General features: G+C 44.5%; 2 protein-coding genes across 6 annotated transcripts in view; both read left to right on the forward strand.

The window, feature by feature from the left end:
• The first annotated feature begins 5,506 nt into the window (after nt 1-5,506).
• On the forward strand, nt 5,507-33,592 carry FXYD1 (FXYD domain containing ion transport regulator 1). Its single transcript, XM_081334475.1, has 9 exons — nt 5,507-5,678; nt 16,939-16,992; nt 21,134-21,172; nt 23,267-23,341; nt 24,046-24,082; nt 27,133-27,182; nt 28,006-28,043; nt 28,429-28,453; nt 29,484-33,592. Exons 2-7 carry the CDS (start codon nt 16,941-16,943, stop codon nt 28,026-28,028), a joined length of 276 nt encoding a protein of 91 aa, XP_081190601.1. The 5' UTR covers nt 5,507-5,678; nt 16,939-16,940; the 3' UTR covers nt 28,029-28,043; nt 28,429-28,453; nt 29,484-33,592.
• Nucleotides 33,593-69,654: 36,062 nt separating this feature from the next.
• LOC308671904 (uncharacterized protein) overlaps nt 69,655-71,530 on the forward strand; it is a gene marked incomplete at its 3' end in the record, with an annotated part of 9,112 nt that continues 7,236 nt past the window's right edge. For 3 of the 5 annotated variants that reach the window (XM_081334400.1, XM_081334401.1, XM_081334402.1), the window contains exon 1: nt 69,655-69,744. In XM_081334400.1, the coding sequence (XP_081190526.1) occupies nt 69,697-69,744 (48 nt within the window). In that variant the 5' untranslated portion in view covers nt 69,655-69,696. Of the gene's footprint in view, nt 69,745-70,536; nt 70,643-71,530 lie in introns of those variants that run through there. The other 2 variants (XM_081334398.1, XM_081334399.1) reach the window with 2 other exon arrangements.

Genomic DNA, 71,530 nt, shown 5'->3' on the forward strand with positions numbered 1-71,530 from the left:
GCAACACTGCATATTAGATGAGCACAGCAATTATATTTTGTTGACTTGAGTTTGAGCATTGCCATGCTGCCGATCTAGTTTACTCAGCTCACAGTTAAGTGAAACCCGGCTACATCAGATCCAGGCCCTGAGTAGCTGAAGTTCATAAAACTCTCATCCTAAAGGGTGCACCATCTGCTCTTTAGTACTGGTATTTTAGATTGGGCCAAGATTTTGTACTTGCCTTCTTTGAATGTACAAAGTAGGGAACTTGGCAGCTCTTGCAAGGTTGATGCCATCTCTCCATCTCCAGGGAGTTGCCAACAACACTAATAGTTTCCACTCCCCCGACACCCTCTTGTCCACCTCTCTCATCCCGCCTCAAATGCCAAGCTGGAAAGCTGAGTGTGAAGCAAGGAGCTGGCCCCACCACTACAAAGAGTCCAGCTGTTTGGCCAACCGCCCTAGGAGCTGAGACTCCCGCCCAGCACTCGGCATTTCCCTACACACAGCACAGCTTTGTTCTGCAAGTGCCTTTGGGGAGGGGGGGGAAAGAGTGGACTTGAACTTAAAGAGCAGCTGTTAAAAGTAAGAACAGCCTGGGGCAGAAGCAGATAATGATGGGTGCTACCTTGACATGGTTGTGGGTCTTCTGTGCTCTGAGGAAGATGAGAGCTATCATTAGAGGAGCCAGATAAAGGGTGTCTCTCCTATAAACAATATGGCGAGACATAATTTACAGAAAGTTATATTGGATCAGTTGTCATCTGGGTCAACATGGACCATGCTCGACGTTGGAGATCCTGGAGATCCGGTGACAAAGGACTGTGGGACTGAGGACTGTTGGCTGAGCAACCAGGATTAGTGGAAGAAAAGCTTTTACCCATAGCATATATACAAAGATAGAAAACAAAGAAATAATAATGAGGAGGAGGAGGAGGAGGAGAGAAGGAAAGGGAGAAGGAAGAAAGAAGGAGAAGCAGGAGAGGAGGAGGAGGAGAGGAGAAGGAGGAGAAGGAGAGGAGAAGGAGAAAAGAAGAAAAGGAGAAGGAGGAGAGAAGGAGAAGAAGGAGAAGAAGGAGGAGAGAAGGAGAAGATTGCTCAAGGTGGGGAGAATTTTCTGGGAAAAATCTGAGGTGGTTTTATCAAGGGTGGGAGAGACCACTTTTATTTTGGGGGAGGGGAGGTGTATTTGCCAAAAAAACTGATTGTTTCAACTTTATAATAGTCCTTGGAGTGAGCAACTGACACACCTTGGCCCAAATCTGCCGGCTTCCCATTTGCCCTCCACAGAGGCGGAGAGGAATCTGGATGAGCTCCATTACTGGCTGAGAGACCCTTTGGTGCCACTTTGACCAGGGGTTGGGGAAGACGTAAGGCCAGACCTCAACTCTTAATGCTTCAATCCTGGCTCCTTCTCTCTCTGACCCCCTTGGCAGCTGTTGATGAGCCTAATAGCTGCTTCTTTTCATGGTTGTTGCCGAGAATCTTTTTGTCTGTGGAATAAGGACAGGGCTCCCAAAATAATTAGCGCTACCCACAATGAGACATGTTCTGAAAACGTTGTCTGGCTTTGAAGAAAGAGAAAGACAAATTGCTTGGAACCAGAGAAAGAATACACGGATGAGAAAGAAGACGAATCTCATATTAAGGGGAAAGGAATTGCTCAACTCTTCCAAGCACTCATGATTCAAAGTAGTTTCCTCCTTAAAGAAAGGGTGTTCAAATCTTATAATGGGGACAGTTCTCAAAACAGAGTGTAATTCAAACTACCTAGACTCCAAATTTGCTATAACCTTATACCAGGGGTGTCAAACTGCTGGCCTGTGGGGCGGATGCGTCACGTGGAAGCCGTGCCCACCCCATTGCCGGCAATGGTAAAACTGTCCTGATATGTTGCGTGACGTCACGTGACATTCGCGAGTTCAACATGTCTGCCTTATACCATTGGATTTATGTAGCCCAGGCACCCTATATGTCTTGGTGACAATCATCTGATGGCCACAAAGAGTTAGTGCCCTGGCTCTCTTTGCTATCATCTACTGTGTTTCCCTAAAAGTAAAGGTAAAGGTAAAGGTTCCCCCACACACGCGTGCTAGTCGTTTCCAACTCTAAGGGCCAGTGCTCATCTCCGTTTCAAAGCCGAAGAGCCAGTGCTTGTCTGAGGACGTCTCCGTAGTCATGAGGCCGGCATGACTAGACGCCAAAGGCGCACGGAACGCTGTTACCTTCCCACCGGAGTGGTCCCTATTTTTCTACTTGCATTTTTACGTGCTTTCGAACTGCTAGGTTGGCAGAAGCTGGGACGAGTAACAGGCGCTCACTCTGTTACGCGGCACTCGGGATTCGACCTGCCAAACTGCCGACCTTCTGATCGACAAGCTCAGCGTCCTAACCCACTGAGCCACCGCGTCCCTTGCCCTAAAAGTAAGCCCTACCCCAAAAATAAGCCCTAATTTTGGGGTGAGGCACACCCCTAAAAATCAAGCTGGGGCGGGGGTGGGGTGTATGGAGCTCACCATTGCAACCAGGCCTCCCATGGATCAACATTTGCCTCGCCGGTTGAAGGAGCAGCTTCATTCTGCAGCTGAGAATGGAGCTCCGGCCTGCATCCATAGCTCGGTTCTCGGCTGCAGATGCCTTCTGGAAGGCCTCTGACGAGTCACTAAATGAACTGTTATAAGTTGAGGACTACCCCTACTCACCTCCCCAAAGAAAGACCAGTCAACTCTGGACAACCACGTCCTGCAAGCTAAATCATAACATTTTTTTTCTATAGTTTGGGCTTAAGCACTCTTTGTAAATTTGCCCTGGGCCCCCACTGAGTCTGTGGATCTCTCTCTGCCTGTCTCTCTCTCTCTCTCTCTTTGTGCACAGGTTTGTTGTTTTTGCAATCATTAAGCATCGATCTAATGCAGAGAACTTTGACAGGTGGAACATTTCTCATGAACTCATGCCTGAAAGAGCCTCGCCTACTAACTTTCCGATGTTGGTCAGCTTTTTAAAGGCACAATGGAAGAGCCCATAAAAGAAAATGGTAATGTAAAAGAGAGAGGCCGTGAGAGCAAGTCTTGCAGACTAACCCTAAAGGAAATACCACACACCTTTGTATGACTTTTTTAGCAGGTTGTTTTTGAGGGGTTGATTGTTGGAAAAGGGTTGCCCTCTACTGGCTGGTCATGCATAAAATTGTTCAGTTGAAATGCAAGTAAGTACAGGGATGTGACACAGATTTGTTATGCAACTTTAATGCAGGGTTTCTCAAACTCTATCGGCTGTAAGATCTATGGCAGGGGTCTTCAAACTTGGCAAATTTAAGACTTGTGGACTTCAACTCCCAGAATTCCTCAGCCGGCTAGGCCAGCTGAGGAATTCTGGGAGTTGAAGTCCACAAGTCTTAAAGTTGCCAAGTTTGAAGACCACTGATCTATAGACTTCAGCGCCCAGAGTTCTCCAGCCAGCCAGCCAGCCAGCCTCCAAGGAGAGTAACGTTGGGATAAACTTAAAGCAGTCAGGTTGTGTGTTTGTGTGGCTGTCAAAAAAGAAGAATCGTAGAACAACCAGAAGTGATTTTGGAAATCTTCCACTCAACTCGCTGTCTGGGGTGGAAATCCTTAGACCATTCCAGACAAATGGTTGTCCAATCTTTGCTTGAAAACCTTGGAAGATGGGGCACTCGTGAATCTAGAGATGGGCTCTCCCTTTGCTTTCACGGTTAGGAAATGTTTCTTTATTTCAAGCTCGGGCATCTTGCTTTAAAACTTCCACCCAGCAGTTCTTGGGCACCACAGAGAATAATATCCATCTTCTAGGCCAGGGGTAGGCAACCTTGGCTCTTTTATGACTCATGGACTTCAACTCCCAGAATTCCTGAGCCAGAATGGCTCAGCTTGGAAACCTCTCCCTTTCCCCTCAGCATGGCTGGCTCAGGAATTCTGGGAGTTGAAGTCCCCGAGTCATAAAGCGGCCTAAGCCTAGGCCAGGGGTAGGCAACCTTGGCTCTTTTATGACTTGTGGACTTCAACTCCCAGAATTCCTGAGCCAGAATGGCTCAGCTTGGAAACCTCTCCCTTTCCCCTCAGCATGGCTGGCTCAGGAATTCTGGGAGTTGAAGTCCACAAGTCATAAAAGAGCCAAGGTTGCCTACCCCTGTTCTAGTCCCTTAAGTCTTCTCTTTTTTAGGCTAAACAGTCAGTCTGAGCTAGTTTGGATTATTGGTTAAGGCACCAGGCTAGAAACCAGTGGACAGTTGAGTTCTAGACTAGCTTTAGGCATGAGAACCAACTGGGCGACTTTAGGTGAATTACTCTTTCTCACCCCAACCCAACCTCACAGGGTTGTTGTTGTGGGGAAAATAGGAAGAAGGGGGGATGTTAGAAATGTCCACTGCCTTGAGTTATTTATGAAATATAATAAAGGTGGGATAAATAAACATTCCAGTTCTTTTAACTGTTCTTCATTGGATTTAGCCTGCAAGTTCCTCACCAGCTTTGCTGCTCTTCTCTACATTATTTTCATTTCCTCAGCAGCTTGAATCTTGGAACCATGTTTGTTTTCCTTTTCTGTGGTCATTCTCCCATCCAGCTGCACGATTAGTTCAGTCATAAGTCAAGGTCTACCTGTAAAGCAGGCCTGTTTGTGACATCTAGGGCTGCCCACTTCTTAAACAAATTAAATATTGAGCTTAAAGAGGAGTTGATTTTCTTGGAATAAATTTGAAACTGTGTGAAAGAAATCTAGGCTGACTTTTAATATAAGAATCCAAAGAGCTTTATAGCTCTCTGGGATATGTGTTAGTTAATAGGCTGAATGTTAGTTAACAGCTTGAATGCGCTGTAGTGAGGATCACTTGATATGTGTTAATCAGAACTTTAATTCTGTTAAACTACAGGGTGACGTTCTGCTAAATCTTCATGATGTACTGAAATTAGACTGAGTTCCCAGACATGCCACTGGGAGTTTTACATGGCGGATAAAGTGATGGCTTGGGTAACCACGATTTAATAAGCCACACGTGGCTGATTTTCACCCTGCATTAAGACAGAAGCCACAGTTTGCAAACCACATTGACACCCCGTGAGCATCCAGTAAAAAACGACTGTTTCGTTTTTGGCTCTGCAAACTAGCCATGGTGGGGATAAACTCTGGCTTAATATGCATCCAGCCTGCTAAACACATTTTTTAAAAAAAACACACACACAACCCTACCAATTCACCTACGGAGGAGAACCGATGTTCACGCCAGGCAAGTTCATTCGGGTGCCTTTCCCCAGCCTACCTTACAGGGTGGGCGCTAGGAAAAATAGGCAGCTCTCTGGGGGTGCCTTGTCCTCCCTGCAGGCTCTGAATCGAAGGGAGAAGAATCAAATACATTTGGTTTTAGGTTTTATTTGGGAACCTGCTTGTAGAAGAGCCCGCTTCCAGCCCACGTCCGGCTTCTCCCCGCGCCGAGCCTGGGGACCGGGCCGGGGCCGGGGCCGGGCCGGGCGAGTGGGAGGCGCTCGGAGGCGGGGCGGGAAGGCTCGCCTGCAAAGGGACGGAGGGCGCGGGGCACGGGCTGTGGGCGAAGGGCTTCGCGCGGACAGCCAGGAGCGGGACCCTTGGCCCGGCGCACCCGGGCTTGCGTCCGAGACGCGGATTAACTGCAGGGGGGAGAATCGCCCAAGGCGCTCACAGCTCCGGACCTCCTTGGCGAGGAAGTAAGTCGGGGGCCGGGGGCGAGGGGAACGCGGGCGGCGGCGAGAGGACTTGGGGTTCCCCGCCCGCAAATGCCAGAGTCGGGGGAGAGGGGCAGCCCCCCCCCCCGCCACCCCTTTTCCCCCAGGCCGATAGAGCGCCTGCACGGGGAGGAAAAGGCGAGTCTCCAGCCTGGCCGAGGCGAAAGCTGCTCTTGGCCGAAGTTGGGAAGCGCCCCCGAAGGAGCGCGCAAGTGGGGCGTGGATGCCGAAGCTGGGAGACGCGAGGTGGGGCTTTTCGGGAGCTGGGGAGGGGGAGACTTTCCCGGCTTTAGGGACCCGCGCCTGCCAGTAGCCTGGGGGAAGAAGGGGCGGCTGGGGTCGGTCCCTGGCAGTCCTCGGGATCCTCGTAAGGAGGAAAGGAGGGGAGCGCCTATGGAGCCCGTATGGAAGACTTCGGGTGGGTGGGTGGGTGGGTAGGCTTTTGAAGTTCAGCCGGGTGAGGAGGGGGCGTGGAGCCCTTCGCCCTGGTCTGCGTCGGACAGTAACTTCCAGAGCTTCGGAGCACGACTCCAGTCTCGCTTTGCAAAATTTGCTGCTTCTTTAACGAGGGCGGGTCGGGTACGAGACTCCAGAGACCTGCTGTCTGCCAGAAAAGGCTTGCCCGGTTGAACTCCTGCCTGCCTGCCTGCCTGCCTGCCTTTAGTCACGGGGTTGGGGGAGGGTGGAAAAGCCTGGGAGCTGCTCGACAGAAAGTGGTGGCGGCACGTCGTGGGGGGGGGCGGGGGGGGAGAGAAGGAGAAGAAGAGGTTTATGGAAAGCGCTGGGCGCGCCCGCGTCCGCTGCAATGTCCGGTTGGGTTTCCAAAACAACGGAGGCTTCTTCTGACGGGTTATTTAGCATCGTTCCCCCGGCCCTGCATTCCGCACTTGACCCAACGGGGGGGGTCATTCGAGGCCAGGCTGGCTTTGGTTAGGACTTCTCATACGATGTGACATTAAAAGGAAAAAAAAGGCCACCCAGCAACTTTAATGGAAGTTTGCCTTTCCGAGTGTGCAGATGCTGGGCCCGCTTTTCTGGAGAGTTCAGGGGAGATTTTCTTTTGAGACTCTAAATCAGGGGGTTTCAAACTTGGCCCTTTTACGACTTGTGGACTTCAACTCCCAGGAATCCTCAGCTGTAAATCCAAACCTAGGCAGCACGCCAGATCCCATTTGCTTTGGATAGGTGGTCCTCCACCGTTCCAAATTACAAGAGCACTAGAAAAAGTGACTTGTGACCCTTTTCCATAGTTACAAAGTTGTAGCGCCTCCCCCCACCCCAGGGTCACGTGATCAAAATTCGGACCCTTGGCAACCAGTTCATACTTATGATGTGGCAGTGTCCCCAGGGGTCACCTGATCTCCTTTTCCCATGTTCTGACAAGCCAAGTCAATGAGGAAGCCACATGGTGTTACTGTGGTGTTAACTGACTTATGATCTGCAGTGATTCGTGTAACAACGGAGGCAAGCAAGGTAAAAAAAAATGGGGCAAAACTCACTTAACAGGTGTTTCACTTAACAACAGAAATTTTGGCCTCAATTGCAGTCCTAAGTCAAGGACTACCAGGATTTCTCTCTTATCCTGCTTGGGAAACAGGTATGGCTGGTCTGCTGTGAGGCAACGGCCACCACTGCTGAACGTCTTTGCTTAATGGAAGTGTCTGAAGAAGGAAAGGAGATGAAATTGGTCAGGGGTCATAAAACAGAGGTCTTCAACCTTTGGGGCACCATGGAGAGAGGTTTTTCCACGGACCAGAGAGTGCGTAATTTTGTGTGCTGCCTGCATCCCGCGGATGGGGTTCTGCTTGTTTGTGCGGGCTGGTTGCTGGCATGCTGCGGCCCGTTACTGGTCCACAGACCAGGGGTTGGGGACTCCTGTCATAAAGGGTCCTGTTGGGGAAATGGGCGGGGTCTCTAGAAAGTTGCTTGGTGATTTCCAACTACCAGCAATGGTCCCTGCAGACCTGGAGTTTGGTAGGTATCCTGAGAAATCTCCTCGGGATGCTTCGGCAAAGAAGTTGCTGCGGGGGAAAAAAAAATATCTCTGCAGCCAAAAGGTTTGATTCACACAGTGCATCAAGGTCTCATTTGCTTACCCCATGATTTATTGAATAAGCCAACATTGTCTGGATTAATATATTGAGCTAAACCACAAACCAAGGTTTACAAGCCACTCTTACAAAAAAAAAAACCAACCTCTGGTGAGCTTGTCTAAATGAAAAGCGGTTTCTTGAAATCGTCTGTCAGAAAGCTGAAAAAAATGTGTCTCCCTCTACAGCAGAGATCCCCGACCTTTTGGGCACCAGGGACTGGTTACGTGGAGAGAGGTTTTTCCATGGACCGGAGGGCGTGTGGTTTTGAGCGCTGCCTGCATCATGTTTGTGCGGACTGGTTGCTGGCATGCCGCGGCCCGGTACTGGTCCACAGACCGGGGGTTGGGGACCGCTGCTCTATAGCCCAGTGAAGCTTGAATAAAATGGTTACCAGTCCCCTTTTTTATGAGTGGAGAAATTGAAACAGGGAGATAAACGTTGGATTCACAAAAATCTCTTAACCCAAGTTTGGTAAAAACAGATGGCTGCGATGCAAATTTTGGTCTTGGTTGTGCATGTAAGTTGAGGACTACCTGTATGGTGACAATCTTTTCCACTCCTCATTTACTAAAGGTTTTTGGGATACCTTCCTGAAGAGGCGACTCTTGATGCCAACTTGATTCAATTCTAATTAACCAGACTGCTCCTATTGGCTTCACTCTGTTGGCTTCATCAGACACCAACCTCTAGCTTGCATTTAGATGGGAAGAGCAGGTTGCAGTTGGACTGGAAAGTAAAAAAAAAATTCTTCTGGAAATAGGCTTCGGCAAACCATTTCTATAAATCTACTCTGAAAGCAGTGGTGGGATTCAGCCGGTTCGCACCACTTTGGCAGAACCAGTAGCTAATTTTCTGTTGCCCAGGCCCAGAATGGACTTGTGGAAGCGGCATCCACACAGAGAACCGGTTGTTCACCTATTTGAATCCCACCACTCCTTCCTTCCTTCCTTCCTTCCTTCCTTCCTTCCTTCCTTCCTTCCTTCCTTCCTTCCTTCCTTCCTTTTTCCCTCGCTCGCTCGCTCCCTCCCTCCCTTCCTGTGGTGGGATTCAGCCGGTTCGCACCACTTCGGCAGAACCGGTAGCTAATTTTCTGTTGCCCAGGCCAAGAATGGACTTCTGGAAGCGGCATCCCCACAGAGAACTGGTTGTTTGCATATTTGAATCCCACCACCGCCTGAAAGCCATCGTTTCTATGCCTGGCATCAAGATATTTCAACTTTTTTTTTTTTATAATCCTAACGCTGTGGGCTTGAAATGCTGCGAGCTTCTGCAGTGCTGTTGACACTCTGGATCCTGAATGCGATTGTTTGTTCTAAACTTTCTACATGCCTGGATTGGCCCCAGCTACTGTTTCTCCCCATGCCAAAAAGTGTTTTCCAGTCAAGGACCTCTGTGAATGGTGGATAAGAAAGAGGTTAAAGTGTTGTGCTCTAACTGGCCGTGTATCTACTCTGTTGCTATGTGCCTCCTCTAGGAGGGCTGGTACTGAACCCCGGCGTCACTTGGGGGCTGGATGTCACAGGGACTGAGAAGGGGGAATATTTATAACTTCCAACATCTTGCCAGGTTTGATATATTTAGACAGCATGCTGGCCAATAACAAATCAGAGGCAGTGGGGCTCTGGAACAGGGTTTCTGGCTACTGTATGCTTCCTTCAGAGCTATTCTTACCACGTCTTTCCATTCCAATAACTCATGAAGAAATAAAGTAAGGACCATGGGCCAACAAAGAGACAAATCCATTCCTTGTCCCCAAAATTATTTGACTCTTTGGGTCAAGTCTTTAAGGGGAAGAAAAACAAAAACAAACGTGGTTCAGCTTGGAAGCCAAGCAGGGTCAAGCTTAGTTAGGGTTTGACTAGGAGGATGCCAGAGAATTAGACAGTTGTTGGCTAGACTGAGAAGTTCAAAGGCGTCCTGGAAGAAGGAAACAGCAAACACTTTTTCATCTCATTACCAAGGAAACTGCATGGACGCGTCCGTGAAATCACCAAGAGACAAGGAGACTATAACTAGCATTATATGTTAGCACTGCTTTGATTTTCAGAGAAGACTTGGGGGGGGGGCTAAACTGTTCTTGGAAATGTAGAGATCGTAGTTGGCTTTCCATTTTTTAAAAAAATAGGTCAGGGAAGTCAAAGAAGCTGGGCACCAGCCTTGTGATCTGAATCCTTCCATCTCGGCCATCCTCAAGTGCCTAAAAGACCTGCATCTCTCGGCTTTCCTGCTTTGTTTTCTATTCTGCCCTCGATTCTTTGCAAAACACCTGTGCGAAGCTCACTTTCCCCCTTCCTTCTTAACAAAGTAGAACAACAGAATAACAGAGTGGAGGTCATCTAGTCCAACCCCCTGCTCAGGCAGGAAACCCTATACCATTTCAGACAAATGGCTGTCCAGTCTCTTCTTAAAAACTTCCAGGGTTGGAGCATTCACAGCTTCTGGAGGCAGGTTGTTCCACCAGTTAATTGTTCTAACTGTCAGGAAGTTTCTCCTTAGTTCCAGGTTGCTTCTCTCCTTGATTAGTTTCCATCCGTTGCTTCTTGTCCTCCCTCTTCTTTGTGGCAGCCCCTGAGATATTGGAACACTGCTATCCTGTCACGCCTGGTCCTTCTTTTCATTAAACTAGACATAAACTAGACAATTCCTTGAACCGTTCTCTGTATGTTTTAGCCTCCAGTGCCTTAATCACCTTTGTTACTCTTCTCTGCACTCTCAACATCTTCCTCCAAGCCTTCTCTTTCACAAAGATTGCTTATGCACGATCCTTTCTGACCTCAGTGGAAGTCAAGTCCAGATCTAGCCATGCCTTCATGTTTATTTCTTCTCCTGGATCGCTCATTTTTTCTTTGTTGTCTCTCCCGCCCGCTGCCAAATGTGGATTGCAAGCTCCTACCTACGTGTCCTTCTCTTAAATTGGCAAAGACTCGTGTGTGTTTATGGGACATTGTTGAGATCTCACTTGTGGAGTACAAACCCTGAACTTGTGGCCAGGTTTTTAAAAGTTTATTTTAATTTTTTTTATCCCGCCTTTATTATTATTATTAAAAATACCTCAAGCTGGTGAATGTACCTATTACTCCTCCCTCTTATTGTTTTCTTCACAACAACAAGGTGAGTTGGGCTGAGAAAGTGGGACTGGCCCAAAGCCACCAAGCCGGCTTTTGTGCCTGAGGCAGAACTGGAACTCACCGTTGCCTGGTTTCTAGCCTAGTGCCTTAATCACTAAATCAGACCGATAGCCCATCCTAACTGGATCCTCTTAAAACCAACTCCAGCCTGGTCCAGCAGATTTTATAGTGCACATTAACTTTCTCCCAAGTTGCTGCACTCCAGATGTGCTGGATTGCAGCTCCTACAATCCTAATTCAATACAGACAGGATTGGGGGAGGCTGTTGTATAACATCAGAATAATAAGGCTGGTTGCTCACAGTTAATAATGGCTAAACTACACACTGCCTCTGTTCTCACAGGATACTTAACCAGGTCATTTCCAAATCTGTAAGCTGCATCTTCACGGCACCATAAACATGGTTAGAGGTTTGTTTGTTTTTTTTTTTGTTTTTTTTTTTTGTGGTGGTGCAGATTCAGGTTGGTAGAAACCTGGAGAATGTGTAACCTAATAAACAGGCCAAGCATGCTGTGTCCTTATAATCCTTGTGTTAAATTTCTTTACCCTTTTGTGCCATTCTGAGTAGTCAGGTTTCTCGACCGCAAAGTTTTGGTTTGTTCCCGCAAAAATGTGTTTCTTACGAATGAGTCGCCTTTGCAGAGCACAGCAAGGAGGGTGGGCTACTGGGCTTGGGTCCTGATCCAAACGGTCCCAACTTCCTCTTCTCCAAACTGTAGTTGCCAGTGGTCAATTGATACCCTTTGGTGGCATCACCTCAGAGGGGGCAATTTTTATGGAAGATGCATTGCAGAGAATCCTTGGCTCCTGTGGGTGTTATATAAATGCAAGATCCATACAAGATGAATGGTAAATTGCAATTAGTTCCTTAGATCACGTTGAAGCAAAAGGTGGAAAATTCCTTCCTTCCTTCCTTCCTTCCTTCCTTCCTTCCTTCCTTCCTTCCTTCCTTCCTTCCTTCCTTCCTTCCTTCCTCCCCAGTCCTCACTTTCCTTTCTTTTCAGATACCACTCTATCAAGAGTGACCCCTCTAGATATGACCTCCAGCTAGTTAAAGACATGTCATATCTCTGAGGGATTAATTTCCAAGGCTGCATTATTGAGGTGGGTGGTGGTTGCATACATCAGCCCATCCCAATTCCTTCCCCCCCATTGCTTTCTTCCTCTTATTGCCTGTGTGTAGTTTGCTTGTTTTGTCCTTCACATGTTCTTTTAGCAGGCCTTGCTCTGTCCCCCTCCCACATCTGTCCCAAAGCCAAGGCAGACAAATTTAGCTCTTCTGATCTCTCTCTCTCTCTCTCTCTCTCTCTCTCTCTCTCTCTCTCTCTCTCTCTCTCTCTCTCTCTCTCTCTCTCTCTCTCTCTCTCTCTCTCTCTCTCTCTCTCTCTCTCTCTCTGTGCCACAAGTCAGTGCCTGGCATTTCCCTGGAGTTCCTACAAGCTGTTGATTTTTTTCCTCCAAAGTATTCAAGAGAGTCCTGGGTAGGTATATAGAGCCCTGCAGAGTGGGGAGCTAAATGTTTTTTTGGGGGGCCTGAACTTGGGGGAAATGACATAATAGCGCCTCTGGCATCACGGTTGGGACAGTGAGTCTGGGAAGGTGAGTCAAGGCGCGGGTGTCAAAAAATAGCCGGATTGCACAGCTGTTGTAGCCGAGTTGGCAGCCTGGGAAAGGAACAAGAAGGGCAGAATCGGATCAGTTGCTCATATTGTAGATCTCCTAGACTTTATAAGGGAGCTTGGTTAATGTATAGCAGTCAAAAATCAGAAGGAGTCTGGTAGCAACTTTTCGCACTAACTAATTTTTATTAAAAAGTATAGGCTTTGGTGAGTCACAGCTGACTTTATCAAGCTGACTGTCACTAATAACTCTAGTCTGAAAAAGAGACTACTAGACACCTGCTGATATTTTATAGATCTAATAACTTACAGTCGATCCCAAAAGGTGCTTTTTCATGAGGCAACTGGACTTTCTTGTTTTTCTTTGAAGACGTTTTGCTTCTCATCCAAGAAGCTTCTTCAGCTCTGATAACTATGTCCTGGGTGACTGAGGATCTCCATATAGACGCTTACAGTAGATCATTAAGAGTTTCTGAATTGATGTTGTTCTAACCTATTTAGGCTAGATAGCGCTGGTGCTTGGATGCCCTCTTCATACTAATGTGGTTTGGTGTTGTGGAGCATGTTATACAAGTTTGAACATTGTGGCTTATTAGCACCAACCCAAGTTTTCCAGAGCAACAATCATCCCAGTCTTTGAAAGAGAAGCTGATGGGTGGTCTCACCCACTCACCCACTCCAGAAATGAGTGAGAGCAGGATGAACCTTTGAATTGATTTCATGTACATTAACGCTCCGTTAGAATTAATAGAATGACCATCCAGCCATGAGCTTAATTATTTCTCCCTTTTAGCACCTTAAAAAAAACTTTAAAAACATACAGAATATTTTGCAAACCCAAATGTTTGATGCTTCCTTAACAGTTTAGAATAAAGATTAAAATGATTCTTAAACTCTTCAGGCATATTTTTTTTTTGGCTCCAGCTGGAAGTTAGCAAGTCATACTGGATTTGTGTCCTGGTAAAATCTTCCCATTTCTGACCTCACGATGCGAGAAGAGAGGTGAACCGGATTCCAAGGGAAAGTAGAATGTCGCTTTTCATTTTCCATCCAGTTTTGGAAGGAAAATAGTATCTAACTCCGAGCAGGAGGCCCAGAGCTCCGAATACATAAGACGACTGCTTTTTGCACAGGGAAATATTAAGCCTGTTTTCTGTTTGTGGTGAAAAACCTTTGAGGCCACAAGTGAGCCAAAGGATGGGAGTGTTTCTATTTCCTTTCCTGTTGATTAGCAATACAAGCCAAGCCTGTTAGCCAAAGGGATGTTTACTGAAAAAAAACTGGCTTGCAGAGTGATACAGAATTGGGATAGGAAAAAAGGAGGGGAGACTTTCCATACCTGGACCCATCAACCTCCCTATCTTTCTCTTGAAGGAAGTAACAACAACAACAACAACGACAATAAAGTCGGAAGGGACCTTGGAGGTCATCTAGTCCAACCCCCTGCTCAGGCAGGAAACCCTATACCGGCAAACCTTTTAGAGACCGAGTGCCCAAACTGCAACCCAAAATCCACTTATGTATCATCGGGTGCCGAGTGGGCATGGCCCATTGGGTGGGCATGGCCCATTGGGTGGGCGTGGCCCATTGGGTGGGCGTGGCCCATTGGGTGGGTGTGGCTGCAGTGATAAAGGCAGACTGGGTGGGACTAAAAAGTTCTATCAATTCCAACTTTGCGAGAACTTTTTTTTATCGCACGAGAAGTTGAAATTGATTGATTTTGTACACGGCGGTGGAGGCCTAAAGCGAAAAGGTTTTATAAAACCCATCTAAAGGCCTAGGACTGGGGCGACAGCACGCGTGCCCACAGAGAGGGCTCTGCGTGCCACCTGTGGCACCCGTGCCATAGGTTCGCCACCACGGCCCTAGACCATTTCAGACAAATGGCTGTCCAGTCTCTCCTTAAAAACTTCCAGTGTTGGAGCATTCACAGTTTCTGGAGGCAGGTTGTTCCACTGGTTAATTGTTCTAACTGTCAGGAAGTTTCTCCTTAGTTCTAGGCTGCTTCTCTCCTTGATTAGTTTCCATCCTTTGCTTCTGGTCCTGCCTTCAGGGGCTTTGGAGAATAGTAGATAGATATATCTTCCAACAAAATAGATTCACCATCACACTTTTTAATAATTACTATGTTTTGATCCTGTGCCTTTGACTGGGACCCTGCAGTCGTAAAATGGGGCAAAACTCAGCAGCAGAAATTTTGGACTCAGTTGAGGTCGTAAGTCGAGGACTACCTATAACGAGTGGGAAACGCGGAGGTTTCAGTGTACATTTTTCCCAGTTTGAGGTCTAACTGAAGGTCAAAAAGTGTGGGTCTCCAGGGCAGGAGTCACATGCTTTGTGGGAAAAATTTATTCAGTTGCTTTATAGTTTTGGATGAATTTAAAAATATGTTTGCTGGTAAATGCAACATTTAAAAAAAGCCTGAGAAACAGAGTTGGTTCTTTCCTTTTAAAATGTTTCTCTCTCTCTTTTTTTTTTCTTTGCTGGGAACTCAGTTTCGTAAGGAGAAATTTTAGTTCAGAGCCCAAAATACAATCTTTCTGTTGGTGGGGTTGTCGTTTGGCGGAATAGCCTCCCTCTGCAAACGTGGCATTGCAACTCCAGTTGTCCCTGGCCGGCAGGGATAGACTATTTTATTGTGGTTGTGGTTAACTCAGGGAATATGTTGCAACTTTGTTTGTTTTTTTTTTAATAAATCTCTTTTGTTTTTCCATCAAAGCACCCCAGACTATTCTACGATGCCTGGAGTACTTCCCAGCTCAGCTTGTGAAGCTGCGCTTCTTTTTATTTCAACAATGCTGATTCCACCCTCCCCCTCCCCCTCCCCATATGTCCCGACTAAGCATGGTCTGTAGGCATTGGCGATCTGGAAATTGCCTGGTGGGCAACAGCTGGCAGAAAGGAAGCTGGTTGCCACATCCCTGAGCAGCGTGGAGACAGGTTATCATCTGCAAACATTGCAGAAAGTTTTCAGCACTGCAAACATTTCACGGCCACAGTAATTGGCCTTTGTCCTCCCCCTCTCCAGGGCCAGCTGGGTCATTTCAGAATGTGAACTTAGTGGGCCCAGCACCAGCTGTTCCAAGCTTGCTTTGCTCTCCTCCCCTCTGTTTCCTTCCCACCTGGCTGTTCTAGTCTCTTCCCCCCCTCCCTTCTCCATGCAGAATGCCTTCCTCTCCAGCTGTTCCAGTGGCTGTCTCGCCCTCCACCTTCTGCCAGATCCTGCCCATTTTTTTTCTTCTTCAAAAATACACTGTCTTCAGATAACTATAGCTTTATTTTGGAATTTTGCTCCTTTGCAGACTCCCATTTAAAAAAAAAAAATCCCGAAAGCTCCGCCGTTTCATTTGACTTTCACTGGTTTATTTTGATGTTTTGATTGTTGCTGTTGACAGCTGCAGTTTGGGCTTGGGACTTGGCAAAGCTCCTGGGTTGAGCAGGAGATCTAAGAGATCCCAGCACCCCATGATGTGTTTTCTGGTACTAATAGTGCAGTGATATGGGGAGAGTTACCTGTTGGGTTTGGGGTGATTGCTTCAGCTGAGAAGCGATGCTAAAGGCCCAGAAACTTATCAAGACAAAAAAATCATAATCCTGTAGTAATTCTAGATTTGTAACTGTAATTACAATCTGGAATTACAATCGTCATTGCAGTCATAAATCGAGGCATTATGTGACCTGACCGGATTATCCAACATTTTTTATTCATTAAATTTTCCCCAATGGGTGTTTTTTTTTGCTGGAAACTGAAAGTAAACACCAGAAGCAGACAAAAAAACCCAGCTTAAATGATTATCTTGTGACAGTGGGATGCTGCAAATGGCTGTAAAGTTAAACCGGTTGCCAAATGCCCAACATGTGATCATACGACTGGTGTGTGTGTATGTTTGTGCTTGTCATAACATAAAAAATGGGTCATAGATAGCTTTTGGGGGGTTGTTAAGTTGACTGGCTATAAGTCAAGGACAACCTTATTGATTGCACTTGTTGGGGATGTGCCAGAAAAGAGCCAGTTTGCCTGAGTTTGCATGCATAGAGGCAGTATGGTCTAGTGGTTAAGGCAGGGGTCTTCAAACTTGGCCCATTTATGACTCGTGGACTTCAACTCTCAGAATTCCTCAGCCATGCTGGCTGAGGGATTCTGGGAGTTGAGGTCCACGAGTCATAAAAGGGCCAAGTTTGAAGACCCCTGTAGTTCAACAACCCCTGGAAGGCCACAGGTCTCCCATCTAGCCATAAGGGCTGAACAATTTGCTATCTCCAGAGTGGGAACCCAGATTTCCTAGAAAGCAACAAAAAGCACAGAATATGGATTGTTTCACTGTTGGGTTGCATGCTCCAACTCGACCCCATCCAGGAACCTGACTGTCCTTTTTGTATTTTATCTCCCCTCAACTTGTAGACATGTGGATCCTTCTTCCTCTTTGTGGAGTCTTCATAGCAAGTTCAGCCGCAGGTAAGGTCAAGTCTGGACTTCAAGGACTTACGACAGAAAGAACGCTACCCTTTGGAAACACACATATACGCACCAACAAATATATCCCACTGCATCTTGCCTAGCACAAGAACTGAACCATAAAGATGCCATAATCCGAATTCTGGATTGGCTGAGTTTTTCTAAATCCACCTTCTGCAACTTCATACTTTCTGGAGGTTAAGATATGAAGGTCGTCCTTTACCGAAGCTTCTTAGCAAGTCTCCATTTTAAATGGAGCCTTGGTGGAGCAGTGGGCTAATGCCTCCTTAAGTAACATCAGCTGTCTGCAATTAGTGCAGGTTCGCATCCCACCAGGCTCAAGGTTGACTCAGCCTTCCATCCTTCCGAGGTAGGTAAAATGAGGACCCAGATTGTTGGGGGCAATTAAGCTGACTTTGTAATAATGCCGCTTGGGGGCGGTGTGAAAGCCCTAATAAGCAGGCATATACATAGAATGAAGGCTACTGCTAAGCTTGTAAGCCGCCCTGAGTCTTCGGAGAAGGGCGGGATATAAATGGAATTAAAATAAAATAAATAAAAAATAAATGTTTATGGAGATTCTCAGTCATCCGGGTCATGGTTATCCCAAAGATGCTTTTTCACGAGGCAACCGGACTTTCTTGTTTTTCGTTGAAGACGTTTTGCTTCTCATCCAAGGAGCTTCTTCCTCTCTGACTCCCCACCATCCAGTCAGAGCAGAAGAAGCTTCTTGGATGAGAAGCGAAACATCTTCAACGAAAAAGAAGAAAGTCCAGTTGCCTCGTGAAAAAGCATCTTTGGGATCTCCACTTTATATAATGCATATCATATTCGGAAAGTTCTAGGTCAGCGATGGCGAACCCTTTAAAGACCGAGTGTCAAAACTGCAACCCAAAACTCACTTATGTATCGTCGGGTGCTGGGTGGGTGTGGCCCACTGGGTGGGTGTGACCAATTGGGTGGGCGTGGCTGTGGTGGTAACAGCAGACTGGGTGGGACTAAAAAGTTCAATCAATCAATTCCAACTTTGCAAGATCTTTTTTTCCCCCGCGAAAAGTTGAAATTGATTGATTGATTGAACCTTTTCTTTTTTTGCACACGGCAGCAGAGGCCTAAAGTGAAAAGGTTTTATGAAACCCAGCTGAAGGCCTAGGACTGGGACGACGGCGCACGTGCCCACAGAGAGGGCTCTGCGTGCCACCACGGTTCTAGGTAATACCCATTGCCTGCCCCCCTGTGCTTTTGAACTGTTGGGTGTCCACTCCTCCCCCAGTACAACTCCTGGTGACACATAAATAACCAAATTGTGCCTTGTGACACCGTGAGACAAACCCTGACCTTTTGTACTTGAGTCCAGACATTGGATGCAGATATGGAAGTCACGTGGTTTGTGTTGCAAAGCATAGTGATCCCCCAGCCACTCATGGACCCTGCAACCCCTTATTCATAGATAACCTCTCTGGCTGGGCTTTTGAGAATTACAATTCAAAAACTCTTACCAAGTGCAAGCTTGTAGAATATTGATCTGATCTTTAAGGGCAGACAGGATTTTTTTCCCATCAGTCAGTTTAACTTTATATCCTGAAAAATCTTGCCCACCTTTGGGGTTAGTATTATTTATTACCTGTATAATATTTATGATGGCGAATGAGTTGGTGGCATTAAGAGTGAGTTTCTGACTCCCCACTGAGAAATGATGGTTATAATTTTGAAAGTTCAGTTTTTATCCCCATACAATTAATAATAAATTGTACAAAATACACAGACTGAATGGCTAGGATTACACATCATGCAAAGCCGTGGTTTGTTTAGGTTATAATTACGATGCATTCCAGACCTGTAGCGCATGGTATATCCAAGCCAATGTATTCAGCTTTGTCAACTTTTAGATGTGTAAACGTCAATTCCCAGGATCCCCTGCTAACATGATTGTGGCTAAGAATTCTGGGAACTGAAAAGCACATATCTAGAATTAGTGGAAAAGAATATCTGTAGTTCAAAGTTGAATTGTGGAGTCCTCGGTGCTGGCTGAGCTGGGTTGTTTGTTAGCAGACATTTCACTACCCAGTTAGGTAACATCTTCAGTTTAGAAGCTGACAAAGTTGGAAAATCCAGTGCTAATCCAATCACTCAATTATGATTTAGATCAATGAGTTAAATCCAGTCACTGAGCCAAACGTGTACATTAAAATGATGCTGTGAGTTAAAACCGGGTTATCCAGAATTAGTTGTATCCTAGCTATTGTAAGGGGTTGAACAGAGCTACATTTCAATAAAGCAAGCATGAGATCTCGTTTAAAATATTTATTTATTTACAGCATCTGACTTCAGTACTGCTTTTGACTCCCCTTAGCTAGAACAGAGGGGGAGAACTCCATGTGCCCACCACCCTTCTCTACTCTTCAACAGCGAGACATTAGTTTCTGATGAATAAGTCAGTAGAACACATGAAAAGGCAATTTACATGGACGCAGTGCCTGTTATTCGGCGAAAAGAAAAATGTCTTAAGAACAGTGATCAGTTGTCAAATAATAAAATATATCAGCCCACAGAGTGTTCAGGGAGAAAAAGTATATACAGAAATGAAAGGATCTGAAAGGGAGTCAAGCTATTCTCCAAAGCGCCCGAAGGCAGGACAAGAAGCAACGGATGGAAACTAATCAAAGAGAGAAGCAACCTAGAACTAAGGAGAAACTTCCTGACAGTTAGAACAACTAACCAGCGGAACAACCTGCCTCCAGAAGCGGCGAATGCTCCACCACTGGAAGTTTTTAAGAAGAGAATGGACAGCCATTTGTCTGAAATGGTATAGGGTTTCCTGCCTGAGCAGGGGGTTGGACTAGATGACCTCCAAGGTCCCTTCCAACATTATTATTATTATTATTATTGTTATTGTTATTATTATTATTTGTTATTATTATTATTATTATTATTGTTGTTGTTGTTGTTGTTGTTGTTGTTATTATTATTATTATTATTATTATTATTATTATTATGCAAGATCAGCTTTTGAAAATAAATAGGAAATGAATACAGGTAGTCCTTGATTTATAACCACACTTGAGCCCAAAATCGCCATTGCTAAGCAAGATGGTTGTTAAGTGGGTTTTGCCCCATTTTGCGACCCTTCTTCTCACGGTTGTTAAGTGAATCGCTACAGTTGCAAAGTGATGCCTTTGGTTGCTAAGCGAATCCGTCTTCGCCCATTGACTTTGCTTGTCTGAAGCCAGCTGGGAAGGTTATAAATGGTGATCACATGACCCCCGGGACAGTGCAGCCGTCACAAATACATGCCAGGGGCCAAGCAGCCGAATTTTGATCATGTGACCATGGGGAGGCTGCGACGGTTGCAAGTGTGAAAACTGGTCACGGGTTCCTTTTTTCAGTACTGTGTTCACTTTGAACAGTTACTAAACAAATGGCCGTCAGTTGAAAGGCCGGCTGGGGAATTCTGGGAGTTGAAGTCCACATAACTTAAAGTTGCTCTGGTTGGGAAACACTCAGTGGTGGGATTCAAATAGGTGAACAACTGGTTCTCTGTGTGGATGCTGATTCCAGAAGTCCATTCTGGGCTTGAGCAACAAAAAAAATTAGCTACCGGTTCTGCCGAAGTGGTGCAAACCAGCTGAATCCCACCACTGGGTAACATTGATTTAAGAGGTGAGGCACGCAACACCAACTCTGCCAGACAGGGAGTAGGAGAAGATGAAGAATATAATAATTGGGTGGATTTGTATAGAACAGCTTCAGTTCTTATTGTAGTTGTCCATGGTGGAAGCCTTAGTGCAGGGGGGTAGGCAACCTTGGCTCTTTTATGACTTGTGGACTTCAACTCCCAGAATTCTGGGAATTGAAGTCCACAAGTCATAAAAGAGCCAAGGTCGCCTGCCCCTGCATTAGTGATTGAACATATGTGCTACTGGGTTTCAAAGGAGCTAAAACTAATAACCAGCTTACGCTTTTTTTCTAATCAAGATTGGAAAAATAGATTTATTGTCATTTTTCTACTAGTTATCTTATCTATTTTTCCAATCTTGATGACAGCTGCCTCGCCTTAACTGGTTGAGGAGCATAGTTAAGGCTGTGTCTGGGTTGTTTTTTTTTTTAATAATTCATCTCCTGCTCTTTGTTCACCTTTCAGAGTCCCCCAAGGACCAGCCTCCCGACCCCTTCAATTATGGTAAGTTAATCGTTACTGAAAGCTTGTCTGGGGCCTTGGGAGTCAATGCAAATTGCTGCAACTGGCAGAGTTACTTCCATAGGAACAAAACACAGAGAAAAAAGGAAAAGCTCTGAAGGATTCCCCTATTTTTATTGATTTGGAAACAGGCAGATATTCTGAGGACCACAGTGATGCTTTAGAAGGATCGTTAACTCTTTTTTTCAGTCTGTCTTTGGAAAACTCCCTCCTGACTTCTGCTTAAAAGCCAGTGTTAGATCTTTGGATGCAAGACACCGGTGAAGCGGGCACAGCAGCGCCTGCGTTTTCTGTGTCTCCTGAGAAAAGTACATCTTCCTTCCCTTGTCCTTACCACTTTCTACAGAGGGATGATCGAGAGCATCCTGTCACATTGCATTACTGTCTAGTTGGGAAGCATCACTGCTTCAGACAGGAAGGCGGTGCAGAGAGTGGTGAGGACAGCAGAAAAGATTATCGGTAGTTCATTTCTTTCTATCCAGGACATGGCATATAAGCGATTCTTGAGCAAGGTCCGTAGGATTATCAGGGATGCTACATTCTCTTCGCAAGCTGTTTTCCTTGTTATCTTCTGGGAGGAGGGGGCTTCACGGTATTGTAAGCAGAACGTCCAAATTCAGTCACCTTTTATGTCTGTGAATGGGTAGATATATATACTTTCTTTTGAGAGCAGGCAACAGAATTTCATTTTTAATGTGTGCCAGTGTGTGCTCACAGTAAAGAAATGACAATAAAGCTTCTCTTAATCTTAAAATGTAAGGAAATGCCTTTGAATTCTTTTGCCCCTCCCTTCTTGCTTTGGGAAGCTAATAGGGCAACAATGCAGAGGAAAATAAGTGGGGAAAGACATCCACAATAATTTGCTGATTTGGAACTGAAATAGAACACCTCTGGAATCCATTTTTATTTTTTATTTATCCCGCCTTTGTTATTTTATAAATAACTCAAGGCAGAGAACATACCTCATACTCCTTCCTCCTCCTATTTTTCACATGACAACAACCCTGTGAAGTGAGTTGGGCTGAGGGAGAGGGACTGCCCCGAGCTGCCTTTCATGCCTAAAGCGGGACTAGAATTGGCCAAAGTCACCCAACCAGCTTTCATGCTGAAGATAGGACTAGAACGTTCAGTCTCCTGGTGACTGGCCCAAAGTCACCCAGCTTTCATGCCTAAGGCAGGACTAGAACTCACGGTTTCTAGGCCAGCACCTTGACCTTTACACCATGCTGTCTCTCCATTTGTAGACAGTCACAACGTAATAAAACCATGGTAACACATGTGCTCGACTTTGTCTCCATGGTGCTATCTTCCTCTTGTCCCCATCCATGAGAAAGGTGGCTTATGGCATCCTTGACTATTAGACACTAACCAAAGAGAACATTAAGAAGCATAATGTCTGATTGTGGCCTTGAAAAGTCAGAACCCTCTTAAGCACACCGATGTGCTACAAATCCATTGATGGTACCCATTTTGCCCTCCAAATAGATGGAGACCTAAGCCTAAGTGGATTTCCCCCCCCTCCCAAATGGGATTTCCCCATGTATTTTACCAGAAATGTAGATAGAGCTGCCTCAAAAGCAATTGATAAACTACTAATCCAGGGGTCTTCAAACTTGGCAACTTTAAGACTTGTGGACTTCGACTCCCAGAATTCCTCAGCCAGCATGCCTGGCTGAGGAATTCTGGGAGTTGAAGTCCACGAATCATAAAAGGGCCAAGTTTGAAGATCCCTGTGTTAATCCATTGGGCTGGCTGAGGAATTCTGGGAGTTGAAGTCCACAAGTCTTAAAGTTGCCAAGTTTGAAGACCCCTGAACTAATCCATTGGTGATATCCAGTTTGCTCTCTGAATTCGTGGAGAACTAAGCCTAACTCTAAGGCTTAAGGGTTGGGCAACAAAGCAGGCAGGAGAAGGAATCAGTGATGGAGATAAAATAATTTTGTGCTGGTCCAGGGACGGGTGGAGAGCACTCTATCTCTTCAGTGGTTTAAGGCCTATAGAAATAGGGTTTCTTGTTTTATTTCCAAACTACTTTCTATTCCTTGCCTAACAAACCCATTTTTTCCCCCACACCAGATTATTATTCGCTGAGAGTTGGAGGCTTGGTGTTTGCAGTTGTCCTGTTTCTGCTGGGCATCCTCATTATCCTTAGTGAGTAACTACCAACCCATGGTTGCCCAGGAAGAGGGCTTAGTGGGTTGGGGTCAGAACACCCTTGAGCTATACCGAGTGTGTTCATGCATCATGGAAAGCACTGATCTGGTTTGGTTGAGTCTGACTTCTCTCTGGTGTCTGAACCCAACTACTGCACTGTGGGATTCAAGACTTAACGCCTTTCAAATACAATTGTCCAGAATAGCATAGGATCTCCTGCTTGAGCAGAGGGTTGGACTAGAAGACCTCCGAGGTCCCTTCCAAATTTGTTATTCTGCTAGATATCAGACTATGAAGAAGATGATCCCTTCTGTGCAATTCCAGATCCGAGACTTTATGTTATGCTTTTTTTTTCTCTATGTGCTGCAATGGATGCTGATGTTGGATTTGGGAGAGAATGATTCCTACATTACACCAGTGTTTTTCAACCTTGGCAATTTTCAAATATGTGGACTTCAACTCCCAGAATTCATACCCGCTTGGGAATTCTGGGAAATGAAGTCCACACATTTGAAAGTTGCCAAGGTTGAGAAACACTGCATTACACTATAGCAGTGATGGCAAACCTTTTAGAGACCGAGTGCCTCTCCCCATGCTATTCTGTTAAACAGTCCTTCTCACCCAAAAAAAAATAATCCTCATCCGTGTTCAGTTTCTTTTGAGGTCCTGGCTCAACTCTTCTTCCTTTCTTCCTCTCCTAGGCCGGCAGTGTCGCTGCAAGTTTAACCAGCAGCAAAGGTAATAAGCCTCTCCTAAGGTTAATTTAGGGGACGTGGTGGCTCAGTGGGTTAGGATGCTGAGCTTGTCGATCAGAAGGTCGGCAGTTTGGCGGGTCAAATCCCGAGTGCCGTGTAACAGAGTGAATGCCTGTTACTCGTCCCAGCTTCTGCCCACCTAGCAGTTCGAAAGCACGTAAAAATGCAAGTAGAAAAATAGGGACCACTACGGTGGGAAGGTAACAGCGTTCCGTGCGCCTTTGGCATCTAGTCATGCCGGCCACATGACCACGGAGACATCCTCGGACAAGCGCTGGCTCTTCGGCTTTGAAACGGAGATGAGCACCGGCCCCTAGAGTCAGAAACGACTAGCACATGCGCATGTGCGGGGGAACCTTTACCTTTACCTAAGGTTAATTTGGGGAGGGGGGGGAATGTGGAACGGTGGTTATCTGAGTTGTTTTCAATGGACAAAGAGGGACAGTATGAAAAAAGGGGGGGGACAAATAGCGTGATGTAGTTTTGCATGTTTTGCAATGTGGTTCGAATATCTTAATTATTTGGAGACCGTTGAAGTGCCCTGCTCCTTCTTTATTCTCTTTTATTTCCATTTTTTAAAAATCTCCCTGCTGGGGAAGAATCTGGCCAGCACAATGATTCATTCTCTGAATTAGTACATCTGCTGATAATTGCTTTCTTTCTGGGATGTGGGGATTGGAAGCAGGGAGAGACGGGGCATTAGAAGGCTAAGTTGTAAGCATGATGTCGATAATTACTCAATAAATGAGCTTTTAATTTTGACCCTTGTAGAAATATTCAAGTTTTACATGCAAAATGGAGATTTGGAAGCTGTGGGGTGCTAGCAGCTAATAAGAGTTCTGAAAATTGGGAAGGAAAGAACGCCACAGATTGTTTAAAGGCTAAGGACTGATTAATCAACTCCCTAGCTAACTTCAGTTGTCATGTAAACTATTGAATCTACAACAGCCTTCTCGCATCTGGCACCCTTCAGAAGTGCTGGCGCTGTAGTTGCAGATATTCGGAGGGCACGCTTGACGACTCATATTTATGACAGTTGCAGTGTCCTGGGTTCATGTGATTCCCTTTTGCGACTTTCTGACGAGCAAAGTCAATGGGGAAGCCGGATTCACTTAGCAACCATGTTACTAACTTAACAACTATGGTGATTCACTTAACAAATGTGGCAAGAAAGATCATAAAAAGGGGGCAAAACTCACGTAACATATGTCGCACTTAGCAACAGAAATTTTGGGCTTAGTTGTGGTCGAGGACTATCTGTAATCAGTTTCACATCTTCTCCTTTGCCTCCTCACCACTCCTTCCCCCTTGGGAATCCTCCTCACTGGGGAATTATCCTCACTGGGATAATTAGCAAGAAAGCAATTAATCTTTGAATCTCCATTCATTGGAGAAGAAGGGGCTACAAGGAAGTAAGCTTGTACACAGTAAGCAATGCGGCAGCCCCAAGTGTTCTATGCAAACAGTCGGATATATTCCCCATTGTGTCCTGGCTTACTCTCTTGTAATCCCTTCTTCTCCAATCTCTTTACTCTGTTGGGGGGGGGAGGGAGAAAAATAATAGGTCAAGCAGAGGAATATCTGTACTGACTGTAATAGTGATTGTGTGACTTAGGGACAGTGAAGGTTGTAAACACAAGCCTTAGTCATAAAATTATTTTTAGCATTGTCATAACTTTAAATGGTTCCTGAATGAGGCAATTGGTAAATTAGGACTACATGTATTTAATGGGACTTCTTTTTCTGGCAGTACATGGCATGAGTACCAGAATGGGTTGGCCATTTTTACAATTCTCCAGTTGATGTTTCTCTTGTATGAAATGAAGCACACAAACAACATGGTGTTAGGAGGAAGGGAAGGCAAGAATTCCCACTGCAGCGTTTTTACTGATGTGTGCTGCACCCATTTGCGCATTCAGGCTCAGCCAATCTCAATGTATACATGGTTGTACTTTGACAATAAAGGTTCATTCATTCATTCATTCGACCTTATGGCTCAGTGGGTTAGGACGCTGAGCTTGTCGATCAGAAGGTCGGCAGTTTGGCGGGTCGAATCCCGAGTGCCGCGTAACAGAGTGAGCGCCTGTTACTTGTCCCAGCTTCTGCCAACCTAGCAGTTCGAAAGCACATAAAAATGCAAGTAGAAAAATAGGGACCACTACGGTGGGAAGGTAACAGCGTTCCGTGCGCCTTTGGCGTCTAGTCATGCCGGCCACATGACCACGGAGACGTCCTCGGACAAGCGCTGGCTCTTCGGCTTTGAAACGGAGATGAGCACCGGCCCCTAGAGTTGGAAACGACTAGCACACATGTGCGGGGGAACCTTTACCTTTACCTTTTACTATGCTGAATCGTTATTCCTTTTGGATGTCAGCAGGGGGCGCTGTAGCATAGCTTTTATACAGAAAGCTTTCTATCCATGTGCAGTCCTGCAACCACTTATACATGCATAGTGACATCATCCCAGATCCGCCTGCATTGATACTCAGCCGCTCTTTTCAGCCAGAACAATTCCCAGCACGTTGCATTCTGATGATTTATCAAGGCAAGATTTTTTTCAGCCTTACTGTGGGAAAAATGCATGGCACAAAAGAATAGAGCGCAAGACAGGAAAAATAAAGAACTCAGCGTGCCAGTTTCTAATGTTACAAGGTTCTTCTGGGGATTGTTTGCAAGGGGCCAAATTTGATAGCGCAACCGTTTACAACCGGGGTTGTCCAAGCTTGGCAAGATTTGTGGACTTCAACTCCTAGAATTCCTCATGCTGGCTGGGGAATTCTGGGCGTTGAAGTCCACAAGTCTTAAAGTTGCCAAGTTTGGACACCCCTGGTTTTGCAATCAGCTAAAATAGTTCCTCAAAAGGAAAACAAAAAACAAAAATATTGTAAAGATGGGAGCTGCAGAGCTTGAAGGGATTTGGGGTGTACAGAATACAATGCAAGGTAGCCCTCTGAACCTGTTCTGCATGCAAACAGTTTTTCACTGGCAGGTCTGATGATAATTCAAGAGGTGATAGTTTTGTTTTGTCCCCAGGACTGGAGAACCGGATGAAGAGGAAGGAACTCTGCGCAGCTCAATCCGGCGTAAGAGCCAATCTGTGGCCACGTGTACACACACACACACTCAATCCAGCGTAAGAGCCAATCTGTGGCCACGTGTACACACACACACACTCAATCCGGCGTAAGAGCCAATCTGTGGCCACGTGTACACACACACACACTCAATCCGGCGTAAGAGCCAATCTGTGGCCACGTGTACACACACACACACTCAATCCGGCGTAAGAGCCAATCTGTGGCCACGTGTACACACACACACACTCAATCCGGCGTAAGAGCCAATCTGTGGCCACGTGTACACACACAGACACTCAATCCGGCGTAAGAGCCAATCTGTGGCCACGTGTACACACACACACACTCAATCCGGCGTAAGAGCCAATCTGTGGCCACGTACACACACACACACACACACACACACATATGCAAAGAAAGAAAACTGAGCTTGCTTTTATAGCATCATATCCTGGCATTAAGTTTGATAATATGTAAGAAAATCTCTGATCTCTTAGAAGTCCTTGAAAAGGCTGATTAATTTGTGCAGCGTGCAGACTTCAAATTAGGGGTTCCTTTGGGACAGCACAGAACTGGGCAATGACAATTAATGAATCTTCTACAGGATGGTGAAATGGTTGCCTATTTATATACGTTGCCCATTTATATTTGCTGCATCTGTCATTCTGAACCAAGATGGTCTTTAAAGCTGTTTGGGTGTATAATGCCTCAGACACTGGAGGAAACAGATTATCCTAGCTTAAGGTGTGTTTGCTGAAGGAGAGAGAATAAATCGCTTCAGGAAAAGGCCTTTTAAAAACTCAGACTTTTTTTTTTTAATTCCCACTAGGTTTATCCACAAGGATGAGATAGAAGACATAGGAACTGGTGAGTTGCTTGCAGATTAAATGAAAAAAATAACCCTTGTGATCTAACCTCAGTTTGATTTTTGTCTCTCTTGTGGTTTTACCATCCGTTGCCGCCTTCGCGGCTCTGTGCAAAATGCAACATTTAGTTCCCATTTTCTTCTGTGAGACCCAAGTGGTCTTGAAAACAGGATTTGTTTGTGTACATACTACATTGATCTAAAAGGAAAGCTAGCTTTGTTTGGGCTTTCTTTGTTATACTGTAAATAACTCATCTGTTTAAAAAAAAGAGGGGCACCTTGCTTTCTTGATAACATGACATTGGAGGTAGGCAAGACAGGTTCCCCCCCCCCTGTCTAAACTTCCTATTTTGGGGTAGAAGTGATTGGCTTGTCTTTAATTTTCAGGGTTATCTTCTTTTGAGCCTCTGAGGTAAGTGTGCCATTTGATGACCTCAGCAATAATCAAGCAGAAATTAAGCATGCAGTGGAGTTGAAGGTCCAAACCTCAGTTCACACAATCGTGCCATGAAAAACCAGGATCTCACTGCAACTGCTTGATTGTAGCAACAATTCTCATTTCAAAACTGGATGAGGAATTGTACAAAAGGATCCATGTGAGAGGTGAAGAACAGGGCCATGTTCTACAAAGTGGACAACAGGCTCTCAAAGGCCCCATCCGGAGTCACCTTTTTCAGCTGCAAACTGCCAAATTTCAAACTGTGTATGCGCAAACGCGAACCTATCCAAAGTGACATTCAATTTGTTCCACGAAGGTCTCGCTGGGATGTGAAATGGAGGCTCCGATCTATGATCCAGCCAGTGGAGACTGATAAAATAAATAAAAGCAGGCTCAATATGGATTAAAGCACTAAGCTGTGTGTTGTTCCCTGTCTGAAGCAGGTAATTGTCAGCGAGCCAAGATCAAAGCAGTATAGGACCAGGAATTTAAGCTGTATTAAGCAAAAGGACCGGCAGCTGAGCTGTCTGATGTTTTGAATAAATCTGGAAAACAAGTGACTTGAGGATAACTCCAACAGCAAGATGGCATTCATAACCACGATAAATTTATTGTCTGGCTCAGTGGTGGGATTCAAATACCTGAACAACCAGTTCTCTGCATAGATGCAGGACTGGGCCTTTGAGGCCTAGAATGGACTTTTGGAAGTGGCATCCATGCACTTCCGGCAGGCCGTTCTAGGCCTGGGAGACCTTGTCCAGTCCTCCCAGGCCTAGAACAGACTTCCGGAAGCAGTGTGCATTCAGCCAGTTCTCCAAACTCAACAACATTTAGCTACCGGTTCTACCGAACAGGTGCAAACCAGCTGAATCCCACCACTGGTCTGGCTGGAAATGGGGATCTCTTCACAGGTCATTTGGGGACCTGAGCTTCTTCCTTTTTTATTTGAATGTCAACTTTCTCCGACATGCCTCACTTCTTTCCTTTTCTCCCCTTCTCCTAGGTAGCTGCATCCGTCATTCTCCTGGATCTGGAGCACCCCCCTCTTTCGTTCCGCTTGGCCTTGGTCCTCCCAACAAGGCCCCATTGCTTGCCGCAACTCCAGTGAATTCCAGAGCTGGTTGCCTCTGGGGTCATCCCAACCCAAGCAAGCCCCACCAAGGCCTTCCCCTTCTGTTTTGGCTTGCTGCTTGAAGTCCACTGCCTCTCTTGAGAGGGAAGGCAGCCTTCTAACCATTGTCCTTCAACCAAGTTCTAGCGACCACGTGGGATTCTAACTCAGGGGTAGGCAACCTCGGCTCTTTTATGACTCATGGACATAGCTGACTCAGGAATTCTGGGAGTTGAAGTCCATGAGTCATAAAAGAGCCGAGGTTGCCTACCCCTGTTCTAACTCATGAGCTCAGCTCAAGCTGATTTACAGTACAGCCCTGTCTGAGCCCATCTCCTTTAAAAAAGTTCTCCTTGGGCTTCTGGAAATAAAAGTCCCTTGAGTCAAGCTTCCTCTCCTGGTGGCTGCATCCGTGCAGTTCTTTAGAGAAGTGGTTTGCTGTCGCTTGTGGCTCAAGTTTTTCATTCTAGTATATTCTCCTGAGTTTCACAGATGGTTCCTGGCCGTTCAGAACTAACCATGATCGCTACCACGAGATCAGTTTGGGGCTCCCACCAAAGCAATAGTTCTAAAAACAACAAGCAGGGAGAGATCCCGATTCTTTCCTTATCACCAAAGAAAAGCACACGTGAGCTTCACCCGGCATAACGTGCTATTTCATTGGTGTTGTCTATTGTTAATAATAGTGCCATTTGAGATCGCACAGCCAATCTGAATTGTATTCATAGAAGGGGACTTCCCCAAACCGTGCTTTTCCCCTCTGTGTCTTTCCTTAAAATTGTGGATGGATGGATGATGGGCCACTAAGTTAGCACTGACTCTTAGCAACCTTTCTCCAAGACGATCTTTAATTGTAGGATTGATCATAAATGTGCCAGGAAACGGAGGTAGGATTGAAATCAGTGCTCCTTGGCAAGTGTATTTTTTAGCCATAGTTCTATTAGTTCTGAAAACAGGATTTTAGGGCGCACAGTTGGCTTTTAAAAGTAGGAAGGAGAATTTGCCCACTGAGAATGATAAGAGTTTGGTGGTTCTCCCCATTGTGAGAAGGTAGATATTTTTCTTATCAGTTTGTTCTGACCCAACCATCGGACAAAGAGGTGGATGTTATTCTAGCTTACCTATACAAGTATGGGAGAAGACAAGGAGTGGAAATGGAAGGGGAAAGGAATGGAAAGAGCAAATGGGAAAGAAGACGAGGAGGACATTATGATTACCTTCCCAAGAGACCTTGATTATTAGTTTCCAGCCCAGCATGACCAAATGCATTCAATGAATGCCAGGAGAGGGGAGGTCTATAGCAGTTTCTTGACCTTAAACACATGTTTAAGATATGTGGACTTCAACTCCCAGAGTCCACCAGTTAGCATGATGGCTGAGGAATTCTGGGAGTTGAAGTCCATGCATCTTAAAATTGCCAAGGCTGAGAAACATGGGGCTACAGGAATGGGGAAGTAGTACAAGAACTTGGAAGTACAAGAACTTCAGCATTGGACTTACTTAAGAGGCTACCAAGATCTTCAGGAACTGGTGAAGTAGAAGACGCTAGGCCTGAAATAAATTTAATATTCCCTTAGGTCAGCTTGTGAATGGGTAGCCAGCAAAAACAAATCTCTGGATATCCACAGAATCTTTTGAAGCCAGTATTGTCTGCAATCCACCCTCTCAGACCATTAGTTGCTTTTCCCATTTTCTGCTGCTGGAGAGTTGCCCTGCAATCTTCTGCCGATCCTTTCTTGCCGCATGTGATCTCATCAACAGATTCACCCGGCTAATGAGGCCCTAGAGGAGCTTTGCAATGTAACAAGTTGAAAAAGCTTCTTCTTCTTCTTCTTTCTTTTTTTTTGGTGGGGGGAGGGCAGAAATTTGCTGAGGAAGAGCAACTTCCGTCTTTTTTTCCCCCCCTGTGGCCACTTGAGGTCAACAGTGTTTCCCGCTGAGTGGAGATGAAAGGGCTATTTTAAGTCCCTGTGGAGAAAGGAGAAGGGTGGGGATGGGGAGACAGAGGGACGGTGGTCTCTTGGATGATGATAAATAACGCAATCTTCATAGACTGGCAGTGATTTCACAGTTTCCCCAAAGGCTTGTGGTTTTTAAATAGCTGGAACCAGTGACGTAGTCAGAAATCTTCATGTTCTTGGTGGCTGCCAGAAGGGAAGTTTCTAGCATCATCAAATGTGTGATGTCCCATTGGATATACTGCAGAAGGATTATAGCAGGGGGCCTACAAACCCAGCAACTCTAAGACCTGTGGACCTCAACTCCCAGAATTCCTCAACCAGCCATAATGGCTGAGGAATTCTGGGAGTTGAAGTCCACAAGTCTTAAAAGTGCCAAGTTTGAAGACCCCTGGATTATAGGGACTTTGTCTTGTTAGAAATAAGCAGCATTCTTAAGGAAAATTAACTGCTGCAAGGGTCAGCTTGAGGGTGGAAAGAATGGGACCTTCGCTTTGGGGTGGGGTGGGGTCTCTGTTCCTGCCTCTTTTCAGCCATGAATTTGGTCCTGCTGGCTAAGAATTATTACATTTGGAAGGCCAACCAAACTGGAGCCATCACACTGGGGGAGGTTGATGGATGCTGCCCACGCACGCATTTGTGTGTTGCGTGTGTGGGGAATCCAATCTGGCCCATGAAGGCCCCACCTTGATTATGGTACCCAGGCAGGTATTTGCTTCCTGTCTTCTGAAACGGTGACACCTCCTCTGACTTTAGTGGGTGGAGCTTCAGAGAAAGGGTGGAGTTTCAAAGAGCCCCTAGCCCTGATATCACTGATACCAAGGGTACCTGTAGGACAGGGCTCTTCAAACATGGCCCTTTTATGACTTGTGGACTTCAACTCCCAGAATTCCTCAGCCAGGCATGCTGGCTGAGGAATTCTGGGAGTTGAAGTCCACAAGTCATAAAAGGGCCAGGTTTGAAGACCCCTGATATTAAGTCTTGGATCAGTGTTTCTCAACCTTGGCTGCTTGAGGATGCGTAGACTTCAACTCCCAGAATTACCTGGCTGGGGAATTCTGGGAGTTGAAGTCCACACATCTCCAAGTGGCCGAGGTTGAGAAACTCTGTCGCAGATTTTCCCCATGGTCAGTTTGGCTTCTCTCCAGCAGAGGGTGGCACCAACTAACATTCACCTTGCAAAATCCAGCCTGCTCAAGACTTGTCTATATATATAACCATGTCTGACTATAACCATGTCTGCTGAAGTCCTGCTACTTCCATTAATATCTTCCATGCAAAAAAACTTTTCTTCAATCCAGCCTCATGGTTTATATGTTTATACAGTTAATCCTTGCAGCAAGTGCCTTTTGTAAGCTGAAGATGCTATGTAGCAGACTGATTTTGATCCTGTAGGAGTGCCCAAACACAGGTGCACAAACAGGGAATCTAGGTAGCTGGGCATAGGCACCTCATCAGTCCTGTTTCTTTTCTGGGAGTAGATCCCAGTTCTTTTTTCCTCATTAAAAGATCAGTGACGTAAGGGGAAGTGTGTGTTAGTGTGTTGATGTTTAACGTCTGCATTCGTTCATGGTTTTCTTCCAAGTTTTGCAGGTCATTTAAATGTGAAATCTGGGGTTCTCCTTTGCATGGAAAAAAAAGGCATGCTTAGGAGGAATCTTTCTAGAGTTCACTGTCCTCCTAACCAATTAAAGGTGTTTCCTAATGTCACTTTTTTCCCACGCTTGCAGTGTTATGACTAAACTCTTAGCCTTGTGGGCAGTTGCTACATTAAGAACAAAATGCTTTGGAAGGTCAAAGATCAACAAAAATGGTCAAATGGATCTAATCAAAAAACATGGAAAATGTGTGCAACCCCATAATAAATAAGACTTTTTAACGGGAAAAGGCGTCGGGATCTATTGAAGGAGCAGAAGATATTAGAAACGACTTTGTTGTTATGCAGTCTGCTGTGTCATGCTTTCTAACTGCCCTTTTCAATCAATGGATTAATTTTCTTTCACTCTGAACTCTCCCTTATACAAATGTGGAGCATTAAAATCAGTGAAGAAAGAATGTTTGTGATATTCTTCATTATCTGGGGCCTTTCCTTATGAGATGACATGGAGAATGAAGAGGTATTTTACAGTTTGTGGAGCACTTGGTGTTAAAAATCTTCCATTTGGGTGATATTTCTGTTTTAAAAGAGTAGATCATGTTTCATTTGTTAAATCCAGTCCAAAGCTGCTTTTGTTCTGTACCAGCCTACTACCGGCCCTGCAGATAAGGCACGGACAACCCCTTTTACAAGAAGGCAAGAGGCTGGAACTAAGCCTGCCAAATTTATGGACACAAAAGCAAACAGAGCAAAAACGACACGAACCATGAAACAGGAGCTATTCAAACGGTTGCCTTCAGCAAACCAGCCCTCCCACGCATTCCCCTTTTAAACAGTTCAGGGCGTGGCTTCTCTCTGCCTCCTTCTGAGGTACCCCATTGCCTTCCTCTGTTTACTCCTGATTGACTGCCTCCTGCATCGGGCGTCCTTGAACAGGGTCAGCTGTGGGTCATCTTCATCCACGCTGTCAGGCTCACACAGCTGGGTCTGCGTCGTAACCAGGTGGGAGGGGCCTGGCTGAGGGCTCTCATCAGCAAGCTCTCCAACCCCCTCAGCAACCTCTCCAACACCCCCCTCCTCCTCCTCTGAATCATCCGACCCAAATGCCGAACCCACAGGCTGACCCTGAATCACAACAGCTTTCAGAAAAATAACCACAAGCACATTAATCATAGAGTAAATATTATAACATCCATGTAAAGCTACAACATCAGAATTAAAACTGGTTAGAGTCTGGCAATTTAAATTGCCAAAGAAATTGGAGAAATATTTGATGAATACTTTTAATATGAAATATAAATATGAAATGCTCCCCAGAGAGGATTCACCCAATGAATGTCTTAATATACTAGACTGCACTGTTTCTCAACATCAGCAACTTTAAGATGTATGGACTTGTAATGCCCAGAATTACCCAGCCACATGTTGGCTTGGGGATTCTCGGAGACGGAGTCCAAACATTTTAACTTTTCCAAACCTTTGAATGTGGCTGTAACTTTTACTTCCCATTTGAAATTTGGAATTGCTTTTTGAATCTCATTCCAAACTGGTTTGTTTAAGAAATACTGTAAGAGAGGCCTTTTTTTTCCCTGTTCACTGCTGTATTTCAGATAAGGTGCAAGGCTCACTTTTCAAACACCAATAGAAAATGTAGGCAGCTCAAGGTTAACTCACAGCCCATAGAATAACAGGGTTGGTAAACACCTTGGGGGTCTTCTAGTCCAGGGGTCCCCAATCCCAGGTCTGTGGACCGGTACTGGGCTGCAGCATGCCAGGAACTGGGCTGCAGAAACAAGCAAAGCCCCATCTGTGGGGTACAGGCAGCACACAAAGAGACACCCCCTCTGGTCTGTGAAAAAACCTCTCTCCATGTAACCAGTCCCTGGTGCCCCAAAGATTGGGGACCTCTGTTCTCATCCAACCTGAACTGTTGGCTTTTTGGTGTTTGCTGAATTTGCTGATTGGGGAATTCTGGGAGTTGAGGTCCAGGCATTTTAAAGTTGCCAAGGTAGAGAAACACTGCTCTAGAGGTTTCATTACCAGGCTAGGTAACATAAGCAGTGTAAGGGTCAGTGGTGTCTGTAATAAAACATTAGAGCCTTGGTGGAGCAGTGGGCTAATGCCTCCTTAAGTAACACCAGCTGCCTGCAATTACTGCAGGTTCGAGTCCCACCAGGCTCAAGGTTGACTCAGCCTTCCATCCTTCCGAGGTAGGTAAAATGAGGACCCAGATTGTTGGGGGCAATTAAGCTGACTTTGTAATAATGCCGCTTGGGGGGGGATGAAAGCCCTAATAAGCAGGCATATACATAGAATGAAGGCTACTGCTAAGCTTGTAAGCCGCCCTGAGTCTTCGGAGAAGGGCGGGATATAAATGGAATTAAAATAAATAAAATAAATAAATTAAATTAGCAGGAAAACTATCGAGCGCAACAAACACCAAGAACTATTCTCAAATTGTAGCCATCCTGATGTAGGTATACCAAATTCTCTCCTTGGCATCTTCACACCTGAGATCATGTGGTGGAGAAGACCACACTGCAAAGATCTCAATTCGCCAATAAATTCCACAATCCTGTGGTAGCAGATTTGCACACAGCTTAATTATCCCTGCAGTTCACACTATTTATTATAATAATCTGTGAGTTATTTTAAGCCAATTCCCTCATCATCATTGGCTGGCCTTCTTGGAGCAGTTCCTGAAAGGACAAATAAGCTTGGGCTATGTATCACAAAGCAGGAGGATATTTTAAATCTCTCTTGCTCAGTATGAAATCTCAGAAGTTAAAAGATATTAAAATCAGGCATAATGAAATGTTTCTGAATGTGCTTTCAAGCTATCCGCTGAATGCTTATCTTTAGACAGATGTTTGGCTTCTGATGGTGGTTCGTACCTCTGAAGAAAAATCTTCATTGTGTGAAGATTGCTTAAAAAATAATTATTTGGATTTATATCATCTGGTTTACTAAAAAGATACTTCAAAGTAGTGGTGGGATTCAGCCAGTTTGCACCAGTTGTTGCCCAGGCCCAGAACGGACTTCCGGAAGCGGCATCCATGCCGCAAACCGGTTATTCACATATTTGAATCCCACCACTGCTTCAAAGTATTTACAACCCCCTAAAAACTGAATTCTTATTTGCATCGCCGATGGAGTATTTCTCTTAAAGGCATATACACTAATGTTTTTGGCAATCCAAACTGTTTTTTTTTCTTTTTTCAAATGTTGCCCTGTGCTTCTTGCACATAGCCTCCGAGGACTGAGGCATTGCGTAGCTCCCTAAAGTTTTAAATAAATCGTCCTTTGGGGTTACTCGTTCAGCCTCCTTGAGCTGTACCATGAAACCTCTGGTTCAAATGGAAACATTGCGAAGATGTCACAAGGGGAAACAGAATGCCATTTTGTGTGCCCGAAGTCCTGTGTGCTGGGACTGCCAACCTTGGATGTTGACTTCCAGCCATGTTATCTCTTGGCAGCCAAACAACAGGGCTGGGTGGAGTGGAATCAGAGGGTGATGAAATGCAAAAAAAAGATGGAAGGAGATTGTACTGTGGAAAGCTGAAGAGAGAGTTTGGCAGGAGTCCTTCAGTACTGCATTTGTCATCGACGTTGACATAAACCAATCAGATTGCCAGTTTGGTTTAGTGGTTAAGGCACCAGGCTAGAAAGCCAGGACCATGAGTTCAAGTCTTGCCTTAGTCATGAAAGGCAGCTGGTGACCTTGGGCCAGTCACTCTCTCTCAGCCCAACTCACCTCACAGAGCTGTTGTTGTGGGGAAAATAGAAGGAGGAAGGCATGTTTGCCTCCTTAAATTATGTGTAAAAATAATAAAGGCGGGATTTAAATAAATACACAAATAAAATAAATATCCATCCCAAGGACAAAAAGGAAGCTTCCCCATCACAGTTTCCATTGTTTAGAAGACATAATTCAGTTAAGGTAACCTCCAACTGGGTTATTTTATTTCCCCTGAGTTCATTCCCCCCCCCCACTGATAACATGACGACAACCTTACTTGAAAGATAACCTCTGTTCCCTGATTCAAAACAAGTTATTGGAGTGACTTTCAGCCAGTTGTTCTCTTTTAAGGCCCAACTGGCATGGAAATAAAAATGAACGGAGATGATTTCCCCTTGTCATTTATGGGGACATCAACCGCTGAAAATGAAAAGCAGAATATAATGCAATAATAGAGGGTCCTGTAAATTTGAGGTTACTCCTGAGAGATAAATGATTTGCACTGTTCTTGTTTGTCCCTTCTACTTTTGAGTTGGGACTGTTGGAAAACAATGCCCATCACCCCCAACCCCTGTGACTAATGAATGATGGAGCCTGTAGTCCCATCCCCCTGGAGAAGACTGGGGTGGAGAAGAAAGGCTGCATAGGCCAATGTTTCTCAACCTTGGCAATTTCAAAATGTGTGGACTTCAACTCCCATGGCTATCTGGGGAATTCTGGGAGCTGAAGTCCACCCGTCTTAAAGTGGCCAAGTTTGAGGACCCCTGGGTTATTGGAGTTAGAGGGCTCCGCTATTTTTGGTCCACTCCTTGTGTTTAGCTCTTCACGTACATTGGCCCTAACTCCAGATTTTCAGCAGTGGGAGGAAAAGTGATGGGCGTGATGGCAGAAATCAAGCATGGCGAGGATATATGCAGGTATCAAAAAAGTCAAGATGGCAGCTACAATGGTGTCATCAACCACCCACTTGCAGATATTGAAAGGCTTTGATTGATTGGTTTCAGCGCCATTTTTACTCTTCCGGCATCATTTCCCTCCACCTGACCGAAAACGTTCTCAAACTGCAGAATCTCAGTCCCAGTTCAAAAAAATCTGCAGGATATCCTCCAGCATAAAATGAATAATTTTTTCAGGGATTAGCATTGGACACAAAATACAGGTAATCCTCGACTTACGGCCACAAATGAGCCTAAAATTTATGTTGCTCAGTGAAAAATTTGTGAAGTGAGACTTGCCCTATTTTACGACCTTTCTCGCCACAATTATTAAGTGAACCACTGCCGTTGTTAAATGAGTCACATGGTTGTTAAATGAATCTGGCTTCCCCCATGGACTTTCCTTGTCAGAAAGTCATAAAAGGGGATCAGATGACCCTGGGAAAAAGAGAGAAGCAACCTAGAAATAAGGAGAAACTTCCTGACAGTTAGAACAATTAATCAGTGGGACAACCTGCCTCCAGAAGCTGTGAATGCTCCAACACTGGAGGTTTTTAAGAAAAGACTGGACAGCCATTTGTCTGAAATGATATAGGGTTTCCTGCCTGAGCAGGGGTTGGACTAGATGACCTCCAAGGTCCCTTCCAACTTTATTATTATTATTGCTATTGTTATTTTGTTGTTGTTGTTAGTTGCAAAGTCATGTCCGACCCATCGTGACCCTATGGACAACGTTCCTCCAGGCCTTCCTGTCCTCTACCATCTTCTGGAGTCCATTTAAGCTCACGCCTACCGCTTCTGTGACTCCATCCAGCCACCTCGTTCTCTGTCGTCCCCTTCTTCTCTTGCCCTCAATCTTTCCCAACATTAGGCTCTTCTCCAGTGAGTCCTTCCTTCTCATTAGGTGGCCAAAGTATTTGAGTTTCAACTTCAGGATCTGGCTTTCTAAAGAGCAGTCAGGGTTGATCTCCTCTAGGACTGACTGGTTTGAACGCCTTGCAGTCCGAGGGACTCACAGGAGTCTTCTCCAGCACCATAGTTCAAAGGCCTCAATTCTTCGGCGCTCAGCCTTTTTTATGGTCCAACTTTCACAGCCATACATTGCAACTGGAAAGACCATAGTCTTGACTATATGCACTTTTGTTGGCAGGGTGATGTCTCTGATTATTATTATTATTATTATTATTATTATTATTATTATTATTATTATTATTATTATGTTGTCAAGCATCTGAATGTAAATCCCCTGACCATGGGGATGCTGCAATGGTCATAAGTGTGAAACATAGTGATAAGTCATTTTTTTCAATGCTGTTGTAACTTTGAAAGGTCACTAAGTGAATGGTTGTAAGTCAACGACTACCTGTAAATATACCTTCTATTTTAAATAATTACATTTTAATTTTTACGTCACAGGACTGCTCCAACTTTGCAGTAGAGTAATTGGGGGTAATAATCTCCCCTGGCCCATACTTTGGGAATTCCTGAAATTAGATTAACCTTGGTACGGTACCTAGTGATCAGGGCAAATATGGTAGTTTCAGAACCAGCAATTATGTTTAATAGTTACTCTCAGGGATGTGGATAATGGACATTGTTTTCAAGCAGGTTTGAAAGCATCCCAGGTTAAGGAAGACTAACCGAGTAAATGTGCTTCAATATAGAACAGTGGCTCCCAACGGGGGTGCGAGACAATATACCAGGGGGGGGCGAAGCCTTGAGTTTTCAAAATTATAGTGTACTGTATATGCATAATTCATTGCCATTATTTCAAACTTTTGTAAGGGGTGCAAGAATATATCAGGAGCGTTCTAGGTATGCGGGGTATAGAAAAGGTTGGGAGCCGCTGATATAGAAGAATGTTTTTCAACCTGGACAACTTTAAGATGTGTGGACTCCAACTCCCAGAATTCCACAGCCAGCATATAGGATTGGGCACCAGGCACCAGTTCCGTGGAGAGAGGTTTTTCCCTGAACCGGAAGAGGCTTGGTTTGGCCTGCTGTCTGAATCCCAAAGATGGGGCTTCGCTTGTTTGCACGGCCCAGTTCCTGGCATGCCACAGCCTGGTGCCAGCCCACAGCCCTGGCGGTTGGGGAACCCTGCTGCATGAAATAGTATCTTTTTTTATTGTTAGTGTTTTTCTGACCATGATGTTCGCTTACTTGGGTTTGAGAAAATGGCTGTGTTCACCCAACAGTCTTATCAGGTCAGAACAAGATTTAGCAACTGCACAGCTCACTAAATTCAGTTTAATCTTGGCTAGATGTTTGGTGTGTGGCATCAGCCCACCTCTTTATTGCTCAGTGCATTGTGTGAAGGCAGGAAACTGTTCAATGATCAGCTTACATCACTTGTGCTCCGCAGCCACTGAGGTTTTTTGCAATTCTTTGCTCACTGTAGGTCCTCACGAATGAATGATGCTCACCAATGCTAAAGGTACCCGTCTATATATTGGCATATATAACAAAGATGCAAGGAAAAGGAAAAATGTAGCCTTAAGTGCTGTGCATTGAAAATGTTGTGAGCAAAAGAGGGGCCCAGGGTCTTCTTGGTGTCGTAGCCCCAATACATCAAGAGGAAACCTGGTTGGGTAACGGGGGGGGGGGTTCCCAGAAGGACACAGGACTATTCTAGCACCCTTTCTCCAAAAGCCAGTCACCCCCGCAGGTCACCGACGCCGCGCCGAGGAGGTAGCCGGGCCGCATCTATTCAACCGACAAGCAGAGGTAGACTGCCCTTGTGCAAGGAAGCTCCCCCGAACTCTCCGGCCGAAGGAGAAAGCCGAGAGCCAGCCGCCGCGGACTGGTTCCCATCCCGACTTATTGCGGAGCGAGTCGGGGAAAAACAAAAACCAAAACCAGAGGGGTCCTTGGGAAGCAGCAAGACGCCTCGGCGCCTTCTTCGCCAAGGCAGGGGGATGCTTTGCCTTCTGCAGAAGCGGAGAGCTCAGAGGCCAAAGGTCTGAGACTGGCCCCCTCCCTCCGTAAAGACGACCCACCTCTCTCCGTTTCCACTGGTTCTTCCCTTCCCACGTGAAGCAGAGAGAGAGAGAGACGGGGGGGGGGAGGAAGGAAGCGCTGGGAAAGAAAAGCCACCCCCACCCAGACTCGCATCTTCGCTCCCGTCTTATTGCTCGCCCGCCCAGCCTGGCCGTGCCGCATTCGCTCTTTGCTCCGGATCAACCTGCTCGGCAGTTGCCGCCTCGCCAGCCTCTCCCCATCATGATCACCCCAGCACCGCGTCAGGGTGAGCCGCCCCCTCACACCCCCCCCCGCTCGGCAGGCAGGCAAGGAGGGGGCCACCGGGATTCCCTGGAGGGGGGAACCCCCACTCAGCTCCGCCAGACAGCCAGGCCACCTATCCATTCATTGCGGGGGGGGGGGCTAGTGAGCAAAAGCGGGGAGAGGAGAAGGGGGGCCCCCTGGAGCCTCATTTTTTTTGGGGGGAGGGGGCGACAATTCCGATCACTCCACACCCGCTTTATAGGCGTCTTCTCCAGAATCCGGGGTGGGGGGGGGAGGAAGAGAAGCAGTGGCATTTAGGCACCTCTGCGGGGGTTAATCCGGAGGAAGGCTCGCGCTCTCTCCGAATGGCCGGAGTCGCGGGATGCTCCTTTCGCCGCTGCTCCGAAGCCACTCCGGAACGGAGCCTGCCAATAGCGCGGTTTTCCCATTTGGGTGGTTTTTGTTCTTTTATTTATTTATTTATTTATTTTTTAAGGCCGATGTTTGCATGCTAATTCCATCTACCTGTAGTTTTTCTTCCCTCCCATTCCTTAATTTGGTTTTTTTTGGGGGGGGGGGTTTACCCCCCTTTTCTTGCAACTTTGCAGGGGTTTTTTTAAAAAATAAAATAAAATAAAATAAAATCTCTGCAGCTTTCCGTTGTGCCTCTGGAGGGGTGGGAATGATCGCTTGGGACTGAGTGGCGGCTTTGCAGACCTGGCTTAGGTGTGGTTTGCCTATCATGGCTTACCTAATTGCCTCCCGGTGTGGGTCCGCGTGGTGCAGTGACCCGTAACTGGAGTTCCCCTGGGATTGGCTCTGTGCTGGGCAGATCTCTGTCATTGGAGGGGCCCTTCCCAGCAATGTTCACACAACATATTTAACCAAGTCAGATTAAAGACTGGCAGCTGCTTTTGCTCACTGGGCTAAACTGGGTTAATTCTTTTGCACCTTAGCGTCTGACTTGTCAGATGACTGTTCAGTATTTTATATAGAAGCAGACCATGGGTTAAATTCAAAAACTGGGTTATGCATGTTGTCGGTATGCAGACAGGTTGTGTGCAGGCAAGCAGGGCTTATGCAGCGAACACTGGGCAGGTGTGACCAGTGGTGTATGTGTGTGCAAATGCATATAATTACTTACTTAAAAAAAAATCTGAGGGTGCTTAGCTGTTTGTTCCTTCACAGGTAGCTGCAGCAGAGGCAGGTGTGCGGCGGTAGCTTTCACCTTCCTCCAGCACCTCCAGGGAATTGCTGCAGGGGCTGAGTTTGCTGGATGTGTTTGCAGGCGCACTCTGGTTCACTGCAGAACTGAACAGCCTGAAGTCATTTCTTCTGCAGCTGCTACTTGACTGACAGGCCCACAGATACTGCCAAGAGCAGAGACTGGAAGTGGAGGAAGGAGGGGAGGTAGACACACCTTGATGGCGCTTGGTTTCCAAAATGAGGAGATGCCCCCACCTGTTTGGGCAAGGATTTGGGCAGAGCCAGGCATATGGGGCTCAGCCTTGGTCTGTGCGGCCTGCTCCCAGCACCAAAGTTACGGTTATGTTTTCGCTGTAGAGGGGGGTGTATGAGAGTTGAAGAGACCAGAGGCAGTTGCTAGCTGATATGGCACAGAGGTGAGCTGCGCCTATGAGCAAGGCGCCTAGGGCAGCAGGCACAGAGATGGATTCCCTTAGGAATCTGGCATGATGGGCTGAACGGACAAGGCTCAAGGTTGACTCAGCCTTCCATCCTTCCATAAAATGAGGAGCCTGATTGTTGGGGGCAACAGGCTGACTCTGTAAACCGCTTAGAGAGGGGCTGTAAAACACTGTGAAGCGGCATATAAAGTCTCAAGTGCTATTGCTGTTGCTATCTTCTGCACGGGCCAATACATTTTTCTCCCAAAGGTGCTTTTTCACGAGGCAACTGGACTTCCTTGCTTTTCTTTGAAGACGTTTCGCTTCTCATCCAACGTCTTCAAAAGAAAGAAGAAGAAAGTCCAGTTGCCTCGTGAAAAAGCATCTTTGGGATAACTGTGACCTGGATGACTGAGAATCTCCATAGAGACCAATACGTTTGCCTGCACCTGCAGAGCTTCAGTGCAAGGAGAAAACTAAGCCCGGAGTGAGGAAGCTGCAAGCTGCTATATGCTGTGACATCCCAATCAAGGAATCCTCTTTTGCAAGCTAAGATGCAATCCGCAATGTGCTTGGAAACCCAATCTGTGCTGCCTGCCTTGTGATTCATGCTTTGATGAATGGTATTTTGTCACCCTTCCTTAACCGGGAGAGTTGAACAGGCCAGAAAAATCAAAGCTGGCAAATGGCTCTGAACCGCAGATGGGGGTAGGTGGGACTCTAGAAGATGAAAACGGCAATTGGCTGCACCTCCGAGGTTTCACCCAACCAAACTCTACCCGTTCCTGTTCAGATCTGGTGCAGTTGTATCTATGTGCATATAATCTGCTGTTTGTATGCGTTTGTGAATGGCGTTCTTGCTGGCTTGTGTTTTCATGGAGTGGGTGTTTGTGAAAGAATGAAATCTGTGCTTCTCTGTGTGTGTGTGTCTCAGTTTATATGACTTGCTGCCTATTTTGGGCTGGGTCCTCATGCCTCTGTATTCATTGTTTATCTCATAAGTGAGACATTGCAGGGGAACATAAAGACATAAAGACACCACACGTCTGTTGAATGAGTCTCGGTGAGGTGGGTGAACACTTGATATCCACGGGAGAAGAATCTAAGATTTAATTCTCAGGCAGCCTTTGGTCTGAGATGGAAAACATCAGTGACTGCATTCTCACAATAGGCTATATCCTATTGCAGGATCCGCTTGTTTTTTATTATTGATTTATTAATCAAACTGCCAATTTCCCCCATAGGGTGCACAATAAATAAAGCAGTCAATATAGAACAGATAAAAATCTAAAACCCACACTTGCACAAAACTACCTCTTCTGCTTTGCAAACCGCTGTTAATGGCATAGTGTGCTATGGGAATCCAGATGGTTGTGGTCTTTTCAAGAATTTGTGGGTTACAAAATTAGGGGCACGGTTTGTGATCCAAGCCAATCCCTTTAATGAATTTCCGTTCTCCATTTTCCCTCAATTTTTAGTCAAATCAGGTAGCCCTCCCCTGCCCCCACAGTTTTTAAAAATAAGTTATGAGTTGTATCCATGTAACATGTTTATGTAGGTCAGTTACAAACTAACAGTTGCATTCACAAAGGAAGTAAGCCAGATTAGAGTTGACCTTCATTTGTTTCATGATAGCTTAGGGTTGATCTAGTATAAACCATGTGGTTAGTTTGTACTGCACAAACTGGGACAATGGGCTAATTAAGCAACTAAGGGAATTGTTTTGGATGGACAGGATTTATTAGAAGAGTGAATAGGATCTTTTTTTTAACCCCCACAATTCATTTTTCAGGCATTATCTGTGAGTATAAATATGCACATTTCCCCCCCCCCAAGTGATGCATGGTTAAGGAGAATATTGGGATTGTGCGAACACAATCCATCTTCACACTCACAAACCCACTAATTCCATATTGGTGGGGCCACTGAGTTTATCAGACTTATGAAGGGATTGTTGCCTTTAACACTGGAAGGACTTTGGAGCCTCTGATGTTAGGAGCCCCCCACCCCCGGCATGGCCCCAGTTATGTCAGAATGAGGGGGGACATGATAGTAGTGTTCCAATATCTCAGGGGTTGCCACAAAGAAGAGGGAGTCAAGCTATTCTCCAAAGAATCTGAAGGCAGGACAAGAAGCAATGGATGGAAACTAACCAAAGAGAGAAGCAACCTAGAACTAAGGAGAAACTTCCTGACAGTTAGAACAATTAACCAGTGGAACAACCTGCTTGCAGAAGCTGTGAATGCTACAACACTGGAAGTCTTTAAGAAGAGATTGGACAGCCATTTGTCTGAAATGGTATAGGGTTTCCTGCCTGAGCAGAGAGTTGGACTAGATGACCTCCAAGGACCCTTCCAACTATTATTGTTGTTGTTGTTGTTATTGTCTTATTTTATTTATTTATTGAATTTTCATGCTTCCCTCTTACTAAAAGGTTTAATGGCCAACTAGGATACTAGTCACAGAGTGGGTAAGTTGCAAGGGAACATATCTAACATATCTACTCATGACAAAAGTGTGGCTACATTCACATGTCACCCATAACGTGGCTCCAGTGTTAACCTACTTGCCGGGCTTGTATAGTGCAATCCATCCATCTGTAAACTAGCCAGTTGACTGGTCTCACACAGCAAGCCCAACCATAGAAATGTCCTCCTAGGACATGGGTGTCAAACTCACCACGTCACGTGACGTGTTGTGACGTATCATGACTCTTTTTGCATTGCTGGCAATGGGGTGTGCGCGGCTTTAGTATAATGAATCTGGCCCACAGGCAGTTTGACACCCCTGCCCTAGGACAAACTAACCAAGCTTGCTATGTTTTAAGATGGTATCCACTAGTTTTTAACTATCCTGGTGAAACATCCCGTTTACTTCAGAATGTGGTTTCTGAAGTAACCCATTCTTGAAGCAGGCATGTTCACTAAATCATCTCCTAAGCAAAAAGCTGAGCGGTGAAGAAGCCTAACTATGTTCAGCGCTAATAATTATACTTCATATATTGTGTGAATGCACTTGCAGTCCAGTCACAGTTGCACAGCTTTGTGCACCATGTAAAATAGTTTGACTCTTCTGCCAGGACTGATAAATACATATTTTAGATTTCTTTTCATTTTACCAGATTTATATCTTGCTCAACTCAAAAGATTCTAGCTACAATTGCAAATGCTACAGTAAAATACATCAAAATGATTAAAACAGTAACTTAAGTAAAATCATAATTGTCAATCAAACCTCCCCAAAGATAGATGTCAATAAAATTTGCTTGGGGTTTTATTAGGCTAATAGCCAGTCCAAGCAAATTAATTTGGAGCAGCATATTTCCCAGTACAATAATCAAATTAACACAAATGCATAACAATAAATGATCTAAAATGCAGCCGGTGAGTCTCATTCTCCCTGCTTTAGTACCCGTTTAATAATAGATGCGATTCCCCACAAAGATGGAGGAAGTTTAAACAGCTTAATTTTTTTAGAATTTGCTATCCATTGCATGGTTTAAAGCAGCTGAGTAGCTCCATTAGTGTCACCAGAATATTTCTTTTATTTTGTATCACAAATGATGAGCCCCATTTCAGGAAAACAGTCAGGAATATTCAATCTCTCCCTCCTTGAAGTGGTGGCCCCAGTTTAAACTGAAATCCCAAATGCTGCTTTTAAAATAAAATAAAAAAATAAAAAAGAGGTTAAGCTGTTTTCTTCCAACCTTACTGTAGAACAAATAGGAGCAAGAAGCTCATTTCTGCCTTTTGATTGACAGGTTTCAGACAAGACATTCATTCCAACTACCCATCTTGCGATGTTCATTCTGTAATTTTCTAGGCATGGTGGCCCTCAGACAGCTTGAGAAATGTATGTCCGTGCTGAGCATGGCTAATGTGACGTGAGCAGAGGTCTGTAGGGTACAGTCAGAAATGTCAAAGTGGCAACCACAGTAGTGTGATCAAAACCCTGCCTGCTTTTTTTTGAGATGCGGATTTTAAAAAAACCCACAGAGTTTTGATTACACCATCAATTGACACTTTATGACTATACTCTGTGATGTGAGAACTGGTGCTCACCCCACAATCTTTCCACACATCCATGGAACATAGTTTCTTGTGGTATATGGCAGCAGCCCCCAACCTTTTGGGCCCCAAGGACGGGTTCCGTGGAGAGAGGTTTTTCCATGGACCGGAGGGGGCGTGGTTTTGTCTGCTGCCTGCATCTCATGGATGGGGTGTCGCTTGTTAGTGTGGCCTGGGTTTTGGTATACTGTGAACCGGTGCCAGTCCATGGACCGGGGTTTGGGGACCTCTAGTGTACGGTATTTGGCTTTTGTGATTGGGGAGTTACTGTCTCTTTACTCCTTTTGTACTGTAAGTTGCAATACCTGGTGCTGCTGTACACACAAAAATTAAGGTGGCCATGCCAGTGTGATAAATGTTATGCCCAGACACCCTCATGTATTATCTTTCTCGAACAGATTCCTGTACATACAATCGACCAATTTCTACAATTCCTTATTAGTAAAATAAACTCTAAATACAGGTAGTCCTCAACTTACAACAGTTCGTTTAGTGACCATTCAAAGTTAAAATGGCACTGAAAACAGTGGCTGATGCGCATTCCCCCCCCCACATTTACGGCCGTTGCAGCATCCCCATGGTCAAGTGATTGAAATTCAGATGCTTAGCAGCAGGTTCATATTTATGACGGTTGCAGTGTCCCGAGGTCATGTGATCAGCTTTTGTGGCCTTCTGACGAGCGAAGTCAATGGGGAAGCCAGATTCACTTAACAACCATGTTACTAACTTAACAAATGCAATGATTCACTTAACCACGGTGGCGAGAAAAGTCATAAAATGGGGCAAAAGTCACTTAACAAATGTTTCACTTAGCAACATAAATTTTGGGCTCAATTGTGGTTGTAACTTGATGACTACCTGTATATGTGAGGTAGGGAGCGTGGTGGATCGGCGGTTAAAGATGCGGAGCTTGTCAGCTGGAAAGCTGGTGGTCCATGTTTGAGACCGGAGCAATGCACAACAGAGTGAGCTACTGTTATTTGTCCCAGCTCCTGTCCACCTAGCACAGGAGTAGGCAACCTTGGCTCTTTTATGACTCGTGGACTTCAACTCCCAGAATTCCTGAGTCAGCATTCCTCAACCAGGGGACAAAGTGGAGCCAATAGGACCTCTTACGTTGTAATTCTATACCTTCTTATCAAGAAGAAAGAGCTTCTTATTAACCTCAGTGAGATAGACTTTTAGCAAGAAGGGGCTCCATGCCATGGTGGGATTCAAATATGTGAACAACCAGTTCTCTGTGTGAATGCTGCTTCTGGAAGTCCGTTCTGGGCCTGGGCAACAAAAAATTAGCTACCGGTTTTGCCGAAGTGGTGCAAACCGACTGAATCCCACCACTGGCTCCATGTTGTTTTCCTAGCAATTGTGTCACCATTTCTGCAAAAAAAATCAACATATAAATGGAAGGCTGTTCTCTGATAAATCATTGGTCACTGTTGTTTTTGCTTCAAAAAGATGGGGGCCTGAATATTAAGAGTGTAGGACATCTGGGCAAGGGGGACGATCTGTTTTGTGGCTGTGTCTTCTCTGAACATCCTCTGCTGCTCCATATTTTTTTTGTAACACAGAAAACAGATCCTTGCTATTGTTTGGTCTTCCAAACTATCCCATTCATGACCAGGTCCTGTGGTTTGTGCAGCAGGGAAACTATTTATGGTGAATCTCGAGCAGTTGCTGAAACTATAGGTGGTCCTCAATCTCTAACCACAATTGGGACCAGAATTTAGGTCACTAAGCAAGGTGGCTATTAAGTGAGTCACACCTGATTTTATACTCTCTTTTGCAAGGGTTGTTAAATGAGTCACTGCAGTTTTTAAGTTAATCATGTCATTAAGTGAATCCAGCTTTGTGCATTGACTTTGTTGTGCCTGAATTCTGATCACATGACTGTGAGAATGGTGAGGAGTAAGTGTTTAGGACTGATCATAAGTCACTATTTTTCATTGCCGTTCTAATGTTGAATGGTTGCTACACAAGTAGGTGTAAGCCGAGGACTACCTGTATCACAAGAAATAGAGAAATCTATTGATCAAGGATTCAAGTTTTTGTCTGACCTTGCCTCTTATTCATGATCTCTGTGTGATTAGGAAGTTTGTAATCAAAGTGGAAGTGTTTGTTTGTTACCCATACCAGAGTACCTATTTAGTTATATTTGTGTATACCATAGCAAATTTCCAGGTCTTCAGAAATAGACTGGAACAACCATTTGTCTGGGATGGTATAAGATCTCCTGCCTTGAGCAGGGGGCTGGATTAGAAGACCACTAAGGTCCCTTCCAGTCCTAAGATTCTATGTTCTAAACGGTCCTGTTTTTCTGCCAAAACTATTTTTATGGTCATGGACCCTTCACCTTACAAATAATTTTCCAGCCTGCTGAAAAGTTTTAGGTAATCCTGTTGTAAGGAATAATGTTAGTTGCTCATGATATCTATGTTTAATTTAATTGGTAATCTTCATGTTAGTTCTGAAATCATTTCAGAAACCTAAATGTCACCAGAACTATGAGTGAAATGAAATTTCACATATGTATGAGTCAGTGATTCAATTTTTGTTGTTGTTGTGAAGTTCAACTGATTCTTTTTTCGCTTTTGATGTGGACATGGCTGGACAACTCTTATTTGTCAGCCTTAAGACACTAAACATTCTTACCAAATCAATATATTATTTGTACATTTTCCCCCTCTTTTTTCCCCCCATTCAATGATGTCCGATTCTTAGAGGCTGCCTAGAGAAATTCCTGAAGTTTTTTTGGCAAGCTTTTTCAGAAGGCCATTGCCTCTTTCCTAGAGCTGAGAGAAAGTGACTGGCTCAAGCTCACCCAGTTGGCTTCTTGCCTAAAGTGGGACTAGAATTCACAGTCTCCCAGTTTCTAGCTTGGTGCCTTAACCACTACCTTGGAAATTGGCTCTCATTTCTACCTTAAAAACCTTAAATCCTCACTGTTTGTAAGCAAATTCAGGTGAAGGCGATATGGGAACAATTCAGCCTCAGGTCCCTTCAACACACTAACTTCTTTCAGTCCGAATCTGAACTCAGCTCTTTCTGAAGCCCATCGTCTTTCTGAGCAATCAATCATAAGAGCTATATCTGAATATGGACTAAGAACTAACGGGTTTTTAATAACAAAAAATAAAGGCAAAGGGAATTAAGTTTTCATAGGTGAAGAGGCAAATTATTTCAAGTGGTATACAGGCAGGTAGTCCTCAACGTGCAACGATTCGTTTAGTGACTATTCGAAGTTACTGAAAAATAAGTGATTTGTGGCTGTTTTCAACATTTGTGACTTTTGCAACATCCCCCCACGGGTCACCGGATCGAAATTCAGACCCTTGGCAACCAGTTCATCTTTATAATGGTTGCAGTGACCTGGGGTCATGTGATCGTCTCCTGTGACTTTCCCACAAGCAAAATCGATGAGGAAGCCAGCCAGATTCACTTCACAACCGTGGTTACTAACTTAACTAACTTCAGGGATTCATTTAACAGCTGTGGCAAGGAAGTTTGTAGAATGGGGCAAAACTCGCTTAACAGCTGTCTCGCTTAGGTAAAGGAAATCTTGGGATCAAGAGTGGCCATCAGTTGAGAACTATACCTGGCACCTTTATCGTGCAAGAGAGAATCACATCTCTTTTAAACCTATAAGCAGGTGTTAATCCCTGGGAGTTGCTTTCCCCCCTAGAGAAGCTATCCAGGTTGTTGTCAGATTCAAGACACACATTTTCTGACTACCAACATCCACTGCTGCCTTGTGTTCGGCCAATCAACATGCCAGACATCCACAACAACCCCCCCCCCGTCAACAACTTCTCTTTTTAATTTCAAGGAGGACTTCCGAAGGGCTGTCCTGGAGTCACCTCTCCCAAATCCGGACCTAGAACCCATCTTTTGAACCCAGTTCAGACTTAGCCAAAGCGTGAAGCGTTTTGCAGCATTGCAGATCAGCTTTTTTTTTTTCACTTGAGAGGCAGAGATAATCGAACTGCAGTGAAACGATGTGGCATCACGGAGGAATGAAATTAAGGGGGCAGGGTAACACCAGTGGACTTCCCTGGCCAGGCTTTTAACAGCAAAATAAAAATAAACATAAACATAAAAATCAGCTCTGGGAAATGCCACTCCCTTTTCTTCTTTCTCTCTCTCTCTCTGCTGCTGCATCAGTCTTGTCTGCAGAGTATTTTTCTGGCCCGCTTCCAGATCCCTCTTGTTTGGAAAGCATTGCTGCTGAAACTTTTAGGGCAAACGTATCCCACACCGAAGTCCATCTGACTCCTGGGTTCTGGGAGAAGACAGACCACAGATGACAGGAAGAAAAAAAACCCAGAAGGTTCTCTAGATGTTCCAGAACACATTTCAAGACAAGAGTTGAGATTTGGGAGGGGGTGGGTGGTGGGAGGGCCGGGCAAGGACCAAGGTGGAATAAAAGAGGAGAGGAGATCGATGTTTGATGGTTAGAAGGAATAGGACCCTAAGTTGGGGTGAAGTTTCCCGTAAACATTTTGTCTTGGAGTCGTCTCTGGGAAGAACTTGAGCATCCTGCTTTCTCCTGACCTGCCCACTCCGAACTCTGGCAGTGGATTAAGACGCTGCGCCTGCTTATGCAGTATCCCGTCTCCATGGCAACCCCCCCATCCTCTGCATTGGAGTTTGCATCATTCAACCGCAGTCCTAGCTGCTGCAGCTTGCCCTCAATCTTGTCTTTGGCACTTGGAGGGCTCTCCTGACTTCTTATTTATTAATTATTCATTCATCAAATTTTTAGAGCTGGCCCTCTCACGAAAAGTGACTCTGGGCGGCGTACAATAATTATATAGGCTGCAGTTAGGGTTTGGGGAGGGGACAGTCTCTCTCTTTCTTTCTCTCTCTCTCTCTCTCTCTCTCTCTCTCTTTTGAATGAAGCAAATCCGGTGGGGTTAAAATGAGAGGTTCTAAAGGGGGGGGGGTTGAGGGCAAGCCAACTATCTAGTTTTCTCTGCAAGAACGGTAAACCAGCATTGGTAAATGCTTCTAAAGTGTGGGGTGGAGGCGGGTGCAGGCTGGTGTGTAAGAGATGGGGTGGCTTTGATTTCTCTTATTTGACTTACAACAGTTCCTTTAGGGACTGTCCAGTTACAACGGCGCTGAAAAAAGTGACTTACGACTGTGTTTCACCCTTATGACCATTGCAGCATCCCCAGGGTCACACGATTAAAAATCAGACGCTGGGAAACTGGCTCACATTTATGACGGTCGCAGCGTCATGTGATCCCCTTTTGTGACCTTTTGACAAGCAAAGCCAAAGTCACTCTATATTACTAACTTTAACAGCTGCAGTGATTCACTTAACAACTTTGTCAAGAAAGGTGGTAAAATGAGGCAAAATTCACCTAAGAAATGTTTCACTTAGCAACAGAAATGTTGTGCTCAGCTGCGCTTGTAGGTTGTATTTATTTATTAAATTGTTATGCTGCCTATCTCCTTTATCAGATGACTCTGGGCGGCTTAATGAAGCCTTGGGTTTTACCACAGATACGATTCCTGCCCCGGACAGGGGGTTGGACTAGATGATCTCCGAGATCCCTTCCAACTTTAACATTCCTGGGTTGTCTGATTCTGTGAAAGGAGTCTGAAGAGGGTCATAAGGTTCCCAGATCAATCTGACCCAAAGAAAGGGTGCTGTGTGGCCAAATTGTTGTTTATAATCATGGCTAAGGTAAGATTTCCCCTACTTTTGGCGAAAGGTCTGTGTGTGTGTGTGTGGGGGGGAAGCTGTCTCTGCTGTGAGATGCAAGAATTCCAAGAGAGAAATTTTTTTGGCTTGGCCTGAAATTAGGATTATGTCTGAAATGTTATGAATGGGGCAGGGACAGTCCTGGTGGGGAGAAGACAGACAAAAGGCAAGCAAGGCTAGACATCCGGCCAAGAAGCCTTTGGTAAATGTCAAGAATGTTCTTTTCTATGCCCTTATATAGGGATGGAAGAAAAATGTTGGCAAAATAAATCACAAACTGTAGGAGTTCAGAGGACAAGCGTGGTTGATAAGGCTCCTTTGCCCAGAAAAAAAAATGGTTGCAAGAAATAGGATGGAACTGGGAAACAGGAGAATTAGAGAAGGGCTGCTGATGTGCCCCAATGAATTCTGGAGTTGTCGTTTTTTTTCTTCCCCATTGGAAGGAAAAAAATCATCCTGACTTTCCCATTAACAGGCAGGCGCGTAGAAAACAAGCTGTCCAACCAAGTGAGTTTAGGTAAAGGTAAAGGTAAAGGTAAAGGTTCCCCCGCACATGCATGCTAGTCATTTCCAACTCTAGGGGCTGGTGCTCATCTCCGTTTCAAAGCCGAAGAGGACGTCTCCCTGGTCATGTGGCCGGCATGACTAGACGCCAAAGGCACACGGAGCGCTGTTACCTTCCCACCGTAGTGGTCCCTATTTTTCTACTTGCATTTTTACGTGCTTTCAAACTGCTAGGTTGGCAGAAGCTGGGACGAGTAACAGGCACTCACTCTGTTACGCGGCACTTGGGATTCGACCCGCCAAACTGCCGACCTTCTGATCGACAAGCTCAGCGTCCTAGCCCACTGAGCCACCACGTCCCTTGAGTTTACAGATGGCTAAAAGATACCACGGTTATGTCTGTGCAACCCACCGAGGGAGGGCAGTTAGCAGTTGCATGTTTGGGTAATTAGAAGGGGGAGAAGAGGAAGAGGAGGAGGGGGCTAGCCTAGGATTCACTTTACGGTGCAATCTCAGAAAATGAGTTAATTCAAAAATAGGTTAATTGCATGGTGAAGGTGCAAGTCACTACGGTTATATCCCCCAACGGATATAGATGTCAGAAGATGACTTTTAGATTAGAAATATTTATAGGATTCTCTGGTTTCCCTTCCTCAGCTTGGTTGCTTTGAAGTGCGTTAGATAAAGATTGTGGGAGGCTGATTTGGGTGAAAAGGGTACCAAAAGGGTATTTTTGTATTTTGAGATACAGCAATGGCTCAAATGAGGAAAATGGGATGGATGAAGGATAAATTGATAGGTAGATAGGTAAATGATAGATAGATAGATAGATAGATAGATAGATAGATAGATAGATAGATAGATAGATAGATAGATAGATAGATAGATAGATAGATAGATATTGGATTGGACTCTCTGAGTGACTTTGATCCACTCATTTGCTTCCAACTCAGTGTGCTCACAAGATTGTTGTGTTAAATTAGGAGAGATTCTCCATGTGTAAATTTTCCCAAAAATAATAAATTTCTTTATTTAGAATATAACATGTTATAATACTCAGTTGTTGCTCGTTAACTTGGATTTAGGGTTAAGCAGGTTATCTGAACCCAGTCAATGCAATGGGAATCCAACTCATTGTAGGTCATTCAGCCGGCTGTGATTCATGCAGACTGTGGCTTAACAGAAGATGCAGTAACCTGCAGCTAGCTATGATCACGTCAGAAAGCTGAAAGGGGTGTTATGATGTCATGATACATGCTCAGCACTTTTGACTTTGCAATGTTACACGCATGAAGTTGCAATGAGCATTCTCTCTCTCTCTGTCTGTCTCTGTCTCTGTCTGTCTCTGTCTCTGTCTCTGTCTCTGTCTCTGTCTCTGTCTCTCTCTCTCTCTCTCTCTCTCTCTCTCTCTCTCTCTCTCTCTCACACACACACACACACACACACACACACACACACACACACCAATGTCCCAGTTTCTGTTTTCTTTCCATTGCTGCTTCTGGACACAGATTCCAGGCAAAAAAGTTCAATAAATATTCCTGGGCATGTTCTACTGTGCAAGATGCCTAGTCTCCTCCTTTCCTTTTCTCTCATGGTCAATATTTGGATCTTGTACAGCAATTTTTTTTTGTTTCCTCTTCCTTCTGCTTCAACGCTATATCAGAACCTCTCTATTATCTGTCCTTTTCCCTGGTTGCTTACAGCAACCCAGTTTAGATTCAATGCGGGTTAAGTATCCGGTGTGAATGCTGCCACATCATCATGGCTGCTATCTAGACTCTATCTCTCTCTCCCCACCCCCCCCCACCCCCCCACCCCCCCGATGCTCCTGGCTGGTTCTACATTTAGGCAGGAGGGGCCATCAGATGACCGATACCATTAAGGGGTGTCACATGGCCAAACTATTTCCTCTTTTCTTAGTATGAAAAAGAGGCAGCATAAAATGATAAAATGTTAGAAACGAAAAGGTCTTCTTAGCATTGGCACCCCCTCTAGAGAGTGCCCTTTTCCCAGAGGCCAAATAGGTGCCAACATAGTTTTGTTTGGACACTGGAAGTTTTATTTATTCAGGATTTGGTTCTCAGTAGCAATAGCTCAAGCTGGAAATGTCACTAAACGAATGGTTTTAAGTCAAGTCAAGTACCGCTTCTATCAAAGCTTATAGACCCACCCATTAATTCTCTTCTCAAGTGTAAAGGTGACCAAAGTGGAATGTCTAGAGTTAAGCAGAAATATTCTGCACTGCAACATTTTCTCAAAAGTCCCATTTCTGTAGGATATTGTCCAACTATTTCTTAACTTCATTGCAGATTTCCAAAAGTGGATTTTATTAGCTGGCCTCTTCCAGCAAGTCACTTAGAAATGACTTTTTAAGACCACACTTAGGGGAAAAAAAAACCTTCAACAAGATGAAAACTATTTAAGCTTACCGGCAGCCACTAGATTTTTTTTAACTAACTAGTTACGGTAAATAGCAATAGCACTTAAACTTATATACTGCTTCACAGTGCTTTATAGCCCTCTCTAAGCGGTTTACAGAGTCACCATATTGCCCCTCGACAATCTGGGCCCTCATTTTACCGACCTCAGAAGGATGGATGGCTGAGTCAACCTTGAGTGAACTTGTCAGGATCAAACTCCAGGCTGTGGGCAGAGTTAGCCTGCAAGACTGCATTCTAAGCACTGTGCCACCTCGGATCTTTTAAAATCTACTGTGAGCCAGTTTGATGTTCTGGTTAAGGTATCAAACTAGAAACCAGGAACCTGTGAGTCCTAGTCCTGCATTAAGCATGAAGCTAGCTGGGTAACCTTGGGCCAGTTACTCTCTCCTAACCCTAGGAAGGGGGCTTCTGAAATCTTGTCAAGAAAACTGCTCGGACTTGTCAGGGCAGTCACCAGTAGTCAAGACTGACTGGCAGTCACACATACACAAAAGTTAAATCTATTAGGCAAATGAAGCCATTGTATTGTTGTACTCCTTGTATGTTGTCATATCCAAGCAAGAAAGCATTGCCAATATCTAGCCAAAAGTAGTGTAGATAGCTACCAGTACCTCTGGATCTTTAAAATAGTCATGTCCCTTTTGGCTAGATACTGACTGCATCCTTACACAAATGTGACAACAACTGTTGAAATACAACGAGAACAGCAATACTGTGTTTTGTTAATGTAAGCTTAGGGTTTAATGCAGTATTTCTCAGCCTTGGCCACTTGAAGATGTGTGGACTTCAACTCCCAGAATTCTCCAGCAAGCATGGCTGGGTGGGAAATTCTGGGAGTTGAAGTCTATTCATCTTCAAGCGGCCAAGACCGAGAAATATTGCTTTTATGCATTGTGTCAATCTACCCTAGTGAAATAAAAGAACTTAGTTTTTTTTTAAATTGTACAGTAGTTCATATTTAGATGGATAGCAAACATATTTGGGCTTTAACAGGTCAGTTGAAAACCTAGGATTGATTTGCATGGCTTGCAGATCTTCGTTAATGTTAACCTTGGGAAGATTTTACAGCACTAGCCCAGTGCTCTTAATTAGCTTCTAATTCAATGAACAGCATGAATCTAGCAGAGGTGCTAATTCAGTAAATAAGCCAACATTGTTATAAGAACTTGTTCCTTGAATAGTTTTAATATTCTGGGGGAGTGGAGAACTGCAGAGAACAAACCTTAGATTGAATGATTGAACAAAATTATATTAGCTGCCCAACTCATACACAGTGACACACACTTCACACACATATGAGATTAAACCTATTTTAGGACGTACAACTTGGCCTTTTTATGTTCCCACTTCAGTGTGGTGAGAACACTGTTGTTGGTTTTTGACAATCACAGTCAGAAGTTTATTTAGCCTGTGAGCTTCCGAAATTCAACAATACTGTTGACCCAGCTCAGCCACAAAATCTCGTTTAGCTTTGTTTGATCGAGTGGAACTGTCTTAAGGTACATGACAGAAGTGCTAAAAGAATTCTGCCACTTTGTTTTATGTATCGTTTTTAGAAATTTATTTATTTCTTTATCGAATGGCCACCCATCTTATGAGAATATCTAAGACTACTGAATATTTAAGACTAATGTGCCCACTAATTTGGGGGAAATGGCTGCTTTGGGCCTGTCATATTGTTTGCTCATTCTTTTTGTGTAGAGACTGGCCAGATTGTTCAGTCAAGAAGGTAAATGGAGCATTGCTGACAGATGATTGAACTGAATGATGAATGAGGTTAAATGTTTAATAGTATTGCTGTAAGGGCAGAGCTGTGATTTGGATCTGTTGAAAGGTTTGGATTATGTGCTTTACTTCTGTGAATCAAGAATATTGAAAAGGTACGAAAAACTAATGAATCCAACCAGATATGATGGACTCCAGTGCCACCTAGCTACTAACCTATGGTAATGCACTATCCATGCAAAGTGGGTGAATGAACACAGAAGAATGGTGTTTAAGCCAAAGTTTGTAGTAAAGTATAAGGAATGACTTCACCCAATCAATATTCAACAAAAACAAAGTTATTGAAATAACATACCCAGCAGCTTTGCCTAATCACTGTATTTTGACTCTCTGCTCTCTTTGCTCCCCAGAGACCAGCCAACCTGTTGACCCCTTCAGTTATGGTGAGTGGTGTTAATTGAAAGGTTGCAGATATTGGTCTACGTGGGTGGAATGAAGTTTGGAGTTTCTTCCTTCCAGGAATGAAGAAATGTGGTGATGGGTGGGCATCCAGGGTGTTCCTGATATAAATATGCTGGAATGGTCATGAATATCTGACTTTTGAACCTCCATATTTCCCCTACAGACTATGATACATTGCGCTGGGTGGGGATGATCCTGGCTTCCGTCATGTTTGTGCTGGGAATCTTGATAGCACTGAGTGAGTCATCTCTTCTAGATGCCTGCATCTTTTATGCATGCTTAGAATCTAACTTTGATTGGCCCCTAGAAATCCCTTCCTGAGTTCTTCTCATATTCCTAACTCCTGGATTCCTTGGAAAAAGATCCTACTTTGTATATGTACGTATGGACGTGTTAATGTGTACCGTTTGCAGACTTATTACTGACGTACAAAATTGTTGCCCAGTATAACGTAGAGTCCCTTTCTCTTGTGTTTCTTATTAAAAGAATGTAAATGGGGGGAAAAAAGGTATCTTTTTGCTCACTTTTTTCTGCACTTTAAGCTCCTCTCTTCCTCTCTTGCCTTGACTTTCTTTTCTTCCTCTCACTCTACCCTTTTCTCTTTTGCAGGTAAAAAATTGAGATGCAAAAAATCAGACCCTGGGTAAGTATTTTTTTTCCTTCCTTCCTTCCTTCCTTCCTTCCTTCCTTCCTTCCTTCCTTCCTTCCTTCCTTCCTTCCTTCCTTCCTTCCTTCCTTCCTTCCTTCCTTCCTCCCTCTCTCCCTCCCTCCCTCCCTCCTGTTCCCCCCCTGAAATATTGTTCCCTTGGCCCATGGGTGTCAAAACATTGCCGGAGCTGGGTGGGTGTGGCCTCTGTATGATGCAACTGGCCCACGGGCCAGCAGTTTGACACCCCTGCCTGGGCCTAACTTCACCCGCTGATTCCCTTTGTGTTTCTTCTCTTCTGCAGACTGTCAGATCCCAGGGCAGCAGGCAAGACTCCCAGTAAGTGTCGCAAGACTGGGGCAGAGGAAGGCCCGGGCAAAGGGGGCCTTCACTGGCATGCTTGCATAACTTTGCGTAATTTTAGGTGGGGTTGTGTGTTAACACTGCCTGTTTAGCCTGGATTTTGAATTGATGCAGAACTAACCCCAGGGGAAGTGTGTACACAACATACCACTTTAGCATCATATAGAAATGGTAAAGCCATAATCTCATTAAATGTGTTAAGAGAACATTACACTAATAAGTAAACGTTTTATTGTTGCAAACATAGGTCGTGACAATGCGACACAGAACAAATACAATGGAAGAGAAGGAGAGCAAAATGAAAGTAATAAAGGGTTTCAGAGACAAAGTGGACAAAACATGGGGAAACAAGGACTATGATGAGGAATGGGGGAAAAAAATTCTGAATTTAAATGGCAACAAAGCAAAAGTAGCAAATTGATTACAGGTAGTCTTCAACTTACAACAGTCCATGTAGTGACCGTTCAAAGTTACATCACTTATGACCTTTACAGGGCCCCCCCTAGTCATGTGATCAAAATTCAGATGCTTGACAACTGACCCATATTTATGACTGTTGTAGTGTCCTGGGGTCACGTGATCGCCTTTTGCAACTTTCCAAGAAGCAATGTCATTTAAATACGTGCTGGCTTAGGCAAATGCCCAAATGCTGCCACGGTTGTAAGTGCGAGGACCAGTCATAAGTCACTTTTCCAATGCGGTTGTAACTTGGAACGGTTGCTAAATGATTGGTTGGTAATATTGAGCAGTTACTGGGAAAGGTTTCCATGTCTTCATGTGATGAAACCAAGGCGAACATTGGGATGTCTGACTGTACTAGCACCACTATATGACATCCCTTTTTTAAAAAAAAAAAAGAAATATTTCTGGTAGTTTCTCTGTCCCACGAGCTGAGTTCCTCCCCAAATGGGGAACATACAACAATAATTCACTCTTTCCTTGGGTGGTTTTTTTTTTAAGCTCCTTAATAATTTCTGCTTAAAAGTAACCCAGGGATCCTACCTTAATCAGTCTTTCTATTCTGCAGAGACTAGGTTGGGCATTCATGTTACTGTAAGGCAGACATGTCAAACACAAGGCCCGGGGGCCGGATCCGGCCCACAAAGTGGTTTCATGTGGCCCGCGAAGCCATCCTGGAAAAAGTGAGGGAACGGCCCCCACTGCCTTGGCCCTGGCCCAGAGACCCTCCTTCCACCAGAGACCCTCAGATCTGTCCCACTCCTGCCCAGGCCCCCATAGGCACCCTTGATGCGAACGATGTAGAGCTGGCCACGCCCACCCAGTAGGCCATACGCACTCTAGCCACGCCCACCCAGCAGGCCACACCCACCCAGGCCACACCCACCCGCCCCCCTGAGGGCAACCGCAATGCTGATGCGGCCGTCAATGAAATTGAGTTTGACACCCCTGCTGTAAGGTTATCTGTTCCTCCTTCATTAAACTTTCTTCTTGCAAAGAAAGTCAGCCACTGCCTGGAGCTCCCACACCTAAAGTCACCTCCCACCCACCTGGGGTTACCATGGAGCTTCTTGACGTTGCCAGGAGAGCTGAAGACTCTATGGTGATGCCGTGGCAACGGACCACACGGTTCCTTGAGGAGCTGCAAAGTCCTTGGGGAGAGTTGTTTTCAAAGGCTTCTGAATTATTTGTTCCCGCTTAAAAGATGAGAGGTTTGGGGGATCAGGAAAGATGAGATGGGACAAGGTACAGAAAAGAATAACGGGGGACAGAATTTTTACCATGTACCGCAAGCCTAAATCATATGCATAAAATGGGCAGCTACATAAATTCAATCATTAAAGTTACATGCATGAGATGGGCAGCTATGAATATAAATAATTAAAAGAAAAAGGAACCTGATTGGGAGAAATTTTTTAAAAAATCCTTTTTTCCATGGCTTTTTTTCAGTTGACTTTCAGCCAAGTTTTAGTCTTCTGAACTTCATTCATCCCCTCCCTGCTTTCTCTGAATTTTTCTATTTTGCGGGTTGTTCCTCCCCAGTTTTTCACATACAGGTAGCCCTTAACTAGAGGACCATAATTGGGCCTAGGATTTCTGTTGTTAAGCAGGGAGGTCGTTAAGTAGGTCATTTCAAATGTTATGAACCAAATTCTGACCTTCATGGCCGTGGGGATGCTGCAACCATTGCAAATCTGAGGACTGGGTATCGGTCACTTTTTTCCCAGCGCCGTCGTAACTCCGAACGGTCAGTAAACAACGGTCAATTGTAAGTCCAGGACTGCCTGTATTTACTATACCTTAAATACTCATATTCCTCACTTTCTCCCTCCCCCTCTTTCTCTTCCCCAGCTCCAGCTGGCACTGTGTAGGCACCGTCCTGAAGATGTCGTGCTCCCGAGTGGCTGGCAATGCACCGCGCCCGGGACCTTTCTCCGGAGACCTTGGCACTGACTGCCTGGGTGGGGGAGGGGCTCTCTTGTTTAACCTCAAGGAGGGAGGGGCACTTTTATAACCAGTTAGCTCTTGCGCTTCCATTGCATGATGGGAGCAGACCACCCGGGTGGGGTTAGGGCACGGAACAGGCCACGGGGTGTGAGGCAGCCCATCTGCCAGTCACTGTCAGCTGACTCCTGACTCTACTGGGGGCTGGTTCTTATAATTCCCCCCTCCCTCTCTTACACAGGGTTCCCCTTAAAATGCAATAATGCTGCCTGCTGCTGCTCTCTGGGAAAACAAATCACCAAGATGCTTCCTCGCTACTGGGCATAATATAACCCTCCATTGCTGTTGCTGCTGCTGCTGTTGCTTTGCTATCTGAGCCTCTTGCTGTGCTGTGAACGCCATTAGCCACAAAGTGAGGTGGCATAGTCCAAAGAGGATCACACCCCCCGCCCCGCCTTGTGGGAAACTAGCCTTTTCTTGGAGTGGGGCCACTGTAATGGATTCCATCCATTCTAATGGATCGAACTCCTAGAATTAGGATGTAATATTACTGCTGACCACTAGAGGGCGGCAAAGTGAAGAGTTCTATAGCTTGTTCCTGCCATCTAATGGTATAGTATGGGTTTGTAGGCCTGATTTAGTACTGTAGTCGGGTTGATGAGTAAGCAAGCTAGAGAAGAATTGTTAGAAAGGGAAGGGTTGCTTTCTTGTCATTCGGTCCTATTCCTGCCAAGGGACGCTGACCCCAGCTTCTCCATGCGGTACCATCCACGTCTCCATGTCACATTCACACATGGAGAAAAATTTGACCAATGAATAAAAATCATGGTGGTTTTTTTAAAAACGAATCTCTTGATTTGGTGATTTATTTATTCTTACTCTGAAGAGTTTACTATTCCTTAAATCCCATCTTCAGACTCTTGGGCTGATGGCGAAGAAACTATGGTCTTTCCTAGCTTCCCTGACCTTACTTGGGATGACTGGGTCTACTTAAGGTTGTAATTCTGCTACATTTAGATATTTGCAAGCCTGATTTTTATGGGAGGGAAGACGTGAAGCTATGTAGCTCGTATTATTGTTGAGTGGAGAAATCGGAGCTCTTAAAATGCAGAGATCTTTTTCAGGTATTAGAAAATTACCTCTTTCTGGTAGATTTCTCTCTGTATGGATAGCACAGACAACACTCTGGCTGTAAAATTATGGACAGTTAGCATGTTTGTTACTCACTAAAGCCTCTGCAACCCGTTTTGGCAAATACCCCCTACGTCCCAAAACGTAGCCATGAATACTGATTGATTTAGAATATTTTTTCTAACATCTAGCTATAAGAAGGCAGAACGAATGTCACATAAATAAAATCAAAATACAAAATACAATGCTTCAAAACTTTATAAAATGGTGATTGGATGCTTGAAATAACACATCACATTATAAACTCAAATCTAATGTGCTGTGAAAAATAACTGTCCTTTATTCATTCAGCTTGTCTCTCTCCCCCCCCCCCGCCCTTTCTGCATTTGCCTGGTTTTTATTTGTGGCCCAATTGCACTATGGGAAATAAAGAACAAGGAGTGTGTAATCTACAGGCAATTGTGTGTGACGATAAAAGAAAAAAGATGAAAGTCCCCAATAATGTGTGTCATATTTCTCAACCAGATTGCTTGTTTTTCAGAAAGATACATTGCAATGCAATAACAGTGTTTTGTCCTATGGTGGGCCACATCTTTTATAGGGCCTTCAGGGGAAGGGTTTTTTTTCGTGATTTATTTATATATTGGATTTTTATCCTGGCTTTATTACTGTGTAAGTAACTCAAGGTGGCAAACATACATAATATTCCTTCCTAGTCTTATTTTCCCCACAACAATCCTGTGAGGTGGTTTGGGCTGAGAGAGAACTGGCTGAAAGTCACCTAGCCAGCTTTCACTAAAGCAGAACTAGAACTCACCATCTCCTGGTTTCTAGGCCAGCACCTTAATCACCACACAAAACTTGCTGTACAGGTTGGCGCCATGCCACCTTGTATGGATGGGGTCAAGGTTTGAAGTGGAGAACTTAGCTTTGTTTTAAAGGCTATGATGGGACTCTTGTGATACATGATTGCTTTTATGTTTCTGCTTTAAAATGGAAGGAAGGTACCCCCAAATCATACTGCAGCTTTATTAAGGAGATTGAGCAGACATCCAGTATAATAAAACCTAATTAAATACAACAGACAAACATCAGAAAACCTTTAATTTAAAATTGAAAGGTGAAGTCTTGATGCTGATGCACGTTTAAAAGGCTACTTCTTGATTTGGACATGGATTTCAATGAGTTACTTAAGGCAAGTCTAAGGATTTTCATGCCCAGCTGCCTTTCTTTCCTTGCATATGTATCTTTTCTCCTTAAATGGTACCCAATAGATCATGAAAGTACAAAATCGTTTTAGCTTAAGTTAGATACTCAAGCTTTCTTGTTTCTTCTTTTTGCCCATCCTTTTTTTTTCTTTTTGTATTATGCCTTTTAGGTTTTAAGCTTTTAAATAAGGATTATCTCACTTCCCTAACTCATTGAGCAATATAAGCCTTTGGGAATAAGGTGCTCAGAATAAATTAACCTTCCTCAAGCAGGTGACCTTCAGGCATATAGAACTACAAATCTTATAACACCTGCAGCAAGACCAGTGGGAGTAACGGCACAACACATCTGCCAGATTAAAGAAAGCTGCTGAATTTAGTGAAATGAATGGCCATTAGCAATGGACATGGAAAAGGGAGGCTGAAGAATCCATAAATCCTTGTCACTCAAAATTTAATGCTTGTATATTTGGTGAATACATTTTTCACTACAATACTGCAAAATAAAGTTTACAGTTAAGTTCCAAAGGTAGATCATTTAAGATGGCGTCTCCTTTCATATTCATAATCTATCTCCTGCCACTTTCAGATTGTTTGGAAGCAGCTAGAAAAAAAGAATTTGTTCAGTTTGGCTATTTTGACTTTTCTTTTTAAGGAGCTGAAAGAAAACAAATAGCCTCCATTGGAGTTCAGAGATGATCCAAGGGTATTGTAGGTAGTTCTCGACTTACAACAGTTCATTTAGTGACCTTTCAAAGTTACAACATCACTGAAAAAAAGTGATTCATCAACATTTTTCACACTTATGACCATTACAGCATCCCCATGGTCATGTGGTTTACATTTGGATGCTTGACAATTGGTTCACATTTATGACATTTGCAGTGTCGCAAAAGATGTGATCATCTTTTGTGACCTGACAAAGTCAATGCAAAACCCACAGTCACTAAAGAACTGCAGTGATTCACTTACAAATGTGGCAAGAAAAGTCATAAAATGGGGCAAAACCCACTTAACAAATTTCTCACTTAGCAACATAATTTTGGGCTCAATTGCAGTCATATATTCAAGGTGGACAGTCTTTAATATTCAAGGGGAGCAAGGGGAGATATGTGTCAAATACTTGTTAACTATTTTAGATTACCTTGCTAGGCCCTGGGCTGATTGCAGGGCTGATAGTTAACAAGCATTTGACACATATCTCCCCTTACTTCTCAGCTAACAGAGCGAGAGAGAGCCTGTGGCTTAGAGGTGAAAACAACTGCCTAATGTGCAATCAGCCCAGGTTCGAATCTCAGAAGGGTATGGCTGACTGATGAAAACTAATAAGTTTGAAATGCATATCAGTCTCCCTTAATTCTCTGTTAGCAATTTAAAATTTACACACACACACACACACACACACACACACACACACACACATATATATATACACACACACACACACACACACATATATATATGCTTTTTTTGTAAAAGAAAAAGGTGCCGGAACTCACACATGTCATATAACCCAGCTTGCCCTCCCTACAAGGTTCCATCCAAAAAAGGTGCCAGAACTCCGTTCTGAGCGTTCTATGAGAATATATATATATATATATATATGTATGTATGTATGTATGTATGTATGTATGTATGTATGTATGTGTATATATATATATATATATATGTAGGTCTAGAGTCTCGGGTTTCTTCCCGCGTTCCTTTCATCTTCAGAAAGTTGTGGCGACGTTTCGACGAAATCCCATCCGTCATCATCAGGCCCACAACTTTCTGAAGATGAAAGGAACGCGGGAAGAAACCCGAGACTCTAGACCTACACATACAGACACCCGCGAGAATCTACGAAAATATATATATATATATATATATATATATATATATATATATATATATATATATATATATATATATATATATATATATATATATATATATATATATATATATATATATATATAGTGTCGTAGGGAAGTAACATTAGCCCCGATTTGCTCAGAAACTAATCAATTAACCATAAGTAATAAAAACACAGTAAGGAATTCAACTTCATATTTACGTCAGAAAGCAGACTATAACCTTGGAAAAGAAATCTATGGTTGCCTAACACCCATACACATTACTTTAAAGGTAAAGGTAAAGGTTCCCCCGCACATGCGTGCTAGTCGTTTCCAATTCTAGGGGCCAGTGCTCATCTCCGTTTCAAAGCCGAAGAGCCAGCGCTTGTCCGAAGACGTCTCCGTGGTCATGTGGCCGGCATGACTAGACACCAAAGGCGCACGGAACGCTGTTACCTTTCCACCGTAGTGGTCCCTATTTTTCTACTTGCATTTTCACGTGCTTTCGAACTGCTAGGTTGGCAGAAGCTGGGACGAGTAACAGGCGCTCACTCTGTTACGCGGCACTCGGGATTCGACCCGCCAAACTGCTGACCATCTGATCGACAAGCTCAGTGTCTCAACCCACTGAGCCACCGCGTCCCTTTTACATTACCAACTCATTTTTGGTTTCCAGCTCAGTCTTCAAGTATTTATGACTTTATTTCTGCTGTTGTTGCTTCTGTTTTAAAGATTTATTCTGCTCCTCTTGTTGCTGGATCAGGCCCATTTCAATCCTAGGTGTGGCTGTTGAGTTATAGTAGATTTTATAGTTTGCTTGCCTGGTGTAATTTGGCCATGGCTATGGTTATTATAACGAGAAAGAAACTCAACGGCCTATTGTAATGTTAGGTGGGGCTGTTGTCAGCTAATAGTTTATACTTTTCTTGCCTGATGTAATTTGGCCATGGCAATGGTTCTTATAACCAGAAATAAGCTCAGTGGCCCATTTTAATGCTGGGTGTGGGTGTCGATTGCTAATACAGTTTATACTTTTTTTGCCTAGGCAATGGTTATTGCCAGAAAGAAGCTTAACGGCCCATTGTAATGTTAGCTAGGGCTGTTGATGGCTAATACAGTTTATACCTTTGCCTGGTGCAATTTGGCCATGGCAATGGTTCCTAGAATCAGAAAGAAGAGCTCAATGGCCCTTTTTAATCTAAAGTCAGGCTGCTGATGTCTAATAGATTTTGTACTTTTCTTGCCTCGCATAATTTGACCATGGCAATGGTTCTTAGAGTGAGAAGGAAGAGCTCAATGGCCCATTTTAATGTTAGGTGGGGCTGTTGATGGACAATAGATGTTGTTAGGTATTTTGTCTGGCGTAATTTGGCCATGGGAATGGTTCTTAGAACCAGAAAGAAGAGGTCAATGGCCCATTTTAATGCTGGATGTGGGTGTCAATTGCTAATACAGTTTATAATTTTGCCTGGTGTAATTTTGCCATGGCAAAGGTTCTTTGAACCAGAAAGAAGCTCAATGGCCCATTTTAATGTTGGGTGTAGGTGTCAATTGCTAATAGAGTTTATACTTTTATAATCTAAAATACTGATTATAGAGTTTCCGTCTTGGGTAATTTTCGCCACTGCTGTAGTTCTTAGTGATTGAGAGGGCCCCACAGGCCTATGGTGTAGGACAGGGGTCTTCAAGCATGACTTGTGGACTTCAACTCTCAGAATTCCTCAGCTAGCCATGCTGGCTCAGGAATTCTGGGAGTTGAAGTCCACGAGTCATAAAAGAGCCAAGGTTGCCTACCCCTGGTATAGGACAATTGGTTATGCTGATATTTTTGGGCCCACATTATTTTGGTTGTTACTTCGTAATCGAGCTATCCTCGACATTGGTTCTTGGCTGCCAGCACTCCACCCCCTCCCCATCACTGGTGACCTAGCCTTCTCTCACTGTCCCGTAATCATAGTCAATTCACCTAGGGAGACTCCTGCCCAATTCGTGGTGCGGGACAATTAAATGCCAATCGCCTTGTTGAGGGATGGGCCTCTGCCTTCTCAGTAGATGGCAGCACTCTAGGGTGCCGTGGAGGCGTGGACAGAGCGACGGGGTCTGGAAAGGGGTGTGGGTGCTCATCCGGCACCATGCTTCTGTTGCTGCTGCCCTGTACTTTGCATGAAACCCGGAACTCCACTTCCCGCGATGCCGGCCACCTTGCCCCCTCAAACTCTCCTGCGCTGGGTTGGAGGCATTTCCTACAATGTGTACAGCAGTAGTGGGAGAATTGTGGTGCCAGACCGCCCCCCGGCAGACGTTTCCAAACCCTGCCGCTCTGTCCTCTGCCTGTGGCCGCTGTCATCCATGGAAGCAGAGGGCCATCCTTCGGCGTGGCTATTGACTGGTGCTTAGTTGTTCCGCACTGCGAATCAGCCAGGAGTAAGTCCCCCTGGCTGGATCAGCCGTGATCAGCTGGGAAGGGGAGGGCCAGTTGCAAATGAATACCCAAGCTAGGTCAGCTGTATTGGGGACACGGGGCTGAAGTGGATGCAAAAACGTGGCCACGATCAATTGTCCCATTCCGACATTTGCTTGCTGGTTGAAAGAGCAGCAGAGGGCGCAGTGGCACAACAAGATGTGTGAAGTGTCTTGTGTGGGGAAATGGATGACAGCTCCTCTTAAAACTTCCATTCTAGGGGAGGAAAGCATTTAGCCTCTTAATACTTTACTGTGCAACCAATGCAGTGGTGGGATTCAAATCCCTGAACAACTGGTTCTCTGCAAGGTTGCAGGCCTGGGCCTCTGAGGCCTAGAATGGACTTCTATTAGTGGCATCCCTGCATTTCCAGCGGGCTGTTCTAGGCCTGGGAGGCCTCCTAGGCCTGGAATGGACTTCCGGAAGTGGCATCCTTGCACTTCCATCGAGCCGTTAGAGGCCTGAGAAGCCGCCTCCAGGCCTCCCAGGCCTAGAACAGACTTCTGGAAGTGGTATGCATTCAGCCGGTTCTCTGAACTCAACAAAATTTAGCTACTGGTTTTGCTGAACTGGTGCAAACCGGCTGAATCCCATCACTGAGCCAATGGATATTGTACAATTGCCCTGATAGCTATAAATAGACATGTTTTGCTATTCAGAGATACATTGGGAAGTTGGAGGGATTGGGGGGCATTTTTTGTGCACGTTTTCTTTTAAAATAATGGATTTAAAACTATCTTGTTTTACACTCCTGTTTTTTGTACAAAACAATCTGATTAAGAGCTTGGGAGCTCTTGTGACATGCAGGGGTATCCTAGTAAAGATATCATCCAATTGTGGATTCGTTCTAGACTTGCTGCCTGAATACATACATGGTTAGAGAAAATGATGAAAAAAAACATATAGAGTTTAAGCCAAAATTATTTTTGTTAGGTATAATTGTAGGTGATTATGAGAAAGAGTGTATATATTTAATTTTACGTATACTAACTGCAGCAAGAATTGTATTCACTCAATACTGGAAAGACAAAGATTTACCAGCGGAGGAAGTGTTAATTAAAAAAAAATCTTACAGTGTGCAGAAATGGATAGATTGACACTGAAAATGAAAGAGAAAGAAGACTCAGTTTATTTTAGAAAATGGGGTACTTTTTATAATTGGCTAGAAAAATGAGGTAGAGAGAAAGGAACTGAATATGTATTAGAAAACTAGACACTGAAACCCAACCAATAAGTTGCCGATAATACTTTAAGCACTTGTGATTATAAAAAAAATAAAATATTTTTTTTTAAATAAAGCCTGGACCCACCTGCCTTGAAACACTTCCTGCATTACACTTCCTGTCTTCTATCCAACAAAGCTTTCCATACCCATTTTGTAAAAAGTGGGTGTTATAACTAGGCCTTGAAGACGGATTTCTCGGTGTGTTTTGGGCCCCATTTAGACCTGATCAAGTGACTTGTCTGATTTTGTTGCTGCTGCCGTGTGGGTGAAGGAGTTTTAAATTGTAGATTTTAAACTCTGGGTTTTTAATATTATACAACTGTCCGAAGTCACTGCATCTGAGTTGGGAAGGCTATATAAATTTGTTAAGTAAGTACGTACCACTTGGTGGGTTCTGATCATCAGTTTAGTCCTGGTTTACTTTGCCTCATTGATCCTGCTCCTCCAAAAGAGTTTTTTCAATGTCCTTTTGCTGCATCACAGTGCCCAACATTGGTACCCATCAATGTTGGGGAAGAACCAGGCCACTTTTTTGCCACTCTCTCAGCCCTGCGGAGAAACAGTGAAGAAAAACCAGGTTGCCTTTGTTCTCTGATGAACAGCCTGAGATTGGGTTACTGTGAATTTTTTGAACAGAGAAGGCTTGTATTTCCAGCCAATGCACTGGTGCCTTCTGAAAGGCACATACTGTACATGTATGCTGCTGGTCTTTGTATATACATACCCCACACACTTAGAAATGTCGGAGCACGTGCCTTGTGACTCACACACCCACTCTCCGGGGCCAGGAAGTGGCAAGAAGAGGAAATGATTGGTGCGGCCTTTCTTTCTTTCCTTTCCAGATGCTCGACATGCCACACTCCAAAGGCTGTGAAGCAGCCGCCATGAAGGTGAGCGACCCCTATTCCCAGTTTTCTTTCTAACAACTGACAGCCCCCGTCCTTCGGTTTCCTGCCTCTGGAACAATGTGCTAGCTGGGAACTGCTTTGCTGGAAGTTAACTCTTTGGGTTGAAGAACCTGACTCTAGATAAAAGAGGCGGCGGGGTGGGGGGGGGAGAGAGTAGTGGCAATAAATGAAAACCACATGTCCCACCGAGAAAATCATGGGAAGAGATGGAAGGTCAGTGGTAAGCAGAAAAGCAGAGTTGTAAACCAGAAGACAAGACAGGAAAGGACAGTGAGATGCATTTCTCCCCACTTTTGTTGGCCCTGAAATGCCTTTTTCACTCCTCCCTCGGTTTGCTGGCAGGAAGTTCTTTCATACAAGAAATGAAAACTTTGCTTTATAGTTAATGATTGGGGGGGGGGGGGAGAGAGAGCGTAATAGTTCAGCTGTAGCAGTAGATTCCAAAACTTTAAGCTTCAGAGTTAGAGCAGTTTAGAACTTTAGAACTTGCTGCTGTTGTGTATTTGTGTGCGTGTTTGTGTATATACTATTGAGAAAACAAATAACAGCAGGGAAAAGTCATTTGCCTTCTCAGTTACAAAGCTAACAGTCAGGAAGGGGATAGTTAATTTCAGGGATGTGTAGGCTACAGTAGATTGGCAGGAATCCTGTAGGAGAGGGTTTAGCAAATCCACCCAGCCTTATGATGCAGAAGTGAGAGGCCACACTAGGTTTCTGTCAGCCCCAACGGTCTTTTGTGATGAGGACTTTGGCTGGCTGACAGTGCCAAACGGCCTTCGCAGACAGCAATACTATGGCACACACATTTTTGGGAGTTTTTCTCTGGCAAATATCCTCAGCTGTCTCGGTGAAAGGAGGATCTGTTCCACTGGATAGAAATGTCAGTATTTTTCCAGCTCGGGAGACTTGGATCTACATGGGACTATAAGCTTCATCAGAGCTTTTGAACAAACCAGAAACGCCTGTTAGGTTGTGAAGCGGTCACTTAAGACAGAATCACGCAACATGTAGGAATTTTGTGAGTGTGTGAGTGTACAAACGTTCCCTGTTCTATTACTTGCTTTCTAAATGTCAGATTTATGTGATCAGGCATTAGGAAGTTTTGTTTGTGTTTAGCACACTGCAACACAGTGCTAAAAAAGGGAGGGAATATTTGAATTATCTATTTTGATGGGGCAATATTTTCTCTCACCCATGTGAGTTTATTAATGTAAGGGTTTGGATAGACTTCTAGATTTAGGTGTTTTTGTTAAGAAAACGTTTCATTTTTTTTTCATTCGTGGGTGCCACGTTGGTAAGCATTGAGAAACAGTTAGAAAAGAAATGCCACTCGTTTGTTGGCTTAAAGGATGAATTTGATTCAGTTTTTTAAAAAGGCTGCTGTTTAAATAGATGAGAAGAATTAGATTTTGCTGGTTCATTACAGAAATGATAAATACACGATCCAATTCTTGATTTCACTTATTTTCCATATTGGAATTAGTAAACGTGCATAGAAAAAATAGGTTGATTGCATATTGTTTAATCCAAGCTAATTTTAAAAACAACTGGTACGTTAATGGAATATGGGCCCGTTCTGAAAATCTGGGAAACTTTCATAATATTGAAAAAAGATCTTTCTTTAAACACAGAAATATCTGCAGATGAGGAACAAGACTGTATTTATTCCCACACTCTAAAACCATTAACATTCTTTATCTTGGCATCTGCTATTCTGAATTTGGACAAACTAAAATGTATGACTCTCATAAATTATGTCTAGAGAATC

This window comes from Vipera berus (assembly GCF_964194415.1).
Source record: "Vipera berus genome assembly, chromosome: 9".
NCBI classification, from domain to species: Eukaryota; Metazoa; Chordata; class Lepidosauria; order Squamata; family Viperidae; genus Vipera; species Vipera berus.

Excerpts from the sequence above, each read along its gene's own strand:
- FXYD1 (XM_081334475.1), top strand. The coding sequence starts at position 16,941 with ATGTGGATCCTTCTTCCTCTTTGTGGAGTCTTCATAGCAAGTTCAGCC. Across the intron at positions 16,993-21,133 it reads CATAGCAAGTTCAGCCGCAG|AGTCCCCCAAGGACCAGCCT; the intron begins GTAAGGTCAAGT and ends TTCACCTTTCAG. Across the intron at positions 21,173-23,266 it reads TCCCGACCCCTTCAATTATG|ATTATTATTCGCTGAGAGTT; the intron begins GTAAGTTAATCG and ends CCCCCACACCAG.